The 66,421-nt window shown below is 43.1% G+C and overlaps 1 protein-coding gene and 2 long non-coding RNA genes across 12 annotated transcripts; 2 read left to right on the top strand and 1 right to left on the bottom strand.

Moving 5' to 3' along the window:
* Nucleotides 1-8,967: 8,967 nt before the first annotated feature.
* On the bottom strand, nt 8,968-24,018 carry LOC103161547. The gene is made up of 3 exons (XR_004768152.1): nt 23,545-24,018; nt 22,544-22,655; nt 8,968-11,782 (listed from the first exon to the last, which is right to left on the bottom strand). It is a non-coding gene; the product is annotated as an uncharacterized LOC103161547 (long non-coding RNA).
* Nucleotides 9,755-12,176, top strand: LOC103161546. 9 transcript variants are annotated; one of them, XR_003482039.2, is made up of 5 exons: nt 9,781-9,890; nt 10,738-10,857; nt 11,145-11,324; nt 11,569-11,654; nt 11,929-12,176. It is a non-coding gene; the product is annotated as an uncharacterized LOC103161546 (long non-coding RNA). The 9 variants fall into 9 exon arrangements; XR_003482038.2 differs by having other exon boundaries at nt 9,854-9,922; XR_004768151.1 differs by lacking the exon at nt 9,781-9,890 and adding an exon at nt 10,071-10,201.
* A 562-nt stretch (nt 24,019-24,580) lies between the features above and the next one.
* On the top strand, nt 24,581-54,290 carry Ptp4a2 (protein tyrosine phosphatase 4A2). Of its 2 annotated transcripts, none has more exons than XM_027399404.2 (6): nt 24,581-24,716; nt 41,111-41,818; nt 45,295-45,387; nt 49,045-49,175; nt 50,550-50,624; nt 51,973-54,289. In XM_027399404.2, the coding sequence occupies exons 2-6, from the start codon at nt 41,723-41,725 to the stop codon at nt 52,079-52,081; spliced, it is 504 nt and encodes a 167-aa protein (XP_027255205.1). In that variant the 5' UTR covers nt 24,581-24,716; nt 41,111-41,722; the 3' UTR covers nt 52,082-54,289. The 2 variants fall into 2 exon arrangements, with proteins under 2 accessions (XP_027255205.1, XP_027255206.1); XM_027399405.2 differs by lacking the exon at nt 24,581-24,716 and adding an exon at nt 24,887-24,908 and having other exon boundaries at nt 51,973-54,290.
* Nucleotides 54,291-66,421: the final 12,131 nt, after the last annotated feature.

The raw sequence follows: 66,421 nt of genomic DNA, 5'->3' as shown, positions 1-66,421 counted from the left end.
TAGATTTTGACCTTAAAAATTTTTAGACAAGGGGCTGGAGAGATGGCTCAGAGGTTAAGAGCACCAGCTGCTCTTCCAGAGGTCCTGAGTTCAATTCCCAGCAACCACATGGTGGCTCACAACCATCTGTTATGAGATCTGGTGCCCTCTTCCAGTGTGCAGATATATATAGAAGCAGAACGTTGTATACATAATAAATAAATAAAATATTAAAAAAAATTCAGACAAGGCCGAGGCAGTAGTGTCGAGGGCCTTTAATCCCAGCACTCGGGAGGCAGAGGCAGGTAGACCTCTGTGAGTTCAAGGTCAGACTGGTCTACAAGAGCTAGTTCCAGGACAGCCTCCAAAGCCACAGAGAAACCCTTTCTTGAAACCCATCCCCCAAAAAGAAACACATAGAGAAAATGTCTGAGAGATATAAATATCCCTGGCAGTTTCTTTGAGGAAATACAATGGCTATACCCCAAACCAAGCCCTTGACCTTTCTACTAGAGATCATCAATTCCCTTTCTTTTTTTTTTTTTTTTGTTTGTTCATTTTGTTTTGTTCTGTAAACTAGAGCCAAATTTCTGTCACTGAAATCCAAAAGAATCCTGGTTAATATTTGGAGAGTCATAGTGGATACCCACCTACACCCTTGTAGCAGTCTGGGAGTCCACAATGATCCCCTACTCACAGAACAGACTAACAGTCACGTGGGTACTACCCAGCCTGCTCCACAAGGCTACAACTGGTTAGACCGGAAGTGGACATACAGCTCAAGGAAATCAAATCAGATTCTCCCTCCTGGGAATTAGGGTTTTAAGATGAGATCTGGGTAGGCTGCAAGCTTAAACAAAGGCAGTGTGAAATTGGAGAAGGGCATGTTCAGGGCCCTGCAGAGCTGGTCTGCTGAGGAATGATGTAGGAGAGCCTGCAGAAACGGGCTGGAGGCCATGGTTTCCCGGAGAGAAAGAAACAGAAAGAGCCAGTGAGCATTGCTTCCTCATCCCTCATGAGACTAATTACTTCTGCTCTTGGGCTCCAGGAGACTTTCTCCTTGATCATAAATCGCCTCCCCCACCCTTACTCCTTAAACTTAAAATAGCGCCACCGTTGTTTTTGTTTTTGTTTTTACTTGCCATGAAAAGGCCTTTAGACTGCTGCCCTAGAAACAAGATTACAGCTAAGCCCTCTTGTTCATAAGCTGACAACTGCCCTGGCTCACTGATCCAGACACCCAAACACGGAATTACTAGCTCTGTACCTTCGGCCCAAATACCTGGATTCCCGGTAATGGATCTGTCCTCTGAGCACTAACAATAGTGATGGGAGGGTGGGTAGGAGCTCTGAGCACAGAGAAGCCCTATGGCAGTGTCTGTGAATGCAGGAAGGTGTGGCTCAAGTCTAGAGCAAGTCCTCAGGTAGGGCCCAGCAAGCACAAGGAAAAGAAGTCTACAGGGACACACTTTGCCCTGTTAGTATCTTTTCATCTCATTTATATCTTTTTTTTTTTTTTTTTAAAGCATCAAGGAGCAAAGGACTCCATTTTAATGATATCACCAGACTGGAGAAAACACACAGGCACAAGGATGCTCACTGCGACAGTGTTTGTATGAAGGAAAACTGCAAGTGACTAAGATGTTTACCCGTGTGCTTTGCTTTGTCCGTATAATAGAATGTCACAGAGATGTGAAGGATGGCACAGTGGCATACACCCGTACTTCCAACCCTGGAGAAGTAGAGGTGGGAGTTCAAGACCATCCTAAGCTACACAATAAGTCCAAGGCCAATGAGCCAATGTCTGAAAGGAAGAAATGAAAAAAAGAAAAAAAGATGTGGAGGAGAAAAGGCACAGTATTTAATTTTTAAAAAAATTATGCTAGGCATGGGGTGATAGAACTCAAAGGTTAGGAACACTAGTTGTTCTTGCAAGAGATCTGGATTCAGTTCCCAGCACCCACATGGTAGCTCACAACCATTCATAACTCTTCTGGCCTCTGTGGGCACCAGACACACGTGTGTTACACATACATACAGGCAGGCAAAACATTCATGCATGGGCTGGAGAGATGACTCAGTGGCTAAGAGCACTGGCTGCTCTTCCAGAGGTCCCAGCACCACATGGAAGCTTACAATTGTAACTCCAGTCCCAGAAGACATGATACCCTCTTCTGGCCTCTGCAGGCACCGGGCCTACATGTGATAAACATACACACATTCAGGCAAATCACCCATAAGCTTTTTTTTAAAGATTTATTTATTATGTATACAGTGTTCTATCTGCATGTACACCTAAAGGCCAGAAGAGGGCACCAGATCTCATTACAGATGGTGTGAGCCAACATGAGGTTGTCAGGAATTGAACTCGGAACTTCTGGAAGACCACTGAGCCATCTCTCCAGCCCCATCCATAAACATTTTTTTAAAAACAAACAAACAAACAAACAAACAACTCAGCCAGGAGGTGGTGGCCCACACTCTTAATCCCAGTACTTGGGAGGCAGAAGCAGGCAGATCCGTGAGTTTGAGGACAGCCTGTCTACATAGCAAGTTCCAGGACAGCCAGTGCTATGTAGAGAGAGATCTTGTCTTTAAAACAACAACAACAAGCTTCAAAGCTACACAGAGAAACCCTGTCTCGGAAAACCAAAAAAACAAAAGACAAAAAAAACCCAAAAAAACAAAAGACAAAAAACAACAACAACAACAACAACAAAAAACAAAAAAAAAAACAAAAACCAAAAAACAACAACAAATAGACATGAGAAACAAAATTTTAAAAATCATTTCAGGCATGGTGGCACACATCAATCCTGAATTCAGGAGACAGAGGCAGGCAGATCTCTGCCAGTTCCAGGCCAGCTACATAGTGAGACCCAGTCTCCAAAATACATGTAATTTGTTTTGTTATGTGTACAGGTGTGTCTGGTGGTGACAGGTGCCCACATGTCCCTGTGTGCTAGTGGTGGTCAGAGGATGACTTTCAGGACACTGTTCTTGTCTTCCACTGGGTTCAGGGGATCAAATTCTCATCATTAGGTGTGGCCTGAGCCATCTTGTCAGCCCAAGCCACAATATTTTTAAATAAAAACAAGCATGGAATAGAATTCAAGTTGTTATAGTGTATAACACAAAGTTTGTCTGAAAAAATATATATATAGTTTTGTTTGTTTGTTTGTTTTTGTTTTTTCTGTGTGTTTCATGCCTAGGGAGACTTTTGTGAGGAGATGTCATTGCCAGTGGCAGCTCTCTCTTATAGTCTCTTGACTTTGCTTCCTCAATGAGAAAGTAATGTCCTCTTTCCAATAGTTTCAGTTCTAGTTGTATTTGATTGAGCCTTCAATTCCTGTTTCAAGTAGACAGCTTATCTTATTGGTTAGCCTTGGGTCATGGGACTGTCTCAGAGTTGAGGCCAGCTGTCCACTTTGAGGAAGGGGTGTGGTGGTGGCTTGAATAAGGATGGCCTCCACAGGCTCATCTGTTTGAATACTTGGTCCCCAGGTGGTGGAACTGCTTAGGAAGGACTAGAAAGGAGGGTCTTATTGGAGGCGGTGAATTACCAGGGTGAGCTTTGAGTTTCCAAAGTGTGCTCTCTACCTCCTGCTGTGGATCATCACGTGGATGCCCAGTTGTCCCTGTTGTCATGCCTTCACAAGCCAATTAAATGCTTTCTTTTATAAGTTGCACTGGTCACAGTGTTTTGTCATAGCAAGCGTAGCCTAATTTATACAGAGAGATAGAGCCTCAACAGAAAAATGGAAGGGTACTGGGGGTGGAGAGATGGCTCAGTGCTTAAGAGCATGAGCTGAAGCCAGGCATGGGGGCGCACGCCTTTAATCCCAGCATTTGGGAGGCAGAAGCAGGTGGATCTCTGTGAGTTCCAGGTCAGCCTGGTCTACAGAGTGAGTTCCAGGACAGCCAAGGTTACACAGAGAAACCCTGTTTTAGAAAAAAAAAAAAAAAAAAAGTGGCTGTTCTTCAAGAGGACCAGAGTCCAATTCCTAGCACATACGTGTCAGCTCACAACTATCTGTCTGGACTCTGCAGGCACTGGCTGGTGAGAAGCAGTTCATTCTTTCATTCAGCACACATTTATTAAGGGATCTCTGTGTGTCTGGGATGTAAGAGTGAACCACACAGACAAGACTCTTGTTCCCATAAAGCTGAAATTCTGAGTACTGGACCAACAACCCATGCTTACTGAATGTGTGCTATGTACAAAACTCCTTCCAGCCCCATGTCCACCTCACCTCATAAAAATAAAGAGAAGGAGCTGGAGAGATGGCTCAGTGGTTTAAAACACTTGTTGCTCTTCCAGAATATCTAGGTTCAATTCCCAGTTATAACTCCAGTCCCAGGGAATATGCCCTCTTCTGGATTCTGAGGGCACTAAACACACAAATGGTACATAGTCACACATACAGGCAAAATGTCAATACATAAAATAAAAAATAAAAAATCTTTGGAAAAAAATAAAGAGAAAATGGGGCCTTTCCCTCAAGAAATTTACAGTTGCTTGTAAGCACTGGCAGGTACAAGGCCATGAGCTTGATCTTCAACACTGTTTTTCTTTTCTTTCTTTCTTTCTTTCTTTCTTTCTTTCTTTTTTTTTTTTTTGAGACAGGGTTTCTCTATGTAGCCTTGGCTGTCCTGGAACTCACTTTGTGGACCAGGCTGGTCTCAAACTCAGAAATCCACCTGCTTCTGCCTCTCAAGTGCTGGGATCAAAGGCGTGCGCCACCACTGCCTGGCTTTTTTTATGTATTTATTTATTTTTACAGTGTACTAAGGTAGGCACAACAGAGGTAAGTGATAAGAGCAAATGGTACCCATCCAGTCACGCCAATGGGAGAGGGGGCTAGGGTGAGGACCAAGTCTACTGCGGTGAAGATAACGAGTGAGACATTTGCTGGGCGTTTAGTGGGTACAGAGTACTGTGCTCAGAGGTTTCTAAGCAGTAGCTCATTTAACTCCCATAACCTATGAGGAATGTGGCCCATTGGGCTCAGTCAGTGACTGGCTCAAGACATAGCCAGAGATCCACAGAGAAAGCATTTGAATGCAGGTCTCTGGATTCAGAGCATATACCATTTAGCTATTATATAGTCCCGGGGAGGTAAAAGGAGGGGAGGGAGGAAGGGAGGGAGGAGTTAGGCCAGGATACACGTGTGTGACAGACAGCAGGATGGGCTCCATTCTCTCCTCTGTGTGGAGGGCTTTCTTTGCCTCCCCATAACACACAGCCAGAAGAGGCAGTCTCTACCTTTGGAGCCAATGCCTGAACCTGACTCCATGGCATCAACTGCAAACTGAATGTCCTGGGGGCCAAATATGAACAGCAGCAACCAACAGCAAACTGCTTAGCCTGTGGTATTTAAAAGAAAGAATGCCTGGAATTTAAAAACTGGGGAATTCTACATAAGAAAATTGGAATATCTGACAAGGGCCTAAATTTCCATGGCAACCATCTGCCAGCGCAGAGTGACAGCTGCTGCATGTAGCCAAGGCACATGCTCTCCAGGGCCACAGTAGCTGCCACTCCTCTTCATTACTTCCGTGGCATTTGAACCGCAGTCACTCTAACTGAGTTTCAGAATCCAGCTGGGGTCGAGTGTGCACCTCCTGTTCCCAACCCTGTGGCCACAGCGGGAAAGGCTTCAGTGAGATCAATAAGAGGTCCAGTGGATCCCTTCCAGCAAGACCTATGCACCCCAGTGGCTTCTTACAAACAGGACTGTCATGGGGCAGACACCCCAAGAGTTGTTTAGTTCAAGGGAAAGGAAATTAAGGCCTAGAGCCCACTCATTACACAAAATATGCTATAATCCAGGTTTTAGGTCACAATGGAGGCTTCTAGAAACAGAAGGCAGAAACAGTAGGCTTGGAGGAGAGAAGGAGAGATTAATTTATGCAATGTTAAAAGCGTGGTGTTTGAGTTGAACTGGAAAGGGGCAAGCCCCCTGCCTTAGGCAATAGGTTAAAAGGTGGTGCATCAAGATTGGAAACAGGGGAAAAGGCACAATAGCGCATGCCTGCAATCCCAGCACTTTAGGCAGGAGAACTATGACTCCTGAGTCTGTCTGAGCTATGTAATGAGACTGTTTCACAGAAAAGGGGTGGGAGAGGGGCCTAGATGAAATACAGCTGATAAAGTACTGGCCTAGCACACATGAAACTCTGGGTTTGTAGCTCCCCAGAACTTCATAAGCCAGGCTTGGGGTCTTATGCCTATAACTTAGGGAGTGGAAACAGAAAAATCAGAAGTTCACGGTCATTCACAGCTATATAGTGAGTTCAAGGTTAGCCTAGGCTACAAAAGACCCATCTCAGAAAACAAAAACAACAAGCCAACACATGCTTTTAACTTTAACAATCCGAAAGGTAGAGGCAGGCAGATAGATCTCTGCTAGTTCCAGGCCACAGGACCCTATCTCAAAATAAAAATGAGAACAACTCCCCCCCTCTCCCCTCCCCTCCACAAACAAACCAAAAAAAGACTGAGATCGGCAGGAAGGGAGCAGGTCTGGAGAGGAGGTACAGAGGCTGGCTTTGGTGATTTTTGGCAATGTTGAGTTTGCTGTGCTGAGTACAGGGTCGTACAGATAGGGTAACATGGTAGCAATCACCCTTCGGAGAAAAATTAGAGCTTGATATATGGACTAAGTACCCACGAGGAGGGAAGAGTCAAAGCCATCACACAGGCTAACTGTGGGAAGGATGAGGAGGGCAGGAGGAGGGGACTAACTGCAGAACTGTGAGGAACAAGGCTTAGTGCTAAGCCTGGAGCACAACCTGAGTACACATAGTACACATAGTACTCCACGGGTGGAGTCCTTGCAGAAGTCCAGCAGGGATAGTTTTTGTTGTTGTTGTTGTTGGTTTGTTTTTCAAGACAGGGTTTTTCTGTGTGCCTTTGGAGCCTGTTCTAGAACTCACTCTGTAGACCAGGCTGACCTCCAGCTCACAGAGATCTGCCTGCCTCTGCCTCCCAAGTGCTGGGACTAAAGGCGTGCACCTGGCTTTAGCAGGGATAGTTTTAAGGTGGCAGGATGTAGTGGCTTACATCTCTAATTGTACCACCTGAGAAACTGAGGCAGAGGATCACTTAAGAGTTAGAAGTCATCCTGGCCTACAGAGTTAGACCCTGTCTCAGTGGGGGATTGGCTCAATTGGTAAAATGGTTACTATTCAAGCATGAGTTCAATCTCCAACACCCACATAAAGTCAGGTGTGGTGGCATGCACCTGTCATTCCAGCACTGGGGAGGTGGAGACAAGAGGATCCCTCCAGCTTGCTGGCCAGTTAGTCTAGCTAAATTGTGAGCTCCAGGTTCAGTGAAAGGCACTGTTTAAAAAAAAAAAAAAAAAAAAAAAAAGGTGGAGAGCAATTCAGATAGCTACCCATCGACCTCTTGCCATGTTTGTACCTATATGTCCCAACCCAAAATAATATGCTGTCAAGAGTGCCAAGCACTGGGCTGGAGAGATGGCTCAGAGGTTAAGAGCACCAGCTGCTCTTTCAGAGGTCCTGAGTTCAATTCCCAGCAACCACATAGTGGCTCACAACCATCTGTAGTGAGATCTGGTGCCCTCTTCTGGAATGCAGGCATACATGCAGGCAGAACATATAATAAATAAATACAAGTTAAAAAAAAAAAAAAAAGAGTGCCAAGCACTTAGAAAAGCTAAGGCATGGAGGTGACCTTTAGATCTTGGCAATTATCAGTCCATCAGTGAGTGTGATCAGAAGGTGTTCGTGGGATAGCTGAGCAGAAACCAAAGAGGCTTGGGATCGAATGGGCAGTGAGGATGGGAGTTAGTCAGTTCTTCCAGCAGTGGGGAATAGGGGAAAAAGAGAGTCATCTAAAAGTAAATAGTCAGAGGCAGGGCAGGAGGATCTCTGTGAGTTCAAGGCCAGCCTGCCAGCCTGGTCTGCATAATGAATTCCAGGTCAGCCAGTGGTACAAAGTGAGACTCTTGTCTTAAAAAAAAAAAAAAAAATGAGGGGCTGGAGAGATAGATCCGTGGTTAAGAGCACTGGCTGCTTTTCCAGAGGACCTGGGTAGCTCACACTGTCTGTAACTCCAGTTCCAAGGGATCTGACACCCTTACACAGACATACGCCTAGGCAAAACACCAACACACACAAAATAAAATAAAAAAAGCAAAACAGAAGGGCCTAGGCCTGGCCCAGGATGATGTGGTAGATGATGTGGTAGACTTTGGGGAGCCCCTTTTGAGGGCCTTACCCTGTCTGGGGAGTGGAGGGGGGGATGGCTAGGGGCAGGTGGGATGTTGGGGGGGAGGGGAGGAAGAGGGAGAGGGAGAGGGAGAAAGGATTGACATCTGAAGCAAGCATGTTCCTAATTTGAACTAATTAAATTAAATTAAAAAAAAAGCAAAACAAAAAGCAGAGTTTGTGTCAAGTCAGGCAAGGGTGTGGCTGCTGGCCAGAGACCCAGGTGTCACTGACACCTTGCTCTGGGAACTCCCAGCACCTCTTCCCAGGTGTCAGATGCTGGTTTGTTTGTGTTGTCCACAGTGAAAGCTCATTGGAGGGGCTCACAGTTGAGAAGGTCCCAGCCCTGTGGCTGGGATTTCCCCTCTCTGCCTTGAGTTTCCTTGATCTGATTATCTTGGGCTTGTCTTGCTGGGTGACTCAGGCGCTTGAGCAAGTTTAGGTACTAGGTTTCACAGCTCTGGGGGTGGGGAAACCTGGTCTCTCCTGGGAAATAGTCATTAGATATTGACAAAAGCATCACTGTCAGGCTCCAGCTTCAGAAAAAGACTCTCCAAGCCTTGATTCTTATCAAATAAAGTAACAATACCATCATCTAGTGCAGGACTTCTCACCCTGGGGTCCACCACACACACACACACACACACACACACACACACACACACACACACACACAGGCTGCATATCAGATGTCCTGCCTATCAGTTATCTACATTAAGATTCATAACAGTAGCTAAATTGCAGTTATGAAATAGCAGCAAAATGAGTTTATGGTATGTGTGTGTGGGGTCACCACAACATGGAGAACAGTATTAAAGGGTTACAGCTCTAATGGGCTATTGAGAGATTGTAACATTGCCAAGGAAAGGCTCTGCGGCCCAGAGGCCGGTCTGTGAGGTGAGCTTTCACCATTTGTCTTTTGCCAGGACGAAGGTGAGAGTCTGTCAGATGAAATCGCTTGCCTGGGGCAGCTAGCAAATAACTTCCCACATCCCATGTCCGGAACCACTATGCGCCCTGCTCTTCTAAGAATGTCTCCAGGAGACCCAGCCAAGACTACGGCTGAGGACCAAGTGTCCCCTTCCAAGAAGCTGCTTTTCCGCTAGTTGGGCTGACAGGGAAGAGATGCGCCTCTAAGCTGCTTCTGAGGCGCCCATCACTGGAAGACCCCTTGTGGTAGCCTCCTCTACACAGCTTAGATAAAGAGTCTATTAGCTTCCCCAGAGCGGGTTCTGGAAGCTGGATCTGGCACGAAGCAGAAGTCAGCCCCTCAGCGGTGCCTCTTCCTTCAGCCTACCATCCTCGCCCCTCCCACTGGATTCCCGACACTGGATTTCTCTCGCCAGCGTCCCTGAGCCCAGGGCACAGGATCATTTCTTCCTAAACTGTCCCTGGAGCCAGGGCAGTTATGCATCCTGCCCGCCACTGTTGTCAGTGCACACTTGCAGAGGTTTCTGTGGAATTCAGGCTTCAGTAAACACTTGAGAAGGAGGAAGTGGGCCAAGAAATCCGAGGACGATTGCATCAGGACTGGCGCACACTGCCCTTTCCCATCTCCGTCTCTGAGAAGCCCTCCCTCTTTGTCCTGGAGGGGCGGGGAGGCAATTAAGGCCTTGGACCATCCCCTGGCCTTCTCTGGGCCCCCTGGTCTAGGGGAGAGGCTAATGCTGGTGAGGAGGGGAACGCTGAAGATGGGCCTCAGGTGTGAATTGTATGTGGCCTTCTGGACCTGGAGTTTGAAAGCTGCAGAGGGCAAAAGTGAAAGAGTCCAAAAAGGCTGGGAAGCTGTGTTTCTGGAGAGGCAGCCAGAAGCCAGGCTCCATACACGTGAAACAGTAACTGCGGTGCCAGCTGCAGTCCAGCTGCGGAAACAGTGGCTGCTTGGTCAGGGGCGCTGATTCGGAAGCAGCCACCTTTTGTATACTGACCCTGCTGGTTCATATGCCGTATCTTAGAATCCCAGCAAGACTCCTCGGGATTGGTATGATTAGGACCATCCTTTTACAAGTAAAGACACTGAAGAGTTGAAGTTCAGAGCTATCTAAGGTTACCAAGTGGAGTTTTGGATAGTCTGGGTCTGTGTGCTGAGTGTGAATGTTTTGTGTGTGTGTGTGTTGTTTTTTGTTGTTGTTTTGTTTGTCTGTTTGTTTTTCCAAGACAGGGTTTCTCTGTAGCTTTGGAGGCTGTCCTGGAACTCGTGCTGTAGACCAAACTTGGCCTGGAACTCACAGGGATCCGCCTGCCTCTGCCTCCTGAGTGCTGGGATTAAAGGCGTGCACCATCATTTCTCAGATGGTTGTTTTTCTAGGCAGGGACTTGCTGAAAATTCCAGGCTGGCTTCAAACTCATTACCCTCCTGCCTTGGTCTCCCCAGTCCCAGGATTATAGGAAGCACCCTTATGCCTGGCTCTTCTCACGCTTAGTTTTGTTGAGCCCACATACCTAACTCCTAAGTGCTTGGCTTTTCCTGAGTCCCTCTCAGTTCAGTTTGGGTTTTACATCTTTCTGTTTTCCCAGGAATCGAGAGAGACAGCACCTAGAGAGGCCTGGTGGCAGGGTGAGGTTGGATTGCTAGTTCAAAGAGAGCCTGGGCTATGCAGTGAGACACCATCTCAAAATGAAAAAAAAAGAAAAAAGGTGTGTGTGTGTGTGAATAGCTCAGCTTAGTAATGCAGAGCTTGCTAGTGAGCTTCAGGCCTTAAATTCAATCCCAGGTACAGAGAGGGGGGACCAGTACCTGCTTTGTTGCTTTTCATTCTGGCTCATATTATCTGTCCTCTTGACTTTCCCTCCAATCTGCCAGTACTTGAGCCAGGGCAGGTTTGAATGAAGACACATGGATTCCTGGAGGAGTTGCAAATTTGAACCCAGGTCTATTGGGCTCCATCAAAGCTTTTTCCATCCATCCTCTGCCTCCATTCTAGGTGCCTTGGCCAGTGAGGTCTAGTAGAGGAACGGAGAAACAAGGAGCCAAGGAAGCAGGCAGAGGAGATCAGGATCCTGTCCCCTCTTCTCTTCTTCCATTTTACAGAAGCCGGGGAGAAATATGAAAACTCAACTGTGCCCTGCACCAGCCTCCGCCCCCAAGTTAAGGAACACAAAAGGTGAGGGTAATACAAAAGTGTCACCATGGTAACAGCAGTGCCAGGTGTGTTGGGGAATACTTAGTTTCTGGAGCTTGGAGGAGAAGGCCTGCCCAGAGCCTGGCTGAGGAGCTACAGGGAGCAGCATTTCATTTGTCCTCCGTAATGGGACATTATGGGAGACGTTTGCTTTTCATTGCCTCCATTTTCTTCTAAGTAGAAGGGGAGGAAAAAAACCATTTTCCTTCCTTTCCCACCTACTCAGAGAAATGCCAGGAGACGTGAGCATTCCCTTCAGAGCCGCCGCTGGTCATGAAACCCCATCATCACTTAAATCGCCCTATTTTAAAGGTTTGTGAAAACTGCACCAAATTGATTTTCCCCTCATCTCTTCCCTCTGTGATTTCTGCGGTCTCTCTTCTTTAGAACTGCATTTCCTCAGAGCAGGACAGCAAGTGTAGATGGATACTTGAGGTATTCTGTGGTTTGGGAGCCAGAAAAAAAAAAAAAAGAGGGTTTTAGAGAGTACCAAGTTCCTGTCCAGAAAAATAAAGAGGGTTTTAGAGGGTACCAAGTTCCTGTCCCCTCCCACCTTATTCATCTCTCTGTATTTATTTTTATCCAGGATCTGTTGCAAAGGATTTGGCTTGAAGATTCTAAACTCTATTTAGCTCCAGGCCTTAATCACTGCGGAGCTGAGAATTTTATAATCACAAAGATGGAAGAATCCTAGAGGTCAAGTGGCTCAGAGATTCTCCAATGTTTAGACTTTATCAAAATTTAAAGTTTGGAAAATGAAGAGGGAGATGTCTAAGAGCTTTTAAGTCTGGAAAAACACAACTATCAAATAAACGCAACTATCTTGTGTGGCAACTGTCACTTTACATTTGTAGACTCAAACAGGAGGATGGTTACATTTTTACATTAGTGAGGCGGCCTTAAACAGAAGAAATTCAACACACACGTACACACTTTGAGCAGGGACATGGTGGCACATGCCTGTAATCCCCAGCACTTGGAAGGTGGAAGCAGAAGAATCAGGCACTCAAAGTCATCCTCAGTGACACAATAAGTTCAAGGCCAACTTGGCTTTATGAGATGAAAAAAATTCACCACTATTGGTATTTTTCTTATTTCATGCATTAGCTCCAGACAGAGGGTGAACATTTGAAAACTACTGACCTGTTTACTGTTCATTTGTTTTCAAGACAAGCTTTCTCTGCATGGCCCTGGCTATTATGAAACTCTGTAGACCAGGCTGGCCTCAAACTCACAGAGGTCCACCTGCCTCTGCCTCCCGAGTGCTGGGACTAAAGGCGTGTGTCACCACCACCCAGTTTACATATTTTTATTTATGTATATTTGTTATGTCTGTATGAGTGCATTCACATTGTGCAGATGCCCTTGAAGGCCAAGAGAGCATCGGATCCCCAGCTGACATAGGTTCTGGGAACCAAATTTGGGTCCTCTCGAAGAGCAGCACATACTTTAAATCCTTGCCCTGTTTCTCCAGCCCCTGGTTTGCTTTCTGATTGGTATCTCTTGGAGATAGCATTTTCTCCTCTTTGGTTAGCTCTGGTAGCTGGTTTTCCCACTTCCTTCCCTTTGTGTAGGGATAAGTGCAAGCTGGGAGTGAGCCAAGGCCTAAGTGAGGGTGTATTTTGACATTCAAATGTTCATGTTGAGAACTCTAAGGCCTCAGACCTATGGGACAATTCAGCAAAGCCCATATGGGTCAGGCTCAAGAGAAATGGCAAGGCTTTCTTTGGGAGTCCAGTATGAGTGTTTACGAACCATTGACCAGTGTGAACAAAGACTGACAATGTGGCTTCCCCCTCCCTGATGTCACAGCAGGCTGCTCATCTATAGGGATCCGCTACCAAGAGCAGCTCACCCCTCCCTATGTGCTGAACATAATTAACTCATCGAGGTCCCAGCAGAGGTCAGAGAATCCACCTGACCTTAGATTTACTGTATGTGTGTCTGCCCTTTCTTCATTCCTTCGCTGCCCTAGCCAGATTTCCAGGACCCCGAGTCACATGGAGTGGTGCCTTTGATGAATCAAGCTGTGACTACTCCTTACCTTTCTCTTATGCCCTTCTCCCCTCCAGGCAGACTACATGTCTCTTCCTTATACTTCTGCAGTTACCATTTGTGTTTTCCCATTGTAGGGTGCTATCATCACCCTGATACAATAATGTCAATTTCTTTTTAAACATTTTAAAATTACATTTAGTGTGTGTGTGTGTGTGTGTGTGTGTGTGTGTGTGTGTGTGTGTGTGCACATTTGTGCCTTGGTATGCATGTAGAGATCAGAGGACAGTTTACAGGAATTGGTTCTCCCACCATATCCCACCATATGGTCCTGGAAACTGACCTCCTGTTGTCAGGCTGAGCCCAATATCACTTGGGCCTTCTCTTCTTTTTTTGTTTTGTTTTGTTTTTGAGACAGAGTTTCTCTGTGGCTTTGGAGGCTGTCCCAGAACTAGCTCTTGTAGACCAGGCTGGTCTCGAATTCACAGAGATCTGCCTGCCTCTGCCTCCCTAGTGCTGGGACTAAAGGCGCGCGCCACCATCGCCCAGCGGGCCTTCACTTCTTGAAGACAGAATGCACATGTCTTCACTACTATATGCTCAGGCCCATCATGAGGTAGTTCATTAATAAATGTTGACTAAAGGGATGAACTTCATCCACCAGATTAATGATGTCATGAAACCCTGGGACTGACGGCCCTGAAAATAATGACCATTCTGCGCATGGTGGTGCTTGTCTATAATCTCAGCACTTGGAAGACTGAGGAAGGGGGAGCCAAAGTTGAGGCTGGGGCTGGAGAGAGGCTCAGAAGCTTAGAGTACTGGCGGCTCTTGCAGAGAGCCTGGGTTCAATTCCCAGCACCCACATGGCAGCTCACACACCTCCAGCTTCAGAGGATCCTGTGCCTTCTTTTGACCTCTGAGGGCACCAGGCGTGCACATGGTAGACATACCATACATGCAAGCAAAGCACTCACACCCATAAAGATAAATAAATCTTAGGAAAAAAAAAAGAGTTCAAGGCAGTCTGGTTACATAGGGCCTTGTCTCAAACAAAAAGCAACAAAGAAAGAAAATAATGAACATTTGTTAAATATATATCCCCCAACTTCTAAAACACGTGTATTTTTAATTGTCTGAGCTTATGAGGGAGGTGTGTACATGTGAACGTGGATGCCTTAGGAGGCCACTGTCAAGTCCCTTGGAGCTGGAGTTACAGGTAGTTGTGAGCTGTCTGACATGGTGCTGGGAACTGAACTCAATCCACAGTATGAATTCATAAGCTCGGAGCCATCTTCCCAGTCCCTGCCTCTTTTTCATTTTTATTTTGACTTTACTTATCTCTATGTGTACAGGTGTTTTACCAGCTGTTATGGAATGATCTTTTTGTACATTTTGAAGATGTGTCTTTTCCAAGGTGCCTCTTATTGGTTTAATAAGAGAGCTGACTGGTCAATAGCTAGGCAGGAAGAGGTTAGGCAGGAGAGCCAGACTGAGAGGATGCTGGGAAGAAGAAGAGCGGAGTCATGGGTTGCCAGCCAGACACATGCAGGAGATGAACATGCTGTGCTGAAAAAGGTACTGTCACATGGGAGAGCAGAGATAAGAAATACGGGTCAACTAAGTTGAAAGAGCTAGTTACTAACAAGCCTAAGCTATCAGCTGAGCATTTTTAATTAACATCAACTCTCTGTGATTATTGGGGAGCTAGCAGTCCTGATGAAAGACTCTGCCCATAGTCAGCACATATCTACATACATGCAGGCATGCATGCCCTTCGTGTGACGAAAAGAGAGCATCAAATCCCCTTGAATTTGAACTACAGATGGTCGTGAGCTGCCATGTGGGTGCTAGGAATGGAACTGGGCCCTCTGCAAGAGCAATGGTGTTCTTAACTGCTCAGCCATCTATCCCAGCCCCAGGTCCTCAAGCTATAGGTGATGAACATATATGGGGCCTCATAACTGAATGTGGGAAGCCATGAAAAAATTGGCAACAGTAAAATGCTTCTGAATGTCCATTGACCCAAAATTAATTCAGCATCACATGAATCCAAAGGTTGCATTGTCAAAGTTCACTATAACTTGGTTCTGATCATACAACATGTATTTATATAGTGTATATACAGTCAGGCCACACAACGCCAACATTTGCTTGAAACAACTTGGCTTAGATCTAAGATCAATGTTATGAACTGCAGCATTTTACTGTACATACAAAGTTTCTGCTCTTACAAAAACATAATGATTTAATTACAGAAAGCAAAGACCTAATATTTTCTTACCATCTTTCCTTAGCTGTAAGTATCAAATTAATATATCTTTGGATTGTACTGTGTTAGAATGCTTGGCAAGAAAAATTGCTGACTTGAGTTTCATTTTAAAAAATCATTAAATGAAGCAGACGGTGGTAGTGCACACCTTTAATCCCAACACTCGGAAGCAGAGGCAGGCAGATCTCTGTGAGTTCGAGGCCAGCCTGGTCTTAGGGCGAGTTCCAGGATAGGCTCCAAAGCTATAGAGAAACCCTGTCTTGAAAAACAAAACAAAAACCAAAATCATCAAATGAGGCCTGGCATGGCAGTACACAGGTATAGGCAGCATCAGGAGTTCAAGGCTATCCCAGTTGCATAGTAAGTTGAAGGCCAGCCTGTGCTACATAAGACTCTGTTTTAGTGTATCCCCTTTCCCAAAAAATAAGTGTAAATTTCTATTGCCATTTTTTTCTTTATTTTATTCTGGTGAGCATGGACCTTCTTTCTACTGTTCATGCCCGCCCTGGCTCATATGTGGAGGTCAGAAGACAACTTGTGGGAGCCTGCTCTCTCCATTCATTATGTGGGTCTTGGGGATTAAATCAGGTCTCATCAGGCTTAGTGGCAAGCACCTTTATGTTGTGGAACAATCTGTTCCTACACTGTGAATATTTGTTACTCTCATTGGTTTGATTAAGGGCTGAATAGCCAATAGGTAGGCAGGTTGAGGTTAGGTGGGACTTTCGGACAAAAAGAGAACACGGTAAAGAGGGTGGAGTTGACAGACTGGAGAGAGGCAAGATGAGTATGTGGTGCTGAAAAAAGGTACTACTGTGTGGTAGAGCATCCATAAGAAATATGGGTTAATCCGGGCGGTGGTGGCACACACCTTTAATCCCCACACTTGGGAGGCAGAGACAGGTGGATCTCTGTGAGTTTGAGACCAGCCTGGCCTATAAGAGCTAGTTCCAGGACAGCCAGAGCTGTCCTGTTTCCTGTCTCAAAAAAACCAAAAACCAAAAAACCTGAAGCATGTCTTGTCAGGTGCAGTGGTGCACATCTGTAGTCCCAGGTACCAAAAAGGCTCTGGTAGGAAGGTCACAAGATGGAGGCTAGCCTGAGCAACAGTGAGATCCTGCCTCAAACAAACACCCCCAAAAACATCAATAGAAGAAAAGGCTCTCTGTTCTGACAGGGATCCTAACTGAATTCCTTCTCCATGAGTCGATTCCCCCTAAACCTTATGTCAGGCCCTCAATATCTCTTGGTGATCTGGAGACCTCACTTTCTGGGTCTTTTTTTAATCCTAGCATTCCAGAGGAAGAGGCAGGCAGATCTCTGTGAGTTTGAGGCCAGTCCGATCTACGAGGGAGTTCCAAAACAGCCAGGGCTACACAGAGAAAAACCCTGTCTCAAAACAAAAACAAAAACAAAAACAGAAACAAAAATTTTACTTATTTTTAATTGTGCACATGAGTGCACGAGCACAGAAGTCAGAGGCATCCCCCTGCAACTCACCTCGGGATGGTGTGTGTGTGTGTGTGTGTGTGTGTGTGTGTGTGTGTGTGTGAGCTGAAATCAGGGTGTTTGGAGAGCAGCAACTCACCTGGGCCTTTAAAAGGAGCGCTTGCACTTGGTGACTTCTGAGGAATTCAGGGGAGTTGGTAGCTCTGGTCTCTCCATCACCAAAGTATGTGTTTAGGGAGGGAAGATTCAGTAATTTTATTCTCATTAAATGAGAATGGCTAAGGAGGCCCAGTTTTTCTCTATAGATGTGTTTGCATGGGAAAGAAAGATGGCTTGCCAGCTTTGGCTTTAAACCAAGAAAGACTCCTACAACCATGCATGTAAGCTGAGGACTAGGTAGGGGATATATTGGGGGATGGTGAGAGGCCTGGACTGGTAGTTTTTACAGCATCTTTGGAAACACAACAGAAGATAAGTGATCTCTGATGTGGCTAGCAATGGGTGCTGGAGACTAAAGCTGAGCACCGGGGGGAAGGCTCTTCTCAGTTTCCAAGGCTGACCTTGGTTACCTTGCTTAACCTGGCGCTTTGAGGTCTCAGGGTGTAAGAACAAGAACATGATCCGGACGGGGAGCACATATTAAAGATTTACAGGAGCACCGATAATCTCCAAGTACTCTGGAAGAGGTTGCTCCAGGGAAGGGAATGTATCCGTTTACAACTGAAGTCCAGAGCCTAACCACACAGTGGTTGAGGTGTGGGGGTGTGGAAAAATACACTGTGCTTGACTTCCCTTGGAAAAATACTCATGGAGTTCAAATCCCCTTGTTCCTACCATGTATTAGTTGACAAAAGGTAAGAATGGGGGGAGGGAACCCCAAGATCACTGTAATAATGACACTTGGGGCTAAGCCTTGTGACCTGAGTTTGATCCCAGGGAAGGTGAGAATGACTCCTGATGGTTGTCTTCTGACCTCCACCATGCACTCTGTAGCACCCCACCCATCTCTCCTAACAAAAGAAATATTCATTTTTGAAAGGTAAGAATAAGATAACGGGCTGGAGACCTTGCTCACTGGCTAAGAGCATTTGAGGTTCTTCCAGAGGACCTGAGTGTTAAAATTCCCAGCACCCATGATCAGGAGGCTCACAATTGCCTGTAACTCAGCTCCATGGGCATCTGAACCAGGGGTTTTCTAGAGCACCAACACACTCAAAATTAAAAATATTTTTTAAATATTTAAAAAATAATGAGAATAATAGTGCAAAATGATAATACTACCCACTCGCTGGGGCTATTAAAATTAATATCTAGCTGGGTGGTGGTGGTGCACACCTTTAATCCCAGCACTTGGGAGGCAGAGGCAGGAGGATCTCCCAGTTCAAGGGCAGCCTGAAAAAATATAAATATATATACAAGTATGTGTGTGTATGCATACATACGTAATGCTGGGTGTATTGGTGGTACATGCCTTTAATCTATGCACTTAGGAGGCAAAAGCAGGTGGATCTCTGTGAACTACAGACCTGTCAGGACTACATAGTGAAACCTTGTCTTGAAAAGAAAAGAAAAAAACAAAACCAAGAGGGGCACAGTGGTGATCCTTTAATACCCTCATTGGGTGGCAGAGGAAGGCAAATTTCTGTAGGTTCGAGTCCAGTCTGGTCTACATAGTGAATTCCAGGACAGCCAGAGCTACATAGTGAGACCCTATCTCAAAATAAACAACTGCCCCTCAAATCAATGTATATATAAAATGTATTTTAAAGTAACAGGGCCTTGGCACTCAGTAAGTACTTAATAAGGGTTAGCTACAAACTACTATTTCTGAATCCCTTGTGGGTGTAGGGAGACTTGCTGATCCCAACAGTTTTAGCTTCAGTTATTAATAAATCTTTGACATTTTCCTATTGCCAAACAGGGAAAATGAGTGGAGAAGCATCAGAAAATGCTGTGAATTGAACCCAAGGGGGCAGATACCAACACAGGGTCTATGTCTGGTTCTCAGGACCTTCTTAGGCAGATAAAGCACTCGCTGGGTCTCAGTTGCTCCATCTGTAAGATGTACCTGAGCCCCATTTCTGGTTTCCCCTCTTCTGACAGCTCTTAAAGCTGTTTTTCTTCTCTAGAGGAAATCCAGTTACACCTGACCTCGAAGATGGGCACCAGGATTGCCGACTGCCCAGGGAAAGGAAACTCGCCTTGTGACTCCCCCATCGGGTGCAAAGTGGGCTCTAGCCGAAACTTTCCTGATCCAAATGGCACCAACACCACGAACTCTGTCTTCCAGAATCCACAGCTCCTCCCACTCCCCTCCTGGTTCCCCTAAACCCAAGAGCACAGGGAAGATTGCTGCGAGAACGCTACAGGGTGTGCGTCTGACACCCGGGCCCCCGGGCTTCCTGTACCAGAGGACCTGCAGGGCGGGGGTGAGGGAGAGCGGGTTCCAGAGAGGACTGGAACCGGTGCCCTGCCCCCTCCACTTTACCCCAGTGAAAGAGGGCTGTAAAATTCCGGAAGAGAGATTAGAGTCAGGGGATGGGTGGGGCGGTGAATCAGTACATTCCTTCCTCCCCCTGCCTCCTCCTTTTGGGTTATCACTCTTGGGAGGGTTGGGCCAATTCTCACAGCCTTCTCTTAACCGCTTCACTGGCAGGGTCCGGACAAACTGAGCAATGCTAGGCGGGAATTTCCCATGTTCATCTGAGCGCTGTAGAGCCTGGCTGGCTTAATTTGCAGCTCATGACCCATTTGGTTTCGGGCCGAAGAGTTTTAGCTGTGGCTTACAACTTGGCCCTTCCTTTAAGTCCGAGTGTGCATTCATCAGTAGCTCCTAGCACGGTGTCAATTGCTCTTAGGGTGCCTTATAAACTTATATTTGGTATCAGAGGCAGGGAAATGTGGGCTCAGCATAGGTAACTTCCACCTGGTCACACAGTGGCTGAGCCTGGAATAACCTTAGCTTTGTTGGTTGCAAATATTTCCCACCGCACCCTGTTACTTCCTTTACTTGAGGTCATTGAAAGGCAAAGCTTGTTTGTAAAAGGGGTAGGAAAGTAAAAAGGATGGACCACCACCACTGTGCCAGATACTTCAAATATGATGTCCTTAGTTTCTAGGTTTCCCACAACTAGGATGAAATAGATGTGACCATGCTCTGGTATAGATGAGGAAGCTTTATCGGTGAGGAATTTTAAGTTTCAAGAGCTAAAATCTCACTGGGCAGTGGTGGTGCACACCTTCAGTCCCAGCACTTGGGAGGCAGAGGCAGGATCTCTGTGAGTTCAAGACCAGCCTGGTCTACAAGAGCGAGTTCCAGGACAGCCTCCAAAACCATACAGAAACCCTGTCTCGAAAAACCAAAAAAAAAAAAAAAAAAGAGAGAGAGAGAGAGAGAGAGAGAGCTAAAAATCTCTGTGTGTAGAGTTATAATATGAAGTCTCTGCTCTTTTTGAAACCATAGGGGTAAGACAAGGTCTCACACTGTAGCTTAGGCTGCCCTGGAACTATGTAGCCTAGGCTGGCTTCAAACTTGTGTCAATCTTTTTTTTTTTTTTTTTTTTTTTTTTTTTTATGCTGCTGGAAAGTGAAACCCGGGCAGCTAGTAACCCTGTTTAATTTTTTTTAGTGATAACATGTCACTAAATGACTTTTCACTTTATATGTGTGTGTGTGCTGATGAGCATGAAGGCCAGAGGGCAACCTTGGGTGTTGTTTCTTAGGAACCACCCACCTTGTCTTTTTTGTGGGGAGGTACAAGACAGGGTCTCACTATGCAGCTTTGGTTGTCCTGGAACTCACTATGTAGACCAGTGTGGTCTCAAACTCAGAGATCTGCCTGCCTCTGCCTCCCAAATGCTGGGATTAAAACTGTGCACCACTGTGCCTGGCTGGCCACCTTATCTTTTGTTGTTGTTCTTTTGTTTTTCAAGACAGGGTTTCTCTGTAGCTTTGGAGGCTGTCCTGGAACTCACAGAGATCCACCTGCCTCTGCCTCCTGATGGATGGGATTAAAGGCCTGCGCCACTACCACTCGGCTTCACCTTGTCGTTTTTTGAGGCCGGGTTTCTCAGTGGCCTGTTACTCTCTAGTAGGCTAGGCAGGCTAGTCATCAAGCCCCAGGGATATATACCTGTCTCTACTTCCTCAATGCTGGGATTTCAAGTGCTTATCACCACCTGTGTTTTTGTTTTTGTTTCTAAATGAGTTCTGGGGCTTGAACACAGGTCCTCAAGCTTGAAACAAATACTTTACTAAGGCTAGCTTTTTAGCCCCACCTTTTCATTTTATAGAAGGGAAAACTGAGGCTCTGAAACTTGAAATAAGGTTCTAAGGGGTCTTAGTTTGCCTGCTATTGCTGTGATAAACACCATGACCAAAAGGAACCTGGGAGGAAAGGACCTGGAGGCAAGAACTGAAGCAGAGGGCATGGAGGAGTGCTGCTTACTGGCTTGCTCAGCTTGTTATCTTATATTCCCTAGGACCATCTGTCCAGGAGTTGGCACCACCCATAGTGGGTCAGGCCCTCCCACATCAATCATTAATCAAGAAAATGTCCTGCAGACTTGCCTATGGGCCATTCTAATGGTGGCATCTTCTCTACTGAAGTTATCTCTTTCCAAATGACTCTGGCTTGTCCTAAGTTCACACACACACACACACACACACACACACACACACACACACACACACACACACGCCCCTTAGGACAAGCTCACAGAATGGGAACCAGGCACCTAGGCTGTCGTCTCCTGACCTCAGCACCTTGGCTTTTCTGCCATATACCCATTACTCCTTTGGCATTGCTGTGTATGACAGGCCCACACAGCTTCTGCCTCCAAGGAGATCACGCTCAGTAAAATGAGCCAGGAAAACCGCCAGCTTAGCTTCACAGGGGTGCTGGGAGGATTAATAAGCTAATGGCACTTGGAACTGCTTCAGCAATGGCCCTGGATAAACTCAGGGTACTTATGTGTGAAACTCACTGCCAAGGGTGGTTTGTGTTTAATAAGGCACTTGCAGCCTGGTTCCCGATCTGTTTATGGCAATGAGGAAGTAAAGCCGAATTATAGTCTTCTCTGGGAAAACATCTAGATTTGAGAGGCCAGGGCACCTCCTTGCTGACCTGTGGGTAAGGGCAAAATGATGGTCACTCTATGGTCTCTTAGAGGCGGGTGCCCAAGGTCTCCGAAAACTTGAAGACTTTCCAGATTACTTTGAGGGACGGAAGTCAGAGACTAACATGATCATTTGAACCCCAGAGGCAGACAGACCTGGGTCAAGCTTTGCTTCTGTCATTTCCTTTCTCTAAGCCTCTATTCTCTTTTTAAATTTTTAAAATGAGTTAATAATACCTTCTTCATAGGGTTTAGAAGCATAAACTTGGTAATCTATTTAAAAGCACCTTGCCCACAGCTTGGAGTAGATGCTTTAAAAATGGCTATTAGTGTAGCTATTATTGTTATCCTTATGTTATGTTACTTACTTTTATTTGAGGGCCAGGCTGAGAGCCAGATGGACAGAGGAAGATTCATTCGTTCATGAAAACAGGAATTTATCGTATGTTGTCCGTGCTATGATAGAGCATGCATAATAAGCTGTTTGAGACCACAGATAGAGGAAGTGTCAGTAAATAAGCAGGAAATGCAGCAAAAGTTCTTCCTTTCCATTCTGTCAGAGAAAACACTCCACTGCCTGATGGGTGGCTGGTAGAATAATGCAGGCAGCCGTTAAGCTTCCACAGCATCGGCCAGGGGCCTTCATTCTAATCTGTGGTCTCTCTCTCTTGCTCCTCAAGGCCTTTCAACTCCCACGCAGCAAGGCCAGTTAGCTTTGCCCCAAAATACCCCCTCACAGGCCACCTGCTCGTGGTAAAAAACCTGAGTTCTGTTCTGTGGCTTGGTGAGGCTGAGTCATTAAGATCTTTCCTTTTAAAACTAAGTTCTCTAATGGAAGGCTCTGGTCAGGAACGATGCTCCAGGTCTGCCTTGTGGGGAACGGCTAATGACCACTGACCACTGCTTTTCCTCACAGGGCAAGGGAGGATGACTGTTGGGGTTAGATTTCCTTGTAAATAGGTGTCAGTTCTGGGCAGGTGAGATTTCCCAGGATGGAAAGTGAACACACACTTTCTCCTCAGTCCCATCTCTGTGGGGAGTTTACCCACTTCTCAAACCAGCCTCCAGGGCCTTTTCCTGCTCCATCTGGCAACAGGCCAAACCAGTCTCCTAACTCACTGCTAACCACATTTTCCTAACCAGAACTCAGGACACACGATCTGACAAAGAATTTTTGGTCAGGTTCCAAATGCAAATGGCAAAAACCTTTCCAATGGAGAATCTCTAGGATTATCTTAACTCGTTAAAAGGGGCATTGATTAGATAGGCAATTGTGACATCCAATCCAACCCTCCCACCCCCCCCCTTTTTTTTTTTTGAGGTGCCAAGATTGAATTAGGGCCTCACATGCAAGGGACGATAGACCCACCTCCACAGTTTTGTTTTTGTTTTAATCACGCTCATTCTTCATACTTTCTTTATACTGGTACTGAAGAGCATCTGTGGAAATGAGATTATTTCCGCTTAATAGTTGAGAATACTAAGGAAAAAACTTGTTCTGGATTTCCGTCTGTCAAGGAAGAGGTATGTGTATTGCTAGCCCGGGAGGAGGCTGGGGAGCAGGGCAGAAAGACCCTGCGCGGAGACGTACGCGCCATTCGAGGCCTCCAGGAAGGGCAGCCAAGAACTAAGTTACTCGGTTCCCCACTTCTGAGCAGGAAATCCCCGTGCTCAGGCCTCAGCTGCCGCCCAGTCCCAGTCCCAGCGGGATCTGGCCTGAGGCCGCGCCTCCCGGGATCGGGAACCCGCCCGCGACCTTGCGGGTCACTGGGCGGCCAGAGGCTCTAACTTAAACCCAGGTGCGGATGGGCGGGTCGCAGCGTGGGCGGGCGCTTTCCTCCGCCACGTTCGTCACCCGCCCCCCTCCGCTCCCCGCTCCCCCACCCCGCTCCGGTCACATGGACGCGCTTCCCGTCGCCCCCAGTGCCGAGCGGAGCAAACCACGAGGAGGCGGAGCGCGGCAGGCGCCCAGGGCAGTGGGTCAGCGCCCCGTAGGCATGGTGGGGGGGCCAACCGCCGCGAGCCGCCGAGAGCCAATCAGTGGCATCGAGGGCGTGGTCACGGCCGCGCGCCCGCCGTCCGCCGCCGCCCGCCCGCGCGCGCGCCGCGCCCCGCAGCGCCCCCTGAGGGGCGGCGGCGGGAGCTGGTCCGGCTGCGCGCGCAGCGGTGGTGGTGGCGGGCGGCGCGATCGGCCAGGCTGTAACCGTCGTCCGTCCGGGAGCGCTGGAGCGGCAGCGGCGGCCGGGAACGGCGCGAGGCGACGCCAGCAGGCAGCGGCGGTAGCGGGGGCAGCGGCGGCAGCGGGAGACGCAGCGGTAGCAGCGGCAGCAGCAGCAGCAAGACGGACTCGTGGACACGCGCCGCCGCCGCCGCCGCCGCCGGGCCGGGCCGGGTGTCGCGCGCCGAGGCTGGGGGGGAGTCGTCGCCGCGCTCCCGCCGCCGCTCCCGCCGCCGCCGCCGCCGCCGAGGTGACTGAGGAGAGAGGCGCCTCCTCGCTCCCGCCTCCGCCGGCCTTCAATGCCCAGTCCCCAGCTCGCCAGCGTGAGTGCGCCCCTCCCGGGCGGCCCCGCGAGGCGCCCGGGCCTCGGGCAGGGGAGGGCGGGAGGCGCCGCTGCCATTAGAGCAGGCCCGAGACACGTCCCCGGAAGGAGGGCCGGGCAAGGGGCGGGGAGCGCGGCTCGAGGTGGGGGAGCGAGCGAGCGAGCGAGCGAGCGTGAAAGAATGCGGGAGAAGGTGCGTGCGTGTGCGGGCAGCATGTGTCCTTGTGGGGGCGAAGGTGTGGCGACAGCGAGTGGGGGCGAGGAGGAGAGTGGCGGGCGAGGAGGTGTGCAGGGGTGCGCCCGCGTTCGTCCGGCGCGTGAGCACAGGCGTCCTGGAGGCGAGGCCCCTTGGTCTTTGTGTTGATAGTGAACCTCCGTGTCCAGCCAGGGTCTCACCCACTCTGAAGCGTGCGTGGGAGCTGTGAGTTGCGGTCAAGTAAGAGAAAAGGGTTTGAGTCTCCCGTTTCCCCTCTGGTAAAAATGTTTGTAAATTTCTGGATTCCCAGGGATGTCTTTGCCGTCCTCCCCACCCCCATTTCCCAGAGCTATAACTAACCAAGCTTGGCTCTTGCCCAGGATCCTGAGTTTTTGCGAGTAGCGTATTGAGAAGCGTAAACTTTTTTTTTTTTTTTTAGTAGGTAAATGCTTCCTGTTCAGGTCAAGGATATTTAGTGAGGTAAACCGCAGGTTTCTTTTAGGCTATGTCTCTCTTAACCTTCTGCAGGAAAGCGCCTAAGAAGCAGTCATAGTGTAAATGTCGATAAAGAAGTGCCATAGTCGAGTTTCTGTCTTTGGATTTGTCACGAAATACAAAGTGACTAATCGTGTCGTTGTAGGCATTCAGCAGATGCGTCGCTGTAGCTGGATTAGAATGTGGTATCTACTTGTTTCCGCGCTCTGTACTGAGCTGTTTCAGACAGGAAGTGAGAGAAGTTAAGCCTTGTTAGTGTGCAAAAGGAAACTAAGGCTATAGATAGAAGAACACATTAGCAGGGCTTTGTTTTCTGATCCGGACATTTTTAGTTCGGGAGTGAATGATCCCAAGTGATTGTTAATGGGCTTTTCTCTATCTGGGGTTGAAGAAGGATTATTTTGTTTCATTTGTTTTATTTTGATAATTTTAGAAATTCCAAACAGGGTTCTTCTTGTAGTTCAGTATGGCCTCAAACTCATTGTAACACAGTTTGGCTTTGAACTCTGATTCTCCTGCCTTGGTCTTCAAGTATTAAGATTATAGGTGTCTAAGTAGGCTAAGTCGGGGATTCGAGATGAAGAATTGTTGATTCAGATTTTATACTTTAATGATGTAATCAGTCATAGAAGGTAATTGGAAATCAGTAAGCAAAGCTGAGGCTGGTGCCACAGCTCTGTAATCTCCACTACTTGGAGGTCAGAGGGCAGAGGATGGGAGATTCAAGGGCAGTTTGTGAAACTTTACGGGCTTATCTCAAAATAGTAAAAGGGAGTCGGGAAGGAAATAGCTCAGTGGTAGAGCACTTGGGGCATTGATAGAGAAGTCCTAGGTTTAATCCCCATTATTACTACTACCAAAAATGTTGGGAATAAGGAAAGAAAAAAAGGTGGTTCTTTTTGATAGTGGGTGAAGAATTACAGACAAAAATCGGTATGTTGCTTTAAGTTGAAAATTTTACATATATGTAACATCTGATAAAATATTTGTTAGAAGTGAAAAGAGCTTTTTTTAGTTTAGTTTAGTTTTTTTTTTTAAATATATATAGAGTCTCATTCTGTTGCCTGGCCTGGAACTTACTCTGCAGCTCATGCTGGCCTGGCATTTGTGATAGTACTATTGCTTCAGCTTCCTAAGTGCTGGGATGGCAGGCATGACCACCAAGCTTAGGTGGAAATTAATGGTTTCCTTAGTGTCCCTTTTCTCATACTATGCTTGAGAAATAGTATTGCACTCACTGGAAGATGGGAGTAATTAGTAATAAGTGCTACTGTGCTACAAGTATTTTTTAATACTCATTTAATTCTCACAGCCACAATAAAGGTGGAGGATATCCTCCTTGGCATTTGTTTTGCACATTTTTTGAGATGCTTCTATTTGCCAGGCATTAGGGATTTGGTGATGTGCTCCCCCCCACTTCATAGTGATGAGATGAAGAGATACATGAAGAGCAGGTACTTTGTTCAGTAACTTGTCCCAGGTCACAGGGATAATAAGAACTGGATTAAATATTAAAGTCTTCTGAAGCCCCTGATTTAAAGGACACTAAACCATTCTCTCAGTAGCATGTCTGACTTTGAAATTTTTTATTCTTACAGTGATCTAGCAGCTTGCACACCCAAGAGCTGTGTGTGCAATGGAGAAGCTAATGGAGAAGACTAAGTGTCTTTGAGGCAAGAGGATCGTAGGAGATGCTGACTTGAGGCTTTTGGGGGCCTAAGCTAGGCTTTTATGTGGGAGGAGATTCTGCCTTGAAACTGTCTTGGGGCCCCAGGGTGTGTGCTTTGAGACAGTTTTTATGAGGCACCTGGGATATGTCTGGGAGGAAAGTCTGATTAAAGAAATGTAGCAGACTTTTATGTTTGGTGATTTTGTGTGTGTTATGGGGGGCATTTATTGGAGCTGAGGAGTCAACTGAAGTGGCCACTTTGAAAATTTTTCTCTTGGGATGTGCAGATAATTAAGTCAAGAGATTGCAAATCACATGTAAGAGAATACACTTGAAAGTACTCTGTTAATTATAAGTTGAACTGCAGATGCAAAAATATTACTAAGAAGACAACAGCTTGTTACATTTAGTATCTAGAAAAGCTGACATTTCAGAACACCTTTACCAGTGAAAAATAGTTCAGAACTGCTGAACTGAGTATTTCTGACTCAGAACAGAAGTCAGACTACTCCCTCCATGAGTCAGTCAAGTAATATTTAATTTGATTGAACCAAGTTTATAGGCAGAAACCATTTACAACATCACTGAACTTTGGTGGCATTAGGGAAGGAAGAGTGAATGAATGCTTCTGCATGTTGTTTTTTATTTTGGCTTTTTCAAGACAGGGTTTCTGTTTAACAGCTCTGGCTATCTTGGAACTGCTTGTAGACAAGGCCTTGAACTCAAAGAGATCGCCTGCCTCTGCTGGGATTATATGCCATCATTGCCTAGCCTGCCTGTTTTTTAAAGTCAAAAGTTTCATGTGTGTATTTATATACTTGTTGAAAATCGAGCTGAGTAAATTGTATTTCTTTTTTTTCTCTTTTTTTTTTTTTGTTTTTTTTTTTTGTTTTTTTTTTTTGTTTTTCGAGACAGGGTTTCTCTGTATTGCTTTGGAGCCTGTCCTGGCACTCACTCTGTAGACCAGGCTGGCCTTGAACTCACAGAGATCCACCTGCCTCTGCCTCCTGTGTGCTGGGATTAAAGGCGTGCGCCACCAAAGCCAGACAGTAAATTGTATTTCTTTTTCTTGAGCTTAGTGTCCGTCCGCCCCCCCTCCCCCCAAATGAACTGTCCTCCAGAGCTGCACTCTCAACAGCCTGAATAGACGTTTTCTGTCCTTCAAAGATAGTTTTTCCTTATGGAGTAATTACAGACTACAGTTTTGACACAAAGTTGAAAGTGAGTAGGGGCCAGGCTTCTTTAATCTCAGCACTCAGGAGGCAGAGGCAGGTGGATCTCTGAGAGTTCAAGGCCAGCCTGGTCTACAGAGTGAGTGCCAGGACAGGCTCCAAAGCTACACAGAGATATTCACTCAGGATCGAAACTTCAGTTAGAGCAAAACCTAAGTTATGCATAGGTAGAAGTTGGGGATTATTAAGTAAGATTTTGAGTGAATAGAAATCAGGACTCAGTTTAATGTGGTAGAGTGAGTTACTTTAATAAGGAGAGTGGTGGTGGAATATGGTTTGGATGCTTATAAAGTTCAACGTTAAACTTAAGTGCTGTAGGTTCCAGCATTCCCTTCTTTAGGGGCTTTTTTATGGCTGATGACAAACCATTGGCTCTATGTCCATCACGGTGATGGTTCATAGGTTAAAGGTGCATGTTGCCAAGTGACAACCTGAGTTTCATCTTTGGAACTCATATGATAGAAGGAGAGAATGAACTGCAGGTTGTTCTCTGACCTCCACACATTCTGTGGCCTACACAAATGTACATATGCACACATGGACAAAATAAATGTAAAAAAAAAAAAACTAAGTCACCACATTCCAAATTTACTAATCCTTATAGTGATATTCTTTCATCTTTACAAGTAAGGAAATTGGTTTATAGAATAAATGTTGAATTCCAGGTTTTGGGATCTAAGCTAAGACAACAAACAGTACAGGCAGTGAGTGAAAATTTGTTTTCCTTTTGATTAAAGCACTTTTACATTCCTGCTGAAACAGTGGATGCTACTAATTATAATTACTTTTGGAAATGGCCATTTGTGTTTAATCTGTTGGATACAGGAAGTTTTCCCCGTTTTCAGCTTCAAAACTAGTATACACAGATGTGTCTGGTATCTTCATGAACTACATGGTTATCCATGAACTACATTGTCTAGTTCACTTGACTTCCTGGACTGTCTTTAGGGTCTTGATGCTTTATATGAATGATTGTCTTGGGGTAGAGCTGAAGTGAGTGTTGTACATAAGTCTCCTGTTCCTTGGAGTTGTAGAGGTCTGGGCCATTGTTAAAATGGGATCTGGGATCCCTTGTACTATATTTTCAATTATTGTAGATTTATAAAGCAAAATCTTTCCAAGAAAAATCATTTTGAAAAGTTATGTGTGAGTTTTTTTATTTTATTTTTATTTTTTGTTTTTTCAAGACAGGGTTTTTCTGTGTAGCCCTGGCTGTCTGTAGACCAAACTGGCCTCGAACTCAGAGATCTGCCCGTCTCTGCCTCCTGAGTGCTGGGATTAAAGGCATGCCCAGAAATTTAAGTTTCAATCTAGAGGCTGAGGATAATAAGTTCAAGGGTCACCTTGAGCTTTTAGGTCACCCTGGGTTACAATGAGGCTGTGTCTCAAAATATTCTAACTGTAAATCTATCAGGTATTTAAAGATGAGGCTTTACTGGGCTGTTTAATTTGCTAGTTAAGGCTAGTCTCAAACAACACAATTTGAACATGAGAGCAGTCTCCTTTAGAGAAATGGTGTTTGATTCCTTTCATAGTACTTTTGGATTGAAATTTCATTCCTCTCAGAATATTAATTCTTTTGGCATAAAATGCACCCTTGATATTTGTTTTAGCAGTTCTGATAAATTATATTTTTATTTCTGCAGTGGTAAAAATGTTGGCTCTAACTAATGTATCATTTGACAGTTTAAAATCAGATCTGCTTTCTTCTAGTTGCCTTACAGCTTTAGGTAAAATTTGAGCATCTTTTCCCCCTCATTGATTTACAGGCCATACTAGAGTGTATCATCATTATAGTTGTATGGTTAATCTCTATTTGAGTTTGGTATTTATTGTTGTTAGTAGAAGGATGAGTTGATGTGTTTTCTACTTTGTATTATGGTGAAAAACCTATCGTAAGGGAACAGAGTGGCTGGTTAGTACAGAAGGATATGAGTCATCAGCAGGGCTCGTCAGCAAATAGAGAAGGATGTGATAGAGGCACAGTAGATTCTAGTGACATGATTCTCCATATATGTGGTTACAAACAAGTTTTTATTCGGTTGTTAGTTTAAATTATGTAAATATGAGAAGTACTTCAAACATGAGTCACATGTGCATATACATGTGGTGGGTTTTCTGTGGTTCATGAGAAGCTAACACAGAGCCTAGGGTATGCTAGTAAAGCTTCAACCCTGACTGTTTTTACAGGATCTTGCTATATTACTGAGGACTCAAAATTGTCCGTGTTCTTATAACAGTTTGTGAGACCTGGAATTTATCATGTTCCACCATACCCAGCTAAACTATATTTTGTTTTGCATATCTAGTGAGATGAGATCTTTAGTTAATTTCATTTCTGTTCTGGTGGAAGAAAAAATTCAGTGATCAAGTGGAGTTAATGAGTATAGAGAATTTTTTATTGTGGAGTTTGTGTGTGTGTGTGTGTGTGTGTGTGTGTGTGTGTGTCTGTCTGTCTGTCTGTCTGAGGCAATCCTGGCCTGACAGTCTTTGCTCCACTCTTATGACTACTACTCCACTTTGGAATTTCTGAGAATCTTTAGTGCAGTTGGAACTGGTCTGAAATTCTCCATATGGCCACTGCTGTCTCCTTCCAGTGTTAATCTTGTTAACCAAAGGCTAATCTTTCTCAAGTAACATCATGTCCTTTACTGTTCCTACTAATTTCTTCCAGTTGCTGCCAGTTTTCATACTTTTCCTTAGGAGTTTTTTTTTTTTTTTTTTTTTTTTAATTACGTGTGTGTCGGGTGTGACAGTCAGAGGACAATTAAATGGGAGTTGTTTCTCTTCTTAGGCCCTGTGGATTCTTGTTTTTGTGCTTGGCAGTAGGTACCTTTGCTGGCTTTCTTTAGAAGTCTTGCTCCTCTTTCCTTTTCACACTTTTCCTAATCTATATAGTGTTAACATGAAAATTTAATTCTCATCAAGTATTTTTTGCCTACCTTGATCTTGTGGGAGCTTGATCTGAGTAGGGTGTATGTGGTGTGCTCATAGCTGTACTGATGCCTGCATTTTAGTATCATTCAGGAGTGATGGGGTCTTACAGATGGAGGAAGCATTTGGAAGAAGAGGTCAAGAAAGATTTGACTTTATGTTCTTAAATTAGAGCCCATTTTAAACTAAGTGGCAACAAAAGACTCTTGGCAAAGATATCAGTGATTTCTCCAGTTTACTTGACATTCATACATAATATACACTATTTTCATTGGGAGTTTTTTCTAATTGGAAATATTTCTGGTTTAGTGAAAATAAAGATGCCATTATTGGACAGCCAGTGATGAGATAACTTATTTAAAGAGACCTGCAGACACAGATGACTGTGAAATGTGGTTCATAAAGACAAGCATAGAGGATGTGAAGTGTAACAACCAGTTTTCATTGAAATGTAGACAAAAAATGGACCTTATGCTAACAAGATGGGTTTTGGAATGTCTTATTTGGTATCCTGAACATAGAGAACATCTCTCCCTCCTTTTCGGGGTAGATACTGGACAAAGTGGTTTTTTGTTTGTTTGTTTGTTTTGTTTTTTTTTTAATTATGTATACAGTCTTCTGCCTGCATGCAGGCAGAGGGCACCAGATCTCATTCAAGGCAATTGTGAGCCACCATGTGGTTGCTGGGAATTGAACTCAGGACCTCTGGAAGAACAGTCAGGCTCAGCGGTTAAGAGCACTGACTGTTCTTCCAGAGGGCCTTTGGGTTTTTGCTTTGCATGCTGCTCCTGTGCTGTGGGTTATTTTGAAAGGTGATTCAAATAACCTTTTCCAAATGTCTGTTTTGCAACCTCAGGGAGCTTGCAGCTGCTCAGTCATTTCAACTGTCCTGATGGCAGCCTAGGAAACATTTCAAAGGGGTGTTGACAGGCAGAAGCCAGGTGTCTTTGGGGATTTTGCTTCTGAACTTGCTTTATTAAAACTATTACATTTTGAAAGTCAGGATTTGGGTGTGTTCGTTAATTGGTTTGGTTTAGATTTTTGGTTCTGGAGACTGAACCCAAGGCCTTGAGCACACTAGGCAAGTGCTTCTACTACAGAATAATACCCTGAGCTTTCCCGAGTATCTGTTAATGAAATAATCAACTCAGTAAGCAGGTTTTGGATTAATATGTGTATGGTGAAGTTGAAAACTGAATTAAAATGATTAAGATTTAAATTGTTTCCCAGGAAAACTATTGAGTCTCGTGAGATTAAAGAAATAAAGATAGAACAAGAAAAACAAATTTTTTGGGGGGGGAGGGCAGTTTCGAAGCAGGGTTTCTCTGTGGCTTTGGAGGCTGTCCTGGAACTAGTTTTTGTAGACCAGGCTGGTCGTAAACTCAGAGATCCGCCTGCCTCTGCCTCCAAGAAAAACAAATATTATGTTAATTTTGTGGCAGAGCAACTAATTGGAGGTAGCTCTTACTGCATGAGGTTACCACAGTTGTTTAGAAAAAGAATGAGCAACCCTGTCTCAAAATCAAAAAAAAAGAAAGAAAAAGAATGAGCATAATTATAATAGTTCAAATGCTAATAACTAGTCTTTAAGCATAGAGCCCATAGAAAGGTTGGTCTTGATGCTTTCCTTTTAAATGAAAGTATGGATGAATGGAATCAATTTAACAGCAGCTTATTTTTATTTATTTATTTATTTATTTATTTACTTATTGAGACAGTTTCTCTGTAACCCTGGCTGTCCTGGAACTCACTCTGGAGACCAGACTGGCCTTAAACTCAAGAGATTATCCTGCTTCTGCCTCCTGAGTACACACCACCCTCTGACCCAGCTGTTTAATTTTTAAAAGATTAACTGAAAGCAATTAGATCAGCACCTAATATTAGGATTATACTGTTAGGTCTTTTCATGTTATTAACTAGTATAATTAATTTTTTTAAAGAAAAAATAAAAATTGACCATAATACTCGCAATTGTGTTGCTTTTTTTTTGTTTTATGTGCTTTTTTATGTTTTAAAAAAAGATGCTGATTATTATTTAAAATTGTGTGTGTGTGTAAGAGAGAATGAGTGCAGGTGGCTACAGAGGCCACAGGTGTTGGTTTCCCTGAAGCTGGGGTCACAGGTGGTTGTGAACTCTACCCAGTGTGGGTACCGGGAACTGATGTTGGGTTTTTCGGCAGGAGCAGTAAAAACTCTTAATGTACAAGTCATCTCTCCAGCCTCTGTTTTGTGTTTTGAAAGTCTCATTCTGTAGTTCAGGTTGGCCTGGACAACCCAGGTTGGCTTTCCAGTTTATGGTGGTCATACTGCCTTTGCCTCTGAGTGCTGGGATTAAAGGCATGTGCCACCAGGCCCAGATAAATTTTATTTATGAGAGAAAAAAAATGACATCTTAGGAAAGGGATTCATCTGGATAAATGCTAATCTTTAGAGGAAAAAATTCATTGTGCAGTTGAAAAATACATTTTCAAATGTGGTTTAAATACAGTACTTGTCTTAAAGCTATTTGTAGAGGAATATATTACTAAAAAGGGGAATTTTCTAATCAGGATACAAATTTGAAAATCATTCCCTTTTCATTTAGGTGGAAACAGGGCCCACTGGATGTGAGTGAGCAGCTGTCAGTGTTCTCAGAAGCAGGTGTGGTTGGTTGTTGAATTGCTTTCCTTTCCATTTTGAGTGGCAGGCCATGTGTCTGTGCTGATTCTGAAATGTTAAGACATTTCCTACCATCAAGGTCATAGCTGCTTTTTATAGACTGGATTATTGATTTCTGTACTGGAACTTCATTCTCAAGTTCCCTTCTCAAGGAGGAAGTGCAGGAGTGGAAATAAGTAAGAAGTAACTCTGAAACTCTTGAGACTTGTTTTCTTTAACGAGTTGAAGAAGCTGTCCTGCTATTTTTATCTTATTTACAGATATTTTGGCTCCTGCTTTGTAAAACAGGATACTCCATCTACTGTCTAGGATCAGTCAGTGGAAGGAGGGAAATTAATATGGATCTTCTAAGTTTCAAGAAGCTGTGCCCCCAGTTTTTGTTTGATAAATGTAGCACTAGAGGATAAAGCAAGGTAGGTGGTGACCCAAGCTGGAGAGAGAGAGCAGTGTCAGCTGGGTCAGTCAGGAAAATGAGCAATTTCAGTTTGAGACTAGTTAACTAAATGAGATGCATTTTAATTGGTAAAGATGAGTTGTCTTCAGATTATGTGCCTTCAGAAGCTTTCTCAATAAAACAGTACAGTGTATTTCACTTAATAGTCTCCCTATTTGTGATGGTCAAGATGATTTTGGTCTCTAGTCTGAATAGGTACCTATGAGTTTTACAGTTACTCAGAGCTTTGACTTTTACCTTCAATATCCAGTTTGTGGACACAGCCTTCTAGGTTCTACTTTATAGTGTATCTGAAAACTGTTTTATCTTATTCTCTGGATTGTTACTGTCTTGCTCTAAGCTACCTTATCTCCTAGATTGTAGCAGTAAGTCATCTCACCCATCTTTGCTTCTACCCATAAAGCAGCTGGAGTGATTGCTTATTTAAAACAAATTGTCATTTTTGAATGAAACCGTTAATAGGCTTCATTTGTGGGTCATTGTTCTCTGAAAGCCAAAACCTTATTTATGGATCCTATAAGTTTCTCACTCTGACTCTGCATTTCTTTGTCCTCTTTTCCAGTAGCACTTGCCCTCCTGCTTTTCCTGGAACACCCAAGCATGTTCTTTATAATTGTAACTACAGCTTATCTGCTTGTCTAAAATGCTCTGAGTATCTAGTTGGCTCACACGCTCTTGGCTTGGTTAAAATGTCATTTTTCTAGCAAATCCCTTTTAAAAAAAAAAAAACTGGAATCCTGGTATCTTCTGGAACTATAAGTTGTTTTACTTTGCATTTTTCTCAAAGGAATGGCATTGTATTTATCTTTTTTTTTTTTTGAGGGGGACCCACTTACATATAAAATTCATCCCAATAGAAATTTTTATTGTTGTTAATTGCTTTTTGCCTTAAGAGTATTTGACATAGTATATATCTAGTAGATATTTAAATTAATATATTATCTAGACAGTCACAAAGTTTAGCTTATCTGGATAAATTCAGATTAGTTCAGTTGTATTTATTTTAATGGGAAATAAAGATGTTTTTGTTCATGTAAGATGGATTTGTTGTAGGGGAAATGTTGCAAGTTTTTGGCTGTGTATACACATTTGGCTTTAAGTTGCCTGATCATAGAGACTAATCAGACTCATTTGTATGGCTTCCTGTAGAATTTCTGTTAAGAAAAGTAACAGTACATAAACTTGTTTTTTAGACTGGGGTTTAGGTTCTATTTATTTCTGTCTAGAATTCTTTTATTATGCGTTTATATTCTAATAGCTGTTTTAATTTGGTGAATACTGGCATAGGTCATCACATTAGAGGCTTATATGACTTAATTTGGAGCTGAAAGAGGTGGAAAGCTTGATGGGGGTGGATTGATGTTAGTAAGATTGGATCAAATTAAATAGGGCTGGTCTCTCATGCCTTTGAATTGCTGTATTCACATTTGAGCAGGACTGTAGTTGCTGAGGCATGACATGAAGTTTGCTGAGTCTTTAACAAATATGAAAACTGTCTTCCTAGAACTGTAGTCATTATAGGCTTGCCTGAGTCTCTGGAGGCCTTTTCTAACCCTGTGATTATTATAGCTGTGTTTGGAACATAAATTTAAGTCATTTAGGGTTTCTTTATCACTCTAGAATTTTTTAAAAAGATAAGTTGTATTACATGGAAAAGCTAAAACCATTCAAAAGGTGTATGTTAAGATAAGCAAATTAGCCTTTAGCCCCTCCCCACCCTTTCTCTGCCTCCAGGAAACCATACCTTTTTATCTTTGTAACCTTTCAGATAGTCCATGGTTATGAAAGTGCACAAATGCATTTCTAAAACCATACCTACCATTTACTCTGCCATGCATCTTTAAATTGGGTTTGCTAATAGTGTCTTTCATCTATCTTTACCTATTTGTTTATTATACAGATCCATTTTGTCCTTAACCTTTGCCTAATTCTCCATTTTAAGAATATATTCTGCAGCTGGACGGTGGAGGCACATGCCTTTAATCCTAGCACTTGAAAGGCAGAGGCAGGTGGAACACTTGAGTTCGAGGCCAGTCTGGTCAACAGAGTGAGTTCCAGAGCAGCCCTTTTTCCCAAAAAAACATACATAAATCCACTCTGATTAAACGATGGTTATTTCATACATGTTGACTGTATATTTTCAGTTAGGTACAAGCAGTAGAATACTGACAACAGGATTTAAACTCTTATTTGTTTTTGAGACAGAGTTTCTTTGTAGCTTTGGAGCCTGTCCTGGAACTCACTCTGTAGACCACGCTGGCCTCGAGAACTCAACCAGCCTCTGCCTACCAAGTGTTGGGCTAAAGGCTTATGCCACAACCCTCAGAGCTTTAAGTAGTCTCCATACTGTCTCAGCTAGTTAGGACTCTGCTTGCTTGCCTGTACTTCCAAACACTACTTCCTTTCCCTCCACTCTATCTGTTCTTTCTAGCCTTTGGCTTAGATTACAGGGATTTCTGTTGCAAGACTATTCTTTTCAATTCTCTGAAGATGTATTCTTCTGAAATTAAAATACTACATAAAATATGGAATTGTGCCAAATACAACAACTTTCTGGTTTTTTTGTTTTGTTTTGTTTTTTACACCATGTGTGTATGTCTATGGAGGTATATGCCGGTGTGAAAGTGCTCTTAGATGCCAATTTTGTTGTGAGCCGTTTGACATGGGTGCTGGGAAGTGAATGCTACATTCTTCAACTGTTGAGCATTCTAGCTGTGGTAGACTATGGTGGAGATTTTGTTTTTTGTTTTGAAAACAGGTTTCCTTTGCATTTGAGTGTCAACTGCAGTTAACATTAATTCAACTGAAATGTTAGATGCAAAACTTGTACTGTTGATGTGTAGTTGGACTCTTGGGAGAAGGGGTGGGACAGAAACTTGCTTTTATCATGTGCCTGTTAATTTTGATAGAACATACTGTTTCTTTTGGCAGAAATTCTGTTGTTGGAGTGCTTCAGTTTAAGAATTGAAAAATCTAATAAAAAGTTATCATTATCCCTGGAAATGGTTCTTCCAAAATGAAGTGGGAGGAATAAGTTGGGATAAAGCTTGTTTTGTTTGCTCAGCAGACAAATACTGGAGACTAGGTAGAAAATCTAATGCTAGGACTGTAAGCTTTTAAATCTGGCTGCCACTACAATACAAGCCTTTTACTGCCTCTATTCAGCTGATACACATTAGCTGTGATAACATTGAACCAAAGGATTCAAATGCAGGTTAGAATTTCCAAGTGTTTTGCTGTGCACTGTATGCAAACCATTGTTTTTGAGTAGTTTCTTGTAATCTTTTCCTCACAGAAGTCAACAGTTGCAGATACTTGAAGAGAAGTTAGCCTTGCATGCAGAGAATGGGACTTGAAGAAAATGTGGGTGCATCCAAAATGGAAGGAAAAAAAAATAACTAAGGAGTAAGGAGAGCTAGGCTCTTGTCTTGATTTGTTCCTAATTAATAGTGTTGGTCTTAAAACATTTAACCTATTTGAACACGATCTTGAGTTTTTAAAAGGTCAGAATAGTTTATCTCTGCATTTCTCCTACCTTTTCGATAAGGATCCTTGGCTGCACAAGGAGTGTCCTGTAAAATGTCTGGTGTAACTTCAGGTGCCTGTGTTTGAGGTTACAGTTAGAATTGAGAGTTATAAGAGTAGTCATAGGCAGTTTTGTTTTTCCTAATTTGTTTTTTGTTGTTATTTTTGAGACATTGTCTCTCTATGTAGTCCTGGTTGTCCTGGAACTTGCTATGTAGACCTGGCTGGACTTAACTTGTGACACCCCCCTCCCCCGTTTTTTTTCCCCCCTGAGACAGTTTCACTGTATAGTCCTGGTTGTCCTGGAACTTGCCCTGTACACCAGGCTGGCCTCCAACTCAAGAAATCCTCCTGCCTCTGCTTCCCAAGTGCTGGCATTAAAAGCTGTGAGCTGCCACTGCATGGCTCTACCTTTTTTTTTAAGACAAGATCTCACTCTGTAGTCTTGGCTGGCCAGGAATTTGTTTTGTGGTTGCCTCTGCCTCTGCTGTGCTGGTTCTAAAAGTGTGTACCACCAGGCTGGGCCATATTTTAGGAATGTTTTAGTTTTGTGTCCATGGTAATATTATAAATAATGCCACTTATAAGAATATAAGAAAATAAAAATGTGAGAGTAAAAGATGTTTGAAAGTTTGTAGTTCTAAGTTCTCTGTATTTCACTTTCTTCATTCAGTGTCTTGTTCCAGTATATCTTTCATATCTTTCATAATTTTTAAAAATCTGGTCATATTCAGCCTTTTTTTCGAGACTTTTTTTTTTTTTTTTTGAGACAAAGTCTAAAAATGTAGTCCTGACTGGCCTGGAACTTGATGATGCTTCTGCTTCCCAAGTATTGGAATTTACAGTATTATTTTAATTTTTGCAGGGCTGGGATATCAAACCCAGGGTTTTATGCTTGTCAGGCAGTCATGCTACCTCTGGGCTATATTTTTAGCCCTGAAACATCAAAAAGCATTTTATTATTGGTGACTTATAGATAATGCAAGAAAAAGAACTTAGACCATGTCCCTGTTTCCAGAGGAACTTGCCATCTGACTTAATGTAACGAAACATTAAACTGTTTACAAAGCAGCAGGACTAAAATAAAATTAAGAATTCTGCTACTTCTCTGACTTACTTGTGATTTAGTAATATTTGGAGAGAAGAATACCCTGGGAACCACTGACCTTCAGATAGCTTATACTTTCTTTGTGTTTTAAATGATTGTGGGTGTTTTGCTTTCATGTATAGCTGTGCGTAACATGCGTGCAAGAGGCTTCAGAGGCCAGAAGAAGGTGTTGGATCCTCTAGATAGAACCAGAGCCACAGACAGTTATTAGTTGCCATGTGGGTGCTGGAAATAAACCCAGGCCCTCTGTAAAACCACAAGTCCTCTTAACCACTGAAACATTTCTCCATCTTCAGAGCTCCTCTGTCTTTTTCCCAAAATTATTTTTTTAAGGGCTGGGGAGATGATGGCTCAGTGCTTGTTTAAGAGCACTAGCTGCTCAGGTCCCCAGCACCCACTAGGTGGCTCACAGCTATCTGTAACTCCAGTTCTAGGCCCTCTTCTGGTAGCCATAGGCATTACATGTATATACTATAAAGACATGCAAAATACCCATACACGTAAAAGTCAATAAATCTAATAATCTTAATTTTTTTTTTCTAGACATGGTTTCTCTGTAGAGCCTTGGCTGTCCTGGAACTATCTTTGTAGACCAGGCTAGCCTTGAACTCAGAGATCGAGGTCTGCCTCTGCCTCCTGAATGCTGGGATTAAAGGCATGCATGCACCATTTTATAGCATGCAGCTATAAAATTATTTTTTGAAAGATTACTTTTATTATTACTTTTAGTTCTATTTGTGTACATGTGTGCTGGCTATGCACATATGAATGCAGGTGCGCTTTCGGGCCAGAGGGTTTGGATTTCTCTGGAACTGGACTCATAGGGAGTTATAAATTGGTCCTTTTCAAGAGCAGTATACTCTTTTAACCACTGAGCCATCTCTCCAGTCCTAAAATTATTGTTGTTTATTTTTCTTAGATAGAGTCTTACTATATATAACCCTGGCTGGCCTAGAACTCACTTTGTAGACTAGGCTGGCCTCAATCATATAAAAATCTACCGGCCTCTGCTTCCCAAGTACTGGGATTAAAGGTGTATGTTTCCTACATTGTTTTTGATACAGGATCTCACTGTGTAGCTGTCTAATCAAGGTTGGCCTAAAATTGGCATTTCCCTGTCTCAGCATCCTGAGAGCTGAGATTACAAGTACTGTGCCGTGCTTGGCTGATTTTGTAATCTTGAGGCAGTGATATGAAAAATAGTAAAAAGGGTAAACTGGACTAGAAACAAGAGGATGGGCTTGTACATGAGTGGAGTCAACAGGCAATAGTGATAAATTAAAACCTAGTAACCAATAGTCAATAGAAGACTTTAAATTGAGGCTCAATTAATTCATTATGTGACTTGAGGTAAATCCTTTTACTTTTCGTTTTATATAAAAGCTATTTGGAGAGGGAGGGAGAGAGTGAGTGTGAGAGTGAGTGAGTGAGTAGAGTGTAAAACCCAGGCTGGCCTTGAACTTGCTATGAAGTTGAGAATGACTGGAATTTCTGATCTCTGTGTTTCTACTTTCAGGTGGTAGGATTACTAGACATGTGCCACCACACCCAGTTTATAAGATGCTGGTGGTCAAACTAGGCAAGCACTCTACCAGCTGAGTTATAGATCCAGCCCTAAAATTTAAAAAAATCCACCATGCTTAATGGATCCATGTCATAATTGGGGAGGGGGGGCGACACTTAAAATTTTAATAAAGTCAAATCTTTGAAGTAGAATTTTGTTAAATGTCCTCAGCCTATTTACAGATAGATATGTAAACAAAGAATATATGTGAAACATCTATCTATCAAAAGCAGAAAAATAGTATTTTTGTGAGCTCAGCAGTTAGAGTCCATGGAAAGTTTTTAAGTAATTTATGATTTGAATAAATTTCTGAGATCTCTAAACATTGAAAAATGAGTTAGAGATAATTTTTTCTCACACAAACTGTATTGAACCAGTTGTGAAAAGACATGTTTAAGACTCGTTATGTATGCACCTTCTCCTAATCTTCATAGGTGGCTGTCATTTAGCACGGTGACTTTGACTTATCTTGGGCTCTTAGAGAATGTATTCTTACTTAAGACTTCATGTTTACTTTGTTCTTAATCTCATTTCCTTTTACGTATGCTTTTCTCCCCCAGGTTTTCCGTTGGAATATACGTTGCACATTTATGGCGATTCTGAGTGTGCGGGCAGACTTCTGCCAGGCTCAGCACAGCGTTTTCGCTGACAAGTGAGCTTGGGGGATATATGTGCCATAATTAACATTGCCTTGAAGACTCTGGACACCGAGACTGGCCTCAGAAGTAGTAGGCTTTTTTTTTTTTTTTTTTTTTTTAATTGCAAGCATATTTCTTTTAATGACTCCAGTAAAATTAAGCATCAAGTAAACAAAAGTGGAAAAGAACCTACACTTTTAACTTGTCTCACTAGTGCCTAAATGTAGTTTAAAGGCTGCTTAAATTTTGTATGTAGTTGGATTTTTTGGAGGCTGAAGGTATCCATCTGCAGACATTGAGACCCAAGCTGAATTTGGATTCAAGTGGATTCTGAATACTTCTGCCTGTGTTGAAGAGAGAAGCTTCATAAGGAGTAAACAAGTTGAATAGAGAAAAATAGTGATCAATAATAGGCATTTTAGTGGTCTTTTTAATGTTTTCTGCTGAGAAACATTTCAAGATTTATTGACCGCCCCACCCCCCATTTTCCCCTCCACACTCACACACGCACGCTCACACTTTTTATTTGCCATAATGAACCGTCCAGCCCCTGTGGAAATCTCTTATGAGAACATGCGTTTTCTGATAACTCACAACCCTACCAATGCTACTCTCAACAAGTTCACAGAGGTAAGATTATAGCATAATCTGTCTACTTTTGGGATTGATTATAGCTAAAATCTTATTAAAATTAACATAAAATTGTGTCATCTAACTATAATGTTTACCCTTTCATAGTTTGCATTGGGTTGAATTGTTACTGAAGAATATTTATGAAATTTAGGGATATTATAGATTCACTAGTACATTTGTTGAGCACAGTATGTACTCAGCATTGTAGTAAGCACTGAGCACTGTTTGTTTTTAAGGTCAAGGTACAAAAATTCTATTTGATACAGGCACTCTTGTTCCCTCCCTCTTACAGATAATACCACTCAGCTTCAGTGGCTCATTGTATTTGGTAGAACTGCCACATAAGCCTGTCATACTTACACTCAGGTAAAGAAGCCAGCTGTCAAGTGTGACAGTCTTAGTTCAATCCTTGACTATGATAACTGATCCCCTAAGTTGTTTCCTGACCTCCTCACACATGCATGCTATAACAAACACATGTGTCTCATGCACACTGAATTAAAAGTAATAATTAAAAAAAAAACTCATGTTATACTTCAGATCTCAGTTAAAAGATACCCCAAACTATTTAATAACAGTAGTTATCACAATACAGGAACCCAGAAACTTGGGGAAGGAAGTGCTCATAGGTAGGAGAACAGTCTCATTTGTCCCCCTTTTTGGTAATGAAGAGACTTTAGCAAATATTTAAATGTAAAGTTTTTAATCTTTTATAGATTGTGTCATCAAATGTGAAATCTGTTGATGTGTTAGGGAATAGAGCAGCTGGGACTCTCATTTTATGGGGGGCAAAGCTGATGCCAAATAGATTTTTCTTGTAAAAAAGTTGTAACACCATTTTCTGACCAGTGATAACCCTGAAAGTCATTTTAACTCCCCACACCCTTTTTTATGGTACTGTGCATTTAACCCGGGTTCCTGTGCAGGCTTGCCATGAACTTCACCACTGACTTACACATATCCCCAGCACATGTATTTTGAGACCTTTGCCGTACCTACTTCAGTGTTATTGGAAATGGAACTCAGTACTTCATGCATGCCTGACAAGCAAGCACACTGCCAATGAGCTATGTCCCCCATCCTTTTTATTTTATTTTAGTTTTTTTGGTTTTTCGAGACTGGGTTTCTCTGTGGCTTTGAAGGCTGTCCTGGAACTAGCTGTTGTAGACCAGGCTGGCCTTGAACTCACAGAGATATGCCTGCCTCTGCCTCCCAAGTGCTGGAACTACAGGCATTCGCCACTACCACCCAGCTTTTTTTTTTTTTTTTTTTTTTTTTTTTTTAGTAATTTATATTTATTTTATATGAATTGGTGTTTTGCCTTCTGTGTGAGGATGTTGGATCCCCTGGAACTGGAGTCACAGACAGTTGTGAGCTGCCATATGGGTGCTGGGAATTGAACCCGGGTCCTTTGGAAGAACAGTCAGTGCTCTTGACCTCTGAGCCATCTCTCCAGCCCTTATTATTTTTTTTTGAAACTTTTAAAGTTATTTATTTACTTTATTGGTGTTTTGCTTGCATGTATTTTGCTGTGAGAGTGTTGAATCTCCTGGAACTAGAGTTACAATTGTGAGCTGCCATATTTGTGCTGGGAATTGAACCCAACTGTTCTGGAAGAACAGCCAATGCTCTAGCTGTGGAGCCCCTAATTTTATTTTTTATTTTTATATACTCACTAAATTTTGAAGCCTGGCCTTAATTTAATCTCATAGCTCAGGTGGGCCTTGAACTTGTGATCCTTCTGTCTAGCCATCTAGGTAGCAAAGATTACAGGTCTGTGTCTCTAGGCCCCCCTGAAATTCTTTTTTTTTTTTTTTTTTTTTTTTTTTGATTTTTAGCTGGGAGCTGGTGAGGTGGTTCAGTGGGTAAAGACACTTACCACCAATCTTTAATGACCACCAAACTCATACGGTACAAGTCGAGAGCTAGAATTTTAAAATTGTCTTGGGATCTCCAAGTGTGCACTATAGTATGTTCACAAGCACAGATACACAAAAATGAATAAATGTAAAAAATATTTTAAGGCAGAGTCTCAATATATTATGATTCTGTCTGATATTGAACTCATAGAGATCTTCCTGCCTTTGCCTCTGGAGAGCCATTCCTGGCCTGTATTTTCTGTTTAAAGGAGGAAGGCATTTGGGTGTAATTGTGTACTAGCTCTTTTAAAATCACCGTTTCTTCCAATTTCAAAATTAAACTTGCTCTTTAAAAAAGCAATGAATGCTTATCACACAAAACCCAAAACATACAGCACTTGGAAGGCAGAGGCAGGCGGACCTCTGAGTTCGAGGCCAGCCTGGTCTACCGAGCAAGTTCCAGGACAACCAAGGCTACATAGAGAAATCCTGTCTCTTAAAAATAAAAACCAACCGAAAACATACAGAAAAGCAAAATAAAAGTTAGGCATGGTGTTAATCCCGCACTCAGGAGGCTGAGAGGGGCCGATCTGTGAGTTTGAAGCAAGCCTGGTCTACAAAGGCAGTTCCATTACAGCTAGGGCTGTTATACAGATGAATCCTGTCTTGAAAAACAAACAACAAAATCCAAACAAACCAGCAAAATAACATGAATCAAAAACATTGAATTGGCAGGGCATGGCAGCACTCCTTAAATCCCAGTATTTAGGAGGCAGAGTTCAAAGCCAGCCTGGTCTAGAGAGTGAGTTTTAGGACAGCCAGGGCTGTTATACAAAGAAACCCTGTCTAGAAGAATAAAAAACAAAGCAACAACAATAAAAAACATTGAGTTGTTAAATACCTGGCTTTTAGATCCCCCCCCATATGTGTGTATATTTATAAATACATATATATATAAGGCCATATCACATATTTATAGCTATTCCCCCAATCTCTAGTGTTACTTTATAGCTGTCATAATATCTGTATATAGGTGTATCATCCCTCCCTTAATCATTCTCTTTTTTGGGAGAACATTAATAAACATTTCTACTGTTTACTATTCTGTTCTACCTATAATGAAGATGCTGTATAAGCTGTTCTTACTACCTCCTTTCAGTGAAATCCCAAGAATAGAATTTCTAGGTCAGTGTATGTATGAATGTTTAAAAGGTTTTGTGCTTTGCTAGTACATTGCCCTTTAGAAAGATGACTCTTCCCACAAGGAGTATGTGTGGTGTCGTCCCGTCCCCGTGCCGTCCCCCCCCCCCCAACTCCCCTCTCCAGGGTTTCTCTGTAACTTTTGGAGCCTGTCCTGGAATGAACTCTGTAGACCAGGCTGGCCTCGAACTCACAGAGATCCACCTGCCTCTGTGTCCCGAGTGCTGGCATTAAAGTTGTCAACAGCACCACCTGGCTAGTGTGTGTAATGTTTATGTATTGCTGCAGTGAGATCAGTTTTGAGCTTTGCCTAAGAATGATACTGCGTAGTTTCAGTTTGTAATAGTACATTTCTAAAAACCAGGTTTCAGATCCCCAGAAACAAGTTCCTTGATAACTTGTTTTTCTTTAAAGGAACTTAAGAAGTATGGAGTGACAACTTTGGTTCGAGTTTGTGATGCTACATATGATAAAGCTCCAGTTGAAAAAGAAGGAATCCACGTTCTAGTGAGTGTACAGTGTCTTTGTTTGTTTCTTCAAATAGACATTTTCAAACACTGATATTTATGAAGTTGGTACTTTTGATAGCAGTCTTCTAGAGTTTCTTTGGGTTAATACATAAGCAGCATTATTCATTGTGTGTTTGGAGTCTACAGCTGCAATGTATTTTCAACAAACAAGGCAAAATTGAGCACACACTTATTTCTAAAACATGGAAATTGGGGACTGGGGAATGTCTCAAGAGAGTGAAGTGCTCTGTCAAAGCATGAGAACCTGAGATTGGCCCTTGGAACCCAAGTTAAAAAAAAACATGTCTCAAGAAATTTTAGAAAAAAAAAGAGGGTGGGTATGGCAGCACCTGCCTTTAATTCCAGCACTGAAGAGGCAGAAGGGAGGCTGTCTTTGATTTCGAAGTCATCTGGGTCTACATAGTGAGCTCTAGGCCAGCCAAGGCTACCACAGTGAGACCCTGTCTCAAGAGCCCCCCTCATCCCCCAGTGAAGATTGTCATTTTTATATTTTGGAGATTAGTGCAGTATTCAGCTTTTGTTTCTGGCCTACTAATTTTAATATAATAAAATAATTTCCATCAGAATTACTTCATATGGAAATATCTTCTCCTTTTTGTAAGTACTAGATTAGTGACTTAGTATTTTGTGGATAAAAAGGCGGGAGAAAAAGCTAAAGGCTGGGAGAAGACATCCTGGTACAGAGTAGCTCTTTGATAGGTTTCTTTAAGAGCTCTAGTAGGGTTAGAGCTAGTTCAATTCAGTTCAAATACAGAGCAAGCATGTTAATGATGCTGTTTGTTTACAGAGAATAAGAGAGTGGACTAGCTAAAAAAAAAAAAAAAAACTCTTACCATTTCTCTGAATAATTGCTCTTGAACCTTTGTGAGGGAGATGTGGTAGGAAGAGAACTGGAGCTTTTGTAAGTAGCTGGGGAAAAGTAATAAGGAGAGGTAGATTCTGTGGTCTCAGGTACCAACCTGATTAGTAGCTTGGAAGGCAGTTGATGCAGATAAATTTCCTTGTTGGTAAGGTAGTCATTTTATGTCTGTGATCCATACTTTTTTCATTTTTGCTTTAGTAAAAACATTAAAACTACCATTAACATTGTGTTTTTTTAAAAAAAATTGTTTCACTGCTTGGCATTGGAACAATTGGCTTGTATTCTATTCTCAAAGATTCTAGGGAGCTGGAGAGATGGCTCAGAGGTTAACAGCACTAACTGCTCTTCCAGATATCCTGAGTTCAAATCCCAGCAACCACATGGTGGCTCACAACCATCTATAATGAGATCTGGTGCCCCCTTCTGGCCTGCAGGCATACATGTAGGCAGAACATTGTATGCATAATAAATTAAAAAAAAATCTTAAAAAATTAAAAAAAAATACTCTAGTCCATGGGCTGGAACTGTTGGTAAGAATACATGTGTAAAATACAACCCTGTGATGTTATTTTTTGAGGCAGCCTGATGTTGTAGGTAGGCCTCAGACTCACTATGTAGTTGAGGATGACTTTTAACTGATTGTCCTTCTTTTACTTCCCCAGTGCTGGGGTCACAGGTGTGTGCTGGTGCCTTGGTTTATGCAGGGTTTTTTTTTGGAGGGGGTGTGAACCCTATACTTTATATGTACTGGCCTTGTTTTTTACTTTTATAAATAAAATTTCCATTATTGTATACATTTGTGGAGCCATCAAGTCCGTCCAGTCCTGTGTATTTTAAGGAAAGAGTTAAAAATTTTGAACTGTGGTGCATCTCTGACCCAGCAGAAAGCTGAGCAGGAAAATTACAAATTCAGGACTATATTGGTTGCAATGAAGGAGGCCAAGGCCAAAAAAACAGAAGATTCTGAAATTAAGCTAAATAAAAGTTAATTTTTCACTCTTGTGTGTTCTTTAGTAGGCACATGAGAAATCACCTTGTTATGATTAATGAGCAGCATGAGGTAACTTTGGATTGACCATGGTCTTTGAATCAGTGATTTTGGCAAACACCATAAAATAGAATGAACTACAGAACCTAAATTAGTTTGTAGAAGATAATGTTAGGTCTGGGATTTATTCCCATCCTTTAAGTTTGGCTCTCTGTTTTGTTTTAAATAGCTATGCCTGATAAAATGAAAGGTCTAACTTAAACTTGAAAAAAATGAGGTTACCTTTTCCCACACAGATTTATTTATAGTTCCCCAGTAAAGAGGTCTTTGGAAAGAGTCACTCTAGAAGGATAGTCCTCAGATAAAGACCTTCCAATTGTTTAAATGCTCTTGCAAGTCATAGGCGAATTGGGATAATTGGTGATGTCAGTATCGTTAGTGCAGGTTCTGATATTTCTAAATTATTTAATGCTTTTTTTTTTTTTTTAAGGCTGCTGTTATGTTTGCTATGCCTTCAGTCCCAACACTTGGGAAACTGAAGCAGGAGGAGAGGGGAAGCCAATCTGAGTTACATTTAACAAACAAAAGAGCTGGGAATGGGAGGCAGAGGCAGGTGAATCTCTGTGAGATCGAAGCCAACCTGGTCTACGTAAGGAATTCCAGACCAGCCAGGACTGTATACTGAGACCCTGTCTAAAAAAGTAAAACGAATGCATGCACACAGAAAGAAACTGATTGTTAGTAAAGGCAGCATGCTCTGTGTATTGTTTCTTATCCAGGTGCACTTTAAGGATGTGCTGGAGGAAGTAAGCGTCCACTAGGGTGCTTGTTTACAGTTTAACTGTACTGGCAATCATTAGTAACACTGACAGCCCTTTAATTATGAGGCATAGTTGACGGTTCAAACATTTGCTGTTAGGAAGAGGGAACGAGTGCATAAAATGTGGTGACTCCTACCCATTTATGTTGGAGTTACTAGGAACTCTTGCCTGGGTATCAAGGAAGATTAGACAAGCAGTAATGTGCTGTTTGGTAAATGCAAGCAGGGCTGAAAGACAACTCAGATTGATGGCTAGACAGAAAGGGAGACTGGATATGCTTGTGTTCCACCTTTAGTTCCAGCAATAGGGAAACAAGAGGGATCTTTAGAGTTCAAGTACTAGCAAGACTATATGGAGACCCTGTCACATCACCAAAAGGAAGAAGTGGGGAAGGGTATTTCATCACATGCCCATAATCCTAGAATTTGGGAGATGGAATTGGGAAGGATCAGAAATTCAAGTTCATCCTCAAGTTCAAGGCCAGCTTAGACTACATGAGACCTTAAAGAAAAGAGGATACTTAAAATAGTTAGCCGGGCTCATGCCTTTAATCCCAGCACTCAGGAGGCAGAGGCAGGCTGATCTCTGAGTTTGAGGCCAGCCTGGTCTGTCTACAGAGCAAGTTCCAGGACAGGTTCCAAAGCTGCAGAGAAACCCTGTCTTGAAAAAACCGGAGGGAAAAAAAGGGGGAAAAAAAAAAGGTACACAAAGCCAGGTGGTGGTGGCACGTGTCTCTAATCCCAGAACCTGGGAGGCAGAGGCAGGCAGCTGTCTGTGAGTTCAAGGCTAGCCTGTAGCTAAGACTACACAGAGAAACCTCAGAAAAAAACAAAAGAATAAGCTTAAGTGATATGTTAATTCAGTTAAGCCTGCCTGCCCTGGCTAATATTTCCAGTTCATTTGTATTAGGATGTTCGTCCCTGAGAACATACCAGTTTAATGTAAAAAGTCATTTCTTTTCAGGATTGGCCGTTTGATGATGGAGCTCCACCCCCTAATCAAATAGTAGATGATTGGCTAAACCTGTTAAAAACCAAATTTCGTGAAGAGCCAGGTTGCTGTGTTGCAGTGCATTGTGTGGCAGGATTGGGAAGGTAAAAACTCTTTAACTCTTAAAAATTCATTATTGTATCTAAGTAAGCCAACGGAAAGTTTCACCTTGATAGAATTTGCATTTAGTAACTAAATGATACTAAATTGTTGGAAAGGAAATGAGCAAATGCCAGTGTAATAAGCTGTCTTAAGAGCCAATTGTGGGGCTGGAGAGATGGCTTAGAGGTTAAGAGCACCGACTGCTCTTCCAGAGTTCCTGAGTTCAATTTCCAGCAACCACATGGTGGCTCACAACCAACCATTATGAGATCTGGTGCCCTCTTCTGGTGTGCAGATACACATGGAAGCAGAATGTTGTATACATAATAAATGAATAAAATCTTTAAAAAAAAAAAAAAAGAGCCAATTGTGTTGGGTCTGGATCTGATTCTAATGCTATACTGCATGTAGTGAGGGTCCCTGCCCTATTTCAAGAAATAAAGATTTAGGTTGTTAAGTGGGCAGCAAAATTTACATTAGAGATTAGAGTACTTGTATATATGGTTGGGTCAAAATGAAAGGGGATTTAACAGAAGGTTAGTTTACACTCTTGAGCAGTGATGTATGGATAGTGAGAATTGACTAATTTTATCATCTTTTTTTTTTTTTTCTTGCCAAGTATTGCTTGAGATAGTGTTTTAACACTTTGATCAACAGAAGGTTAAATGCCAATTTATGATGTGCACTGTGACTCAGAACTGTGAGGTACCATTGCCTTCAAGGTGGTGGTGACGTGGACCATTAGCTTGCTTAGGACTTAGTATGGCAAGGTTTCTTCAAGAGGTTCAAAGTTTCCTTCCTTCCCTTGAAGACTAAAGGTGGTGTGAGGCTTTACTAGGTGTCTTTATTTCTACAGCTTGTCTCAGGTAGTCAGAGATGGTGTCCTATTAATGTGCTTTCTGAGACATCTTTCTTGGGGCCGGGGTGGGGAGTGCAGGAGGGAATAGAGAAGCTGAGTATGGTGGTGCTGGGAGGGAGAGGCAAGGATGCCTGTGGAGTGTGAGTGAGTGTGAGGCCAGCCTGGTCTGCACAGTGAAACCTTGTCTCAGAAGAAAAGAAACTACCAAGTTGGAGGGGAGAAAAACTTGAGTTTTTTTTTTGTTTGTTTGTTTGTTTGTTTTTTTTCTCATTCCTTATTTGTAAATTGTTTTGGAGACAGAGTCTCCTTTTTTATAGTCCTGGCTGCCCTAAAACTCACTGTGTTGACCAGGCTGTCCTTAACTCACAGAGATCTGCTTGTCTTCCAAATGCTAGGATTAAAGACCTGTGTTAGCACTCCAGCACAAAGGTCATATTGGTAGCGTGTAAGCTTTCAGTTAAAAACCTCTTATAGACTCTCACGGCTGTGGGTACTTACGATGGCCTTCTCTCTGCAGGGCTCCTGTGCTGGTTGCACTTGCGTTGATTGAATGTGGAATGAAGTATGAAGATGCTGTTCAGTTTATAAGACAGTAAGTATGAAGTTGTATGTTCAGAGACCCCAAGTGGGGCTATGCATGAGGAAGAAGTTATGTAAAAGAGTTATTTGGAATAAGTAAGAACTGGATGGTTTGGGCTTAAAATAGTTTTTGAAAATAGAGAAAAAGGTAAAGGCAAGTGACAGAGAGTACCAGAAGTTTGTAAGATTTGTTCTTCTAATATAGATGTCAAATTTGGGCAAGAAAGTATATGGTTGGCTGTCTAGGAATCTTGACAATAAGTCGATTGACCAGTGCTGCTTTCAGTGGATTCCATATGACCAGCAGGCAAAAAGGAGGAGGAACAGATTAATCACATGGTCCTCTTTTCTTTTTTCTTTTTTTCTTTTTTTTTAAATTTCATGTGCATATATTTGTGAGGATGCCAGATCCCCTGGTACTGGAGCTAGAGATGGTATGAGCTGCCATGTGGGTGCTGGGAATTAAACCTAGGACCTCTGGAAGAACAGTGAGTGCTCTTAGCCAATGAACCATCTCTCCAGCTCCCATTTGGTACTCTTGAATGACCTGTTCTCATTAAAAATTACAATGGTAGTAACCTGAGATCTCTGACACTGTAGGCCATACTGTTCCTTTCTTTAACAAAATTAAGAGGAAAAAGCAGACTGACAGGAGACGTGCAATGTATGGCTCTCAGCTCTGAGACAGTGGTATCCCACTGTTTGCCACCCCAGTCTGTCCGGACCATGAGGCTTTGCCTTCCTATGTTCTAGTTTTAGTTTTTAAAACCATACTAACTACTTGTTTCTCATTCTGATGTGAAGAATCTGTTAAACTAATTGGAAAGAGTGTAGTCAGGTGTTCTTGATTAAACCCTGCTGCTCTGTTTAAATGAACTACAGTCATAGCCAAAGAAACATATTCTTAGCCAGGTGGTGGTAACACATGCCTTTAATTTAACCAAACTTGGATGGCAGAGGCCAGGAGATCTCTGAATTTGAGGCTAGCCTGGTCTACAGAATAACTTCCAGGACAACCAGGACTACACAGACAGGGGGTGGGGGCACCCAAGTTCATGTCCCAACTTTTTTTTTTCCTCCCGGAGACAGGGTTTCTCTGTGGCTTTGGAGGCTGTCCTGGAACTCATTCTATAGACCAGGCTGGCTTCGAACTCACAGAGATCCGACTGCCTCTGCCTCCCATGTGCTAGGATTAAAGGCTGGCAATGTCTCAACTTTTTAAAGTGATGTGTTATGGGGAATATGCAGGTTTTCATCTGGGAAGAGCTAGCTAGAAGGCATTATGCCGTAAGTAAATAGTATATTTCAGTAAGGCCTGCAGTTCTTTGCTACATGATAATGTACCATTATTGTATTTTCAGAAAAAGAAGGGGAGCATTCAATTCCAAACAGCTGCTTTACTTGGAGAAATACCGACCTAAGATGCGATTACGCTTCAGAGATACCAATGGGCATTGCTGTGTTCAGTAGAAGTAGAGAAATGCTGACTGGATCGTGGCGTTAGAGGGAACTCTTGGTACCTGGAAATGTGAATCTGGAATCTTACCTGTGTCATCAAAGTAGTGATGGATTCAGTACTCCTCAACTCCTAATGATTGAGAAGAGAGCAAACGATAAAGAAATCCCTCTATAACACGAATAAAATGTTTAAGAAAAGAAAAAAGAAAGGAAAAGGGATTAATTTAGTGAAAGATGATTTTGCTCCTAGTTTCGGAGTTTTGATTTCTGCCAGGATTGAATTATTTCAAAATATCCTGTGTTTTTAAAACTGTTTTCAAAATAGATGTCTGAGGAAAACCAGCAGAATATTAACCAGTGTGGAGCCAGTTGTTGGGGAGAACACACTTCCATTATGCTTGGCACATAGGTCTCCTTGTGGTGGGATTTGGAGGAGGTAGATTTTCCCCATCTTCTCTCTTTCTTCCTGCGCCCCCCCCCCAATACATGTAGATGGAGTAGAAAGAAGAAGCCCTTGTTGCAGTAGATGTGCGTGTGTCTGACAGCCTTAAGCCCACCTGGGCACTTTTAGGAAAACAATAAAAAACACCAAAAAAAAAAAAAAAAAAAGCAAGCAAAGAAAAGGCAGTACACGTTGTATGATCTAGGTGATTTTTAGTCTATTGATGGTGGGTGTTCACCTTAGTTTTCTTTTCCTCACAGCCTTGGCCTGATGTTAGGTGTGAAAGGTAGCCAGGAGCCTTTTGTTTTGGTAAATAGATAGGAAATGACATCGTAAAGAGGGTCTGTCTCCTGGAACTTAGCTGAGAGTAGAATCCTTTTTCCCAACAGTGGAACAAGTGGGCATCCCAGAAACTATTGAAGAGAGGACTTACAGGCCATCAATAGTGTGTCTAGGAGAGTTAACATATTTCCACAACTGTAGAATTGTGGGCTGTTGATTTGCTATCTGACAGTGTCATGGAAAAGCAATATCTTAACATTTTAGGACTGATTTCAGAAATAGAAGAGCAACAGAATATTCACAGTATTTTGGTCTTGAGAAATGTCTGTGGTGGTGATTTTCCAAATTACTCTCTGTATGTTAGTGTAGCCACCTTTACCATGTTATTCTTCTGAGATTAAAAAGGAAAAAAAAATCATTGTCAAAATCAGCAATGTCTAGTGAGTGTGTATGCACAGGCTGTAACAGGCAATGGCAAGCAATAAAGTGATTAGCAAAGGGGACTAAGCTCATGGCATCATGTGGTAAGCATTTTTTGGGTTCTCTGTTAAATGTGCTGATACAGAAAAGCTGTTTCTTCCTTATTTGCAGAAGACAGTTGACCAGGCTGCAATGACAAAGCAAGTGGAAAGGCGTATCCAGGGACTCGGGCACCCTCGTCACCTAAATGTTCCATACTTGACAGTGCCCTGCTACCCCAGCCCTGACTGTAGGCCTAGAATTATCTTGCCCTAGTGGAAATTTATTGTGCAGAGCCATAAGCTTCCTGTTTTGTTAGTATCGGCTAGGCCAATAGGATGGACAGCATCTCATTGATGATACCTCAGACGCTGGCAGCTTTGTGAGCTGCCTTTACTGTTGCTGGAATCGCTCTACTTTTAACTACATTCGAATCTGGAGTCCTTCCTGCCTTATCCCAGAAAATGAAAAATAATGCTTTTTTGATGTTGTTTCTAGAATTTTAAAGTAAAAAAGTGATGATACAATCCAAAGTTCTCTTATTCCAGAACATGACAATAGATTGCTTTAACATAGACTCAAGATCAGAATATCCTACCCTCTAAATTTAGATTAACTGTTGACTCCAGGGGTTTGGTCAATGCCAGCAAAACTTTTTCCACTTGACATGCTCAGAATCTTTGTGTGTGCATGTGTGCTCCTGTGTGGGTGTGTGCATGCAGGTGTCCATCAGCATCAGTCCTGCCTGTGTAGAATTACACTCCTGCTTCTGTGAGGAGGAGGAAGGGTGGATAGAGCAACAGAAAACAGCCCTCATTTTGTTTTAAATAAGACTAATGTTGTTCTCACAACTGGACTCCTTTTTTTTTTTTTTTTTCCCCTCAAAATTAAAGCTTTTTTCTTTTGAATTTAATGAAGTATTGCTAGCGGAAGCCAGTTTGGCATGGTGAGAGATGTCAGACTCTTGAAAGGTGTGAAGCCTGATTTAAAACCAAACCCTGAACCCTTTTAAAGAACAATAAAGCATATTTTACATGCTCTTTGTGCATTTTTTTTCCCCATCTCCAAATTGAGTTTATGTTCGATCTCCTTTCTCTAGTAGTCTCAAGGCCTGGTTTGTATCCTGATATGTACTTCCAGGAGGTGAAGAGGCTCAGTTAAGATGTGCCTGACCGCCAGGCATTGGTGGCACACACCTTTAATCCCAGCACTCAGGAGGCAGAGGCAGGCGTATCTCTGTGAGTTCGAGGCCAGCCTGGTCTCCAGCTCGAGTGCCAGGATAGGCTCCAAAGCTACACACAGAAACCCTGTCTTGAAAAACCAAAAAAAAAAAAAAAAAAAAAAGATGTGCCTGACCTTACAGATAATACATTTTCTGGTTCAATGAACCTTGGGCTCAACAGTATAGGAATTCATTTGTTTACATCATAGGTTTGGGTAAAGCATTACAGTTTCCTTTAAACTCTTAAAGTGGAGAATTCGCTGCTTTGTGTATCATAGAATTTCTCTTTAATCACTGGTAAGCTAGATAAGATGCCAAGGTACAAAGAATTTAAAAAATGAAACCTACTTTAGAGGACTTCAGTCTTAAGGAAACAGAGTTATAGTGGGGTGGAAGCTGGTTGTGGTGCTAAGTTATGTCTGTAATGTAAGCACTCTGGCTAGGGGGATGGAATCAGGGCAGTCAGGCTACCTACCCTGGGCTACATGGCAAGACCCTGTCATGGTAAACAGAGTGATGACTTTGTGCTATGGTAACTATAAGCTATTAGTCCCACAGCTTAGCCTTAACCTTGTCTCACTGTCCTCAAACTCCCAGAGATTTGCCTGCCTCTGCTCTGAGTATTGGGATTAATGGCAAGTGCCACCACTGCCTGGCAGAATTGCCCCCATTAAAGATTCCCAGAAGCTCTGATATACTTGATGGGTTCTGCAAACTTTGGACATGTCTAAATGATGGAATAGATGACTTTCTGGTCCCTCAAAGTTGTACACATCGTAAGTCCCTGGGCCCTGTGAAAGTAAACCTGACAGTGAGGTGACTTGGTGTATGTGATTAAGGGTGTTTAAGGAGACATTTCCAAGGTGACTTGGTGAGTCAGGACAATTTAATGTTGCTAGCACACTTTGAAGACAAATGAAGGGGCCACAAGCTAGCGTTGCTGGTAGTACCTAGGACCTAAAGAAAAGATTCCCTACCTCCAAGAAGAAGAGATGCAACACCTGGGCATTACTTCCACATGTATCTACTACAGAAGTATAGCATGAGAACTTCCATTTTAGCTTTGTAAAACTTTGTAGCTTACTCATGTTGGCCTAGAACCTCTGCCCTGGTGATGGTTACTGGGCTACAGGTGTGTGTCATCATACTTATTTGAACAATTTTTTTTATCCCCAACTGGTTGTCCTGGAGCTCACTTTGTAGACAAGGCTGACATCAAATACCTTCTATCTCCCAAGTGCTGGGATTAAAGGTGTGTACCACTATGCCTGGCTTTGAACCCTAATTTTAAAAAATTAATTTATTGATGGATGGTGTTGGCACCTGCCTTTAATCCCGAGCACTTCAGAGACAGAGACAGGCAGATCTCTAAGTTCCAGGACAGCCTCTAAAGCTACACAGAGAAACCCTGTCTCAAAAAGAAAAAAAAATGTGTGTGTGTGTGCTTGTGTGTACCCTACCCACAGCATTTGTGTGGAGGCAGAGAACAACTTGAAGGAGTTGGTTCTTCCTGTGTGGGTCCCAGGAATTGGACTTGGGTTGTCAGGCTTGATGCCAAGCATCTTTACCTGCTAGCCCTTTTTTTTTTTTTTTTGATCATGCAACCCAGGTTTCCCCTGATAATGAGATTGATGACTAACTTATATGCCATCCTAGAGCCTTCATCCAGCAACTGATGGAAATAGAAGCACACACCCACAGCTAAACACTGAGCTGAACTGGAATCCAGTTGCAGAGGAGGAGGAGTGATGAGCAAAGGGGTCAAGACCAGGCTGGTGAAACCCACAGAAACAGCTGACCTGAACAAGGGGGAGCTCTTGGCCCCCAGACTGGGGAAACCAGCATGGGACTGATCCAGGCCCCATGAATGTGGGTGTCAGTGAGGAGGCCTCGGAAATCTATGGGGCTTCTTGTAGTAGATCAGTACTTATCTCTAGCATAGGAATGGACTTTGGGAGCCCATTTCACATAGAGGGATACTCCCTGAGCCTAGACACAGGGGAGGGCCTAGGCCCTATCCCAAAGGATATGACAAGACTCTGAAGAGACACACACACACCATGGAAGGCCTTACCCTCCCTGGGGAGCAGAAATGGTATGGGATAGGTATGGTGTTAGTGGTGGGCAGGGTAAAAAATGGAAAAAGGAAAAAAAAAAAAAACTACCAATGGTACTGCTTCCTCCCTCCACACCCAACTGGGATTTCTTAATAGCCAAGAGGCTCATCATGGGGCCACAAACCTGTACCAGCATTTGGAAGGCTGAGGCCTTGAGTTTGGTCTAACCTGGGCTACATAAGTGAGTCCCTTTCTCAAAACCCCAGACTCACGATTTTGAGATTAAACATAGCTTGTTGAGTATTGTGAGTGAACCCCCTGTGAGGGGGAAATGATGTACCCGCTACATGTTTACCCAGGTCCTAGGCACTGAGAATACAGAGGGGAACAAGACAAACTGGTAAATTGTGGAGAAGTTGGAGTTTTCAGTACTGTGAAATAGTGTGTAGTAATTAGTGACTACAAATGAAGTTAGGTGGGATGGCCAGGAGACTGCAGAAGGAGCCCACTGCCTGCTTAAGGGATATGAAGATGGCAGCAGCATTTTTTCAAGCAGTTTGAAAAATTGAAACCCTGCGTAGTGTATGTGGGCACCAAAGTGCAGATCCTATGAGTACACTGATTAGTAACACTGGGAAAGTAGTTTGTGATGTGATCACACTCAGGGGGCAGGGTTTTGTTTTTGTTTTTGTTTATTGAGACAGGCTGTACTTGAACTGGCTATAAATAGTGGAGGATGACCTTGAATTCCTGATCTTCCTGCCTCCACCTCCTGAGTGCTGGCATGACAAGTTTGTAGCCCTAGTTTTGTTTTTGAGACAGGATTATTCCTAGTTTGGCCTGGAATTCCTAATCCTACCTCAGCCTCCAAAGGGTGAGAATCACAGGATCAGAACTACATCTAGCAGGCACAAGTCAGCTGGATAGGAGCCTCTTCCTGTGAATGGCTGCTTCAGTGCAGAGCCACTGAAAATCAGCAATCCCAGCACTTACAAGGTCAGATCTTTGTACAGAAGGTTATGTAAGAATCTCCTTGTGTAAGAGGCTATATTTGTAAGGTGTGAGTGATTTGTGCTGTGCTTGTGGTATGTGTCAGCCAAGAGAATGAGAATGAACTGGAGAGGGTAGAAGCTGAGGGATCCTAGTGGCTAATGACAGGGCTGCCATGGTCCAGGGCAAGTTTCAGGCCTTAACTAAGGGAGTAAGAGAAGTCTAGGGTAGAAGAACTCACTTCCCATTTCCCATTGTGTAATTGGTGTGAAAGGGGAGTCGCATATTCTCAGTCCAAAGGAGTTAACTGGTAGCTATGGAAAGGGTTGGTAAACCGCTCCCAGGAGATCACACAGACTGAAAGCAATTAGAATACTTGAGGCTTGCAGCTTTCCATCTGCCCTGCAATAGGCCACTGGCAAGGGTAGCACACTGTGGCACTGGTGTCTCTTGTTTTAAAGGTAGGGAGTCAGAAATAGAAAAACGAGGGGCTAACATTACCAGTATCTGTATAGTTCTACTGTTCTCAGTGTTTTACATGCTTGATCAGATTTAGTTGTCACAGACATCAGTGAGTCCCATTTATCAGTGAGAGACTACAGAGTAAAGACAATGAGCAGGCCTTGGCAGGGTCAGTATGCTAACCCTGGAACTGACTCTAAAATTGGTCCTTTACTCCCCAACTCAACTGCTTTGTGGACTGGGAAGAGATCTGTTGAGAATCTCTTAGGCATAGGACATTGCAAAGGAGCCCTTGTTAATTGAGCTGCATCTTTATATTAATTTCAGGGGCGGGAGAGGCTTGGCATGCTTGTGCATATGCGTGTGTATAGCAATTCTGGCTTGTCAGTGATTTCAACGTGTGCAAACTGTGTGTAATGGGCCTTGCCAGTAACAAACCAGGACATTTGAGCCGAGTGGTTTATAGTTTATAATTGGCTGCTTATTACCGTTGGCTGCCTTTCCTGCACATAGAGTATTACTCCAGGATTGGTATTTGATTTAAGAAATTTTCAAATTGATTTTTATCTCTAGTGCATTAATGCGTGGCCTCAATTCCTGCAGAGGCATCAGATAAAACCAGCCTGGATGTGTTTTGGGAATCATAACTGGATCTGAGCTGCCAGTGGCCCAGCTTTCAATCAGCACAGATAAATCATTTTTTCTGAAAAAAAAAATTCTACCTAAGTCCATTCCATCGACTTATTTCTTAGGGAGTCTAGAGTTTAGGCCCCATGCAATTGGAAAATATTTTCCAGGTAACACTAAAAGACATAAATGGGAATTTGTTAACATGAATTGATCTAATCACTCCCTTCTGGAATCCAACACATAAATATTCAAGTAATAATGTGGAAATCAGCCTACTTTTCAAGGGTGCCCAATTGTGATGCCTTTCAAAATCAGGAAATGTGGAATATGACCCCAGTAATGAAAACACTATTAATGCATTTGAGTGCAGGGAAAACTGGAGGGTGTTCTTTGCAATTTCATGAGGATTAGCATAGGTAAATGTTTTTAGTTGTTTTTTTTTTTATTTTTCATCTCTAGAAGTGCAGAATAGATTGCTGCTATATGGAAATACCTATTAATCATCTTCTAATGCTTTTATGTAAATGCTTATATTTGACTTTCATTTAGAGTTGCTATTAACACCTGGAACTCTAAGATTGATAATAGGTAAAAATTTAATGAATACATAAATTAAATATTTGAGTCATGTTTAGGTTAATTTATAGCCTCTTTGTTCCTTACTCCATGTTCTCCTGACATCTAAAACTCACTGGTATAGTAAGACAGGAAATAGGCAAGAAGAGAGTGCTTTGAGCTTGGCATATCTTTTTGTTGTTAAGATTTATTTATTTATATGTGCCTGCATGTTTTGCTTGTGGTATGTCTGTGTACCACATGCATACCATTGCTGCCTGAGAAGCCAAAAGAGGATATCGGATCCACCAGCAAGTGTGTTACAGATGGCTGTGAGCCGCCATGTGGGTGCCAGGAACCAAGCCCTAGTGCTCTGCAAGAGAGCAGGTGCTCTTGGCCTCTAAGCCATACCTTTATCCCCTCACCACCCCCTTTTTTGGGAGACAGGATTTCACTGAGTTGCCCTGGCTGGCCTAGAACTTCAGGCTGGACTTGAACCTACTACAGAAATCTACCTGCCTCTGCCTCTAGTCTTTGCAAATAATCTGGCTATGTCAAATTATGTGTAACAAGAAGACTTTTTTATTGTTTTGTGTTCTAAGATTATAGATCCTTTTTATATTACTATATTAGTGTTGTGGTTTTTTGTTTTTGTTTTGAGTCAGAGTCATGGCTTTGCATGCCTGACTGCTCTCAAATTCACTGTATAGACCAGCCATGCTGGCCTTTAACCTGTCCTCTGTCCTTTAACCTTTTACCTGTCCTCCTGCCCTGCCTCCCAAGTGTCCAGATCCAGGTATGTGCCACCAAATGTGGGTTTTTAAAATACAAAGTAAAAATATTATTTATATATGTGTCTGTGCATGTATGAATAATGCCCTAGGGTGGGGGGCAGAGATGGGTGTTGTAGCCCCTGGAGCTAGAGTTAAGGCAGTTGTGGGCCAACTCATGAGCTGGGAAATGAACCCAGGTCCTCCATAGGAGCAGCCAGTACTCTTCACAGCCTTCTCTCGAGTCCATACCTGGCTTTTTTATGTTTTCTAAATGATTGTGTTTTTTTTTTTTCTTCCCTATCCTGTAAATCTTAAAAAGATTTTGTGTTTGGTTGTTTTTTTGTTTGTTTGTTGATTTTTTTTCTCTTTTTTTCTGGCAAGATCTCAGAAGCCTAAAACTTATTCTCTAGCCAGCCCAGACTGAACTAAAACTTAATAGCAATCCTCCTGCCTCAGCCTCCCTGATGCTGGGATTATAGGTATGAGACACTATACTCAGCTCAAGTATGTTTTCAGGATGAAAATTAAAATGTGTTTATTGTAGAAATTTTGAATATTGTATTAAAAACTCTGTCCTAGCTTGGTATGGTGACTCAAGCTTTTAATCACAGTTCTTGAGAAGTAAAACAGGAAGATCTCTGAGTTCAAGGGCCAGCCTGGTCTATCATAGCAAGTTAAACCAACTAGGACTGCATACTAAGACCCTGTCTCAAAAACAAACAAGTGGCTCAGTAGTGGTGGCGCACTCCTTTAATCCCAGTATTTGGGAGGCAGAGGCAGGCTGATTTCTGTGAGTTCAAGGCCAGCCTGGTTTACAGAGTGAGTTCCAGGACAGCCAGGGCTACACAGAAAAACCCTGTCTTGAAAAACTAAAACCAAATAAACAAAAACAAAAAACTGTCCTGCCACCCAGTGGCCATTATTACTAACATAAAGGGTTCCTTTAGCCCTCTTGAATAATTGTAATTATATGATTATGTATCTTATTTTTCACTTGGTCACAGTATTGTGTATGATGTTATCTGAAAGTTACCGTGTACTATGCAGTGGGCTCAGAGTTCTGAGTCCAGTATCTTTTGAATGAGCAGTGATAGTTTCCATTTTATGCATTAGGACATTAAACTCAGGTTGAATAGTGACTTGCCTGCTGTCACATGTCTAGAAAGTAGCAGAGCCATAATTCTCACCTGTCTAACTCAGAAACACTGATCAAGCAGGGCACAAGTCTGCAGTTCCAGCATTCAGGAAGCTGAGGCAGGAGGATCATGAGTTCCAGGCCAACCTGGGCTACATAGTGAAACCCTGTCTCAAACAAACAAAAAACAAAATAAACACTATGTCTCCTGATGCACCCACTTTCCTTGCATTCAGTGAGAACTATGATGAGTTAAATCCAGATCGTCCCTTGAACACACTTCTTTCTCTGTAACCTGCAAAATGAAGACCACTCATTCTCCCATGACCCATGCACTGAAAGGGAAGTGAGAGTTTATTCCCTGCCTTGAATAAACCTGTTTTGAGACAGTGCCCTTTAAGCTGACATTCCCACCCCACTGTCTCTGGCCTCTACTTTTCTCCCTATCACTCAGTGCATAGAGGTCCTTGGTCCTGAAATAAATACCCACTTTAAGCAGTTGTTTTCTCCTATGAATTCAGTGTCACTTGTAGCCCCCTCAGCACTAAAAAAGCCTTACACCCTCTGATGGTGGGTCCTGTGGGTGTGAGATCACTGTGCCTCTTAGGGAGGCAGGAGGCTTGCCAATGTCTAAAGGGAAAGCAGTGTGTGGATATATACACATATCCTCACACCAGGACACTCTTTGTAGTAGTAGGATATACAGTGTTCATTATGGAAATTCCACATAAGCCCTTGACTCTGAAGAATCCTGGAGTTCTCACCAGTGTGTGGTTACAACTGACAAAGCCAACACAAATGTTGACTTTTCTTTTCTCTTGAAGGCCCAGAAGTAAAAACAGTGAAGACAATATTAAAATGTCATTTTTGGGGGCTGGAGAGATGGCTCAGTGGTTAAAGTACTGGTTACTCTTCCAGAGGTCCTGAGTTCAAATTTCACTCAGCCCCGACACGGCGACTCACAATAATCTATAATGGGCACTGATGCCCTCTTCTGTCATGTAGGCATATACACAAATAGAGCATAAATAAATAAATCTTTTAAGGTGTGTGAGGTCCCCGGGGGACTAGATGACAGTCTTTAAGTTAGTAGTAGATGTGTCAGGGATTGGTGCATTATTTTGTGTCCTTCCAACATAATTGTTGAGGACATGGTGCACTTCTAAATTTAATCTGCACCCCTATCATTTCTCTATTACCTTATTAAGTCTAGGCAATCAAGAGGATGAGCTCTCATTTGTAGCACATACCAGCTTCCACGGTTTGAGTACTCCAGTTGCTGTCACTGAAGGTAGAGTTGGGGAGTGAGCAAATTATTGTAGTGTCTTCATATACAGATATATACAGGGAAGTAAGTATAAGAACACAGGTGAGGGCTGGAGAGATGGCTCAGTGAACAAAGGTGCTTGCCACCTAGCCTGGCTCCCTGATCCCTGGGAACCACACAGTCAAAGGAGAGAACTGAATGCCCCAAGTTGTCCTCTGGCTGTCACTCATGTGTGATAGCATGCATGCCCCTGCATGGTGGCGTGGAGGTAGACATGGTGCTGGAGGAGTAGCTGAGAGTCCTACATCATGTAGGCAACAGGAAGTCGACTGAGATCCTGGGCTGTAGTATCTTAAGCTTAGGAAACCTCAAAGCCTGCCTCCACAGTAACAAACACACTTTCTACAACAAAGCCACACTTCCTAATAGTGCCACTCTGTATGAGCTTATGGCGGCCAATTACATTCAAACTACCACACCCTGCCACACGCAATAAATAAATGTTAAAGAAATAGAACACAGGCTGAGCGATGGTGGTACCCACATTTAATCCCTGCACTTGGGGGAGGCAGAGGCAGGTGGATCTCTGTGAGTTTGAGGCCAGCCTGGTCTACAGAGTGAGTTCCAGGACAGCCAGAGATACACAGAGAAACCCTGTCTCAAAGAAAAAGAAAGAACGCAGAGTAGTAAAATAATTAGAAACATGAATTTCAAGAACTTACAAGTTTTTTTTAATTTAATTTAGTTGTTTCTGTAACTTTTAAAGACAGGGTCTCACTCTGTTAACCCTGGCTGGCCTGGAACTTGGAGATCTGCCTCTGTCTTCCGAGTGATGGAATTAAAGGTATGTGCCCCCACACCTGGCCATACAACTTAATTTTTAATATTGGTTTTATCTAACAAGCTTGAAGATTTTCTGAACTTGAGTCAACAGTGGTGGGAGGCGGTTCCATGAGCTGCTGTAGTCATTTCTGCAACTCTCTGGCCACAGCCCACCATCTCCTCCACTTGCCCCTCTCAACTGTAGCAGCATGCCTGCCCTTTGGGTAGTCTTCTGTTTACTCATTAACTCACCATGACCTGACTTTTGTACTTTCCATTATAGAATGTGCTAGAAAAGAAAGGTACCTTATCCTCCAGGGTTCCCTGGGGCTCATTTTAGAAATCTGTTTTTCTCCTCCTCTGCACTCTTCCTCCACGATTGCATCCAAACCCCTACAGCTAGGTGTATTGATGGCTCCATCCCTGTAATTCTGATCCACAACCCTCTAATGTTCCAGACCCATTTGACTAGCAGTCTGTCTGGCAAGTCACTGCCTCATCCTTTCTGAAAGCATCACAGGAATAAATGCATGACTTCTGTTCTCTCGGAGTCATCTGACCAGGTACCTAACAGTCATTCTCGCCTCCTCTCTGCTTCATTGCCCTCACTTTCTGCTCTGGCACCAAACCCAGATTGACAGACACATCCATCTATGTATCCGCTGAACTTTTCAGAATATCTACCATAACAGTTGCACAGTGTATGGGTAGGAGCATTAGAGCTTGAAGTCAAACCTGCACACATAATTTTTGTCTCTGTCATTTAACCAGCTTTGTAAGTTTGGGGAACTTGCTCAAGCACTCAGTTTCAATTTTCCTAAATATAAAGTAGGAATTACAGAATCTTCCTTCTAGGCAATCTCAGGGAATAGTGAATGGGTCAAAACACTGAAAACAGTCTGCTGCAGAGTGAGACTCAAATAGGAGCTGTTGGTGTTTGTTGCACCGATATTATGTGTCATCCACAAGTGGCGGTGTATTGGCTTCCTAAGGCTGCTGTAGCAGAGTGCCATAAACGAGGTGGTATCAGAGGACAAATTTATCTCTTCCAGTTCTGGAGGCCAGAAGCCAGAAATCCAACTGTCAGCAGGGCTGTGCTCCCACTAAAGCCTCCAGCAAATCTCTCCGAGCTCTCCTCGCCCCAGCTTCTGGTTGTTTATTCAAACTCTTGGCTACTTCAGTGTAATTCCAGTCTCAGTCTTTGTCATAACAAGTGTCTCTCTGTGCGCTTCTGTCTTCACATGCCTGTTGGAAAAAGACAACAGTGACACTGGCTTAGGTTCTGCTCTCCCACAGTGTGACCTCTGTAATTACATCTATAGCAACCTTGTTTCTAGTTAAGGTCCTATTTGGGGGCACTGAAGCTTAGGACTTCAACATAGGAGTTCTGAGGGGTCACAACCTACTATAGTTGAAGTGTTTATGCCCTTACAGAGTTCCCTGTTGAAATCCCAGCGCCCCCTCCAGGTAACAGTAGCAGGTAGGCCTTTGGAATTAAGACACTAGGATTAGTGTCTTTATGAAGAAATCCCTTAGACACTGTGAGGACATAGGACAATGGCACTGGAAACAGGAAAAGGGCATAGTCTGGCATCACACCTGCCTGGTCTGACGCTGCACCTGCCTGGTCTGACACTGCACCTGCCTGGTCTGACACTGCACCTGCCTGGTCTGACACTGCACCTGTCTGGTCTGACACTGCACCTGTCTGGTCTGACACTGCACCTATCTGGTCTGGCACTGCACCTGTCTGGTCTGACACTGCACCTGCCTGGTCTGACACTGCACCTGTCTGGTCTGACACTGCACCTGTCTGGTCTGACATTACACCTTCCAGTGCCTTAATCTTGGACTTTCAAAGTCTGAACCTGTGCAATGAATCATTGCTTCTGTGGTCTGTAAGCAACCTTGTTTATGGTATTTTATGGTCTACAGAGTGAGTTCCATGACAGGGACAGGTTCCAAAGCAACAAAGAAATCCGGTCTCGAAGAACCAAAAGGGGAAAACAAACAAACAAACAAACAAACAAACAAACAAAAAACCACAACTGACACAGACCTTCATGCTCACGTCTTTATACAGACACATACTTCCTTTTCTCTTGGCTGGGAGCCTAGGAGCAGGATCATGTGTTACTCTTACATTATAATAAATGATAGATATCTGTCATTTGCTTAAGCCAGTCCCTAGCAGGACGGAGACTTGGTTCCCTGTGCCCTGACTTGCCCCAAACTGCCAGTCGGTTCTACAGACAGAGCTGGTGCCATTATCTTCCCGAGCACGTTGCCTTGGAGAAGTGGTGTTGACTCACATAAGCACACTGACCTCTTGCTTTCCAAAGTGGAAAATCATGACATTTTTGCAAGTGTGCTCTTGCTGCCTCTGGCCCTGAATGCTAATGTTGGAGGGCCTGTCTGCCTTAACCGTCCAATTAAAGTATGCCTGTGGCTGGACAAGGTCAGGGACTGACTTGGGGAAGGAAAGGTTTAGATCAGTGGTTCTCAACCTGTGAGTTGAGACCCCTTGGGGTTGAATGGCTCTTTCACAGGGGTCACCTATCAGACACCCTACATATCGGATTATATTATGATTAATAGCAGTAGCAAAATTAGAGTTACGATGTAGCAACAGAAATAATTTTATGGTTGGGGGTCACCACAGCATGAGGAACTGTATTAAGGGGTGGAAGCGTTGAAGAGCATGAGGGACAGAGAGCCATGGGGACATTCTGTGGGCCTGTGCAGAGGCCTGAGCCGTCAGCTGCTCCAGGCAGCATGAGGCATGGGCAGCAGATGGCTCAGAATTCAAATGCTAGGTTAGGTGGAGGAATTGCTCTATAAGTCATTTCTCTAGTCACCTGATGTCCCCAGAGGTCACCACAACTCCACTCACAACAGCTTCTTGCATATTCTTTCAGAGATTTGCATATAAAAAGATTTGCATATATAAATACATATGTGGCCCACGGTGGTGGCACACGCCTTTAATCCTAGCACCTGGGAGTCAGAGGCAGGCAGATCTCTGTGAGTTAAAGGTCAGCTTGGTCTACAGAACTAGTTTCAGGGCAGCCAGGGCTACACACAGAGAAACCCTGTCTGGAAAAAACAAAATAAATATGTGTGTGTATTTTGAAGTGGGCTTTCTTCTTTCCTTTCTTTTGGGACAGTCTCACTATGAAGCCCTGGCTGGCCTGGAACTGATTATATAAACCAGGCTGGCCTTGAACTCACCTCATGGATTTCTAGTATTAGCAGA

Source organism: Cricetulus griseus, chromosome 2 (assembly GCF_003668045.3).
Source record: "Cricetulus griseus strain 17A/GY chromosome 2, alternate assembly CriGri-PICRH-1.0, whole genome shotgun sequence".
Classification (NCBI taxonomy): Eukaryota; Metazoa; Chordata; class Mammalia; order Rodentia; family Cricetidae; genus Cricetulus; species Cricetulus griseus.
This window is presented reverse-complemented; position numbering and strand designations above follow the sequence as displayed.

Coding starts and splice junctions, on each gene's coding strand:
- Ptp4a2 (XM_027399405.2), top strand. CDS start 41,723: ATGAACCGTCCAGCCCCTGTGGAAATCTCTTATGAGAACATGCGTTTT. Junction 41,819..45,294: donor CTCTCAACAAGTTCACAGAG/GTAAGATTATAG, acceptor TTTTCTTTAAAG/GAACTTAAGAAGTATGGAGT. Junction 49,176..50,549: donor TGTGTGGCAGGATTGGGAAG/GTAAAAACTCTT, acceptor TTCTCTCTGCAG/GGCTCCTGTGCTGGTTGCAC.